Source organism: Marmota marmota, unplaced genomic scaffold, assembly GCF_001458135.2.
Source record: "Marmota marmota marmota unplaced genomic scaffold, marMar, whole genome shotgun sequence".
In the NCBI taxonomy this organism is placed as follows: domain Eukaryota; kingdom Metazoa; phylum Chordata; class Mammalia; order Rodentia; family Sciuridae; genus Marmota; species Marmota marmota.
The window spans coordinates 845377-917465 of record NW_026000224.1 but is presented as its reverse complement, the minus strand read 5'-3'; the positions used below and the strand labels follow the sequence as shown (position 1 = coordinate 917465).

Below are 72089 nucleotides of genomic sequence, written 5' to 3'. Positions count from 1 at the left end.
CTACAGGTGGTAGCTCACCTCGGGTGAGATTTCCCTCCTGTGCTGTGGCTAGCCATCCTATCTGTGTGAGTTTTTGTTAGAGAGCCTTAGGTCTCCTGCCAACAAGCCGTGGTAGAAGGGATGCTAGTCCAGAAGCTAGGCCATCACCGGGGTTCCGAGCCGCATCTCATGCCAGGCCCTTTGTAAACAGCACCCACTGCTGTCCTAATAAGCTTCTCGGGAAGCAGTTCATCATGTCCTGTTTACAGATGAACAGAGAAACCGAAGGCCCTCACACTTAAGCAGGTGAGCCAGCAACTGGCCAGGCATTTCCCAGAGCCTGCTCTCCTGCCTCGTACGGGACAAGTTCCTGTCCTTGTGCCGCTTTCCAATCTGCCTGCCACCACGGTATGGACACTGCCACCTGCCTGTCAATACACGCAGGTCATTCGTCATCAGGCGAAGGGAACCTTTCAGGAGAGCACGTCTTGGTTCAGAGAAGACAGTGAGGGGAACCCGGATCCTAATCCAGTGACAGGCACAGAGAGGGCAGCAGGGTCTACAGGCAAAGGGAAGTGGGTGGTGCAGGTCGGCTGAAGACAGGAAACCTCGCTTAGGTCCCCAGATGAACAGTGATAAAGACACGTAATTGGAATGCAGAGCACCTGCTCAGAGTGAATTGTCAGGGAAAAAAAAAAAAAAGCTTATACGCAGCTTGACAAAATTTATAATAGTGCGAATGCTCTTGTTGGTTGATAGAATCAGTCAAGACTTCCGGGACACGGTGTTCCTGGAAACCATTGTGTGAGGCACTCAGACAGAAGCTAGTCTTCCTGGAAAGCGGGGAGAGACAGTCCAGGGCTGCTAACATGAGGCTTGGTGAAAATCAGTCATACTGGGAGGAATGAAGAGCAAATACTGCTTCTTCCCCGTCCCCGGGGCTCCTACAGCCGCCCCTGCACACATGTGAGTCAGAAATGCGCCAAGTGTTGGGGAAGACTGAGCCAGACGTTGTGCACACTGGGCTTTGTGGTGAGATGGCCATAGCTATGCCCACACATCATTAGTCACCTAGCCCACCCGTGACCTTAAGTTAGACAATGTCCCTGAAGCCAGCACCCAGTGAGAACATCTTCAGGGAAGGTCTGACATTCTAGACCTCTTGATTCTGCTCATCCTGCTCCTATTCTTTGCTCCACATAGAACATCTGGGGGAGAGTGAGATCATGACCCAAGACAAGGATTTCCTCCTGTTCTGAAGCACAATACAGCTTCTACTCAGCAAAGTCCAGAGAGCCCAAAGCACCCTTTGAGCACCTATAAGTGTTCACCTACTTTAAGGCACTCTGGGTGGTTGCAATACAGGAACAGCCCTGTTCTCCTAGGAGAGCTGCAAACAGAAGCATTGGAAATTACATACCAGTGAGGAATTGTCCCACTGTGAACAACAGAAAGCCCTACTCCAGTGGCATGGACAATAGTACAATATCATTCACTCAAATGATTCAGAGTCCAAAGTGCAAAGCCTCAGGTGAGGATTGATCTAGCCGCTCAACAGTGAAGGCTAAGTCAGAGCCTCCTCTTCCTGCCTGTCTGCTCCTCCCTCCCACCATTCACAGAGCTGCCAGCTCCTGCGCAGTGCTGAAGGTGATGTTCTCCATCCAGGAAAGCCTCATTTCCAGCCTTCCTAGAAAATGCCCGGGGCTTCACTTGGATCATCCAGGTTGGAGTCACATCCCACCCCATCCCAGAGGGGCCAGGAATTAGCAAGGGCCAGTTGGTTTCCCTGCCGTCATGTGCTTCATCCCTTGGACTGGGTTAGAATCAGTTAGAAATCTTACAGTTAGAAAGAGGACACAAGGAAGGAATGCTGAGAACATCATCCACAAAGTCCACTGAAAACACTACTGCTGCCTGGCCTATCCAGAAACAAGCAAGAACATTTAGTTTATGAAACAGTCAGTTAAGGGTGGTTGTCTTAAATTCAGCATTTCTTAACCAGAAGTCTGAAAAAAAAAAAAAAACCTCATGAATTAAAGAACTGAGAAGCCCCTTGAACTGTATTAGTAGAGGCTCTAAGTACCTTCTCTTAAGCAGATAGTTCAACGCATTCATTATTCTCCTTAAAACTCTTTCACGTATGACCAAATTGTCATTGTTAATTAATATTTATCACACACACCTGGGCCTGGGCCACCGGAGTAAGGCTTTCTGGAAACCAAAGATGTTATCGGAACCACAAGCAACAAGATTGTCTGCGCCATCTTTGAGCATCGAAGGCCCTGGTGGGGCTCATTGGAATGAGTGTGTGACATTTTCTCATTTCTACAAAAGAAATTGCAATTACCTCATTTGCATATAGTTCATAAGGAGATCCCCTTTGGACCTGGGTGACTCAGACAGGCATATGTTTGAACTCAGGCACAGTCCTTTCATTTTGTGAGCCAAATTCTCCTGTGTCATCTTTCCGGGGCAGGACACTTTCTCAGGTGCTCCTATTTCCAAGAATTTTGGAGGTGTACATATTTCCCAGAAGCTGTAACTCCTGACAAGGCCAGATACACAGCCTGCCTTACTTCAGGAAGCCACTGAACCTTGCTTTTCACATTGGGACCTGGAGCCACCCATCCAAAAGCAAAAGAAGGGGGCTTCTTATTCAGACCAGAGGAAGTGTCAGAGGGTAAAGAAACTGCAAAGCAAGTGACAATCAGATAAGGGCATGACTAAGTTTGCACCCTGGGACGAGCGACCCAGGCTCAGCCTTTCTGGCCAGGTCCACACGGGGCCCATCAGAATGGAAGCCTCTGACCTCGACCTGCCCTCCTCCTTCATTCCCGCCCCTCCTTGTGGTCCAGGGTCAAGGTCTGTCACCAGATTTGAGGATACACCTCACACAAGGACACTTTCATTCCCCATGTGCACACGTGAGTCAGAAATGTGCTAAGCGTTGGGAAATACGGAGCTAGCACTGCACACACTTGGTTTTACGGTGAGCTGGCCACAGTGGGCCTAACATATCACCAAAAGGAGGGTCAGCACCCAGCCCGCTCTGTGCCCTGGGGTTGGACAATGATCCCTGAGGCCAGCACCTGAAGAGAGGAGCCCTTGGCCCTCTTGGCTAGTTTCCTGGGGGCACTAAGCCCTGCACCTCATCATGTGCCACGTTCTCAGACCTGTCTTCCCCTCCTCACCCTCATGACGCCCTCTCTACTGTGTTTCCACACGTGCTGGTGTTACTTCATTTATAATAACTCGGGAACCAACGCCCCATGGAACCCAGGTCAGACCCCAAGGGTCATAACCCCAGAAGCAACCCTAGATTCACCTTGATCCCAAATAAGATGCCAACATTCAGAGCCTCCATTCTTAGATTTTAAAAAAAATGTTTAATTTACACATATATGCTATACACATGCACACACACACACACACACACACACACATGAAGAAGAGCATTTATGTGAATGTTGTTTTTTCTTATTTCCATAATATTGTAAATAAAAGTTAATTATGCTTTCCTGGAATTCAAAGTCTATTAAAATTGTTGAACGGAGTAATTTGTCAGTGGATGGAGCTTTCATTCTGAGAATATTCTATTCCTGGAATCTATTTGATTAAAATACATAGTCAGCCGTGGCCGAGGTAGTTTAATGAGAAGGACAAACAGCCTTCTCTGACCTAAGTCCGTCACCTGTTTTGTATTTATGGTATGTAAAATCCTAATGGCATCTCATCTACAGATACTTAGTAAGAGACTTTGAAACAGTTGGAAATTCTTGCAGCCTGACAGCATGGAAGACCCCTTGACAGGCTCTGGCCACCCATGTGGGAAGACAGGGACAGCGCCTGAATGTCCTGAAGCCCACTAGCTGAAGAGGAGCCACCTCCCCTGCCCAGAGTCGAGCACTGGGCTGCCCCTCCCCTCCGTGCAGGGCTGGGCCTTAGGTTGCTCCTGGTCGGGGGCTGCAACTGGGGTGGAGGAGCAGCAGTGCACACTGGTAACTACTCAGGTCAGCGGCTAACTTGTCCTGTCCACCCACCCAGCTGCCCAGCTTCCAGCAGGTGGCTGAGTGACCAGGAAAGTGAGCTGGTGTTTGCTGCTTTGGGTGCACAGCCCCTTCCAGGTCTTCTCCAGAACTCCTGGGCAGCATCTACCCTGAGCACTCTGTCTTCAGCACCAACTAAGGACAACCCACACCCCTGGATTCCCAGAAAGAGAAGGACACCGCCACCCAGGGAAGGCTGCCCCCTCCTCCAGGACCTCAGAGCTGCCCCAGACCTGGGTGCGCTCCCTCTGCCCCTTGGTGGCTTCCCCTGCATCCTGCCCCTGGGCATTTGGTTGCCGGCCCTCCCCACCCATCCAGACCCATTCACTGCCGCCTTTTCCGACAGAAGTCTCTTTTATGCTACGTGTACTCAGTCCAACCCTTGCTGCCCACCGTAGGTCTCTGGTCTCACGCTAGCTCTGTTCAAGAGAGCACAGTCTAGGCACCCAGTCCTGGCTCCCAAGACAGTGAGCTAAGAGACCAACGAAGGGTCAGAAACCCAGGAAGGAGAGCAGAGACACTGTCCAGCTTTAGGATAAGGAGGGCCTGAGGTGGGCTCTTGATGAATGTGATGGAGAAGAGACAGCGGAGTCGTAAAGAGCCAAAGGGAGAGTAACATCCACAGCGTAGCGGCAGGAGTTGTTGGGGTGCCTGTGGGGAGGCCCTCTTCCGCCCCAGGTGGCCCTCCTGATGGACCCTCTCATGTTAGATGAACCACCCCATCCTAACCAGAGACCTTCTCCCCCTCCCTGACAGAGACTTCCCATCTAGCTCCACCAGTAGGCTCACTCCCTCTCCACTTGAACTGGGTTAGAATCAGTGCCTCTGAAATTGCTGTGTAAGAAGGTTCAGGATGAGTGATGGTTGTTACGGTTGATTGGCCATAATTTAGTGTATTTCTTCAGGGTCTTTTCTCAGCAAAAGAAAGAATGATCAGAGCATCTTCTTCCAAGTGACCAGTGGGTGCTGGTCACCAGCCGCCCACTGCAACCTTTAGTCTATGGGGCCACCCTCTCTCAAAAGAAAAACAACTTCAACGTGAAAACAAATGATTTTAGCTCCTCACAAAAGGACACTGCATATTAATGAGATAAAATCCAGCTTTCTTTAAAAATCAAATATTTATGCAGCTATTTCACTGTGACTCTAAGCATTTTGCAAATATTGCTTGTTAATTTAATAACCACCCCGTGAGCTAGGTGCTTTCATCACCCCCTTCACATACACCTCTGCACCTGCACGGAGAGCTAGGAAGCCATACCGGGTCACCCAGCAGTGCGTCCTGGCAGACAGTGACCCAGTCTGTGTCCCCATCTCCAGCGACGCTGCATGGGTGGGAAGTGCAGGTTAAAAAGGGGAAAAAAACAAAACTTGTTATATAAACTGCAGATTTATTGATATCAAATTGGTTCCTTGTAGCTAAATGGAAAATGTACCAAATATTAAGAATGCAATTTAGAGGTTATGTCTTTGAATTGGATGTTTGAAGTTATCCAGTTTCTTAGGCAACACATGAAAGCAACTTGCATAACGCAATGTCATGCCACCTCTCAGAATACGGTGCTCTATGATTTTCTCACGGTTGCTTTTTTCTCCCCATGAATATAGCAAGGCCTTCAAAACAAATTGCTCTCAAATAAGCTATGCACTATTTCGTGTTCTGGTCTTTTAAGAACTCTCTATCCTATTCTGTGATGTACCTAAAGATGTAGAATATTGTAAAATAAGAGGTGACTTGCGGTACACTTCAATAAAATGTAAAACTTGAGAATTGTTTGCATAAAAACATCAGAACAGGGTGGAAATGGAGCATAATGCTATCTTAAAGCAGCAGGCGTCATCAAAATAGTCACATTAGAATCAAACTAGGACTGGTGATTCTTTTTCAATATCACCCTGTGTACTCTGCTACTGCTGAACAGCGATAATCGGCAGTGTGTTGGGAAAGGGAGCGGTAAGCAGGACTTGGAGATTCCTTAGCTGAAAACCCTAAGAGTTACAGAGGATATTCTCAGTTTGAAGGTAATGCCGTGAAAACTTGAATTAACTCAACTATTTGTCTTAGACACCTATTCTTCATATTTTTAGAACTATGATTCTGGTGTAGCCTCCCGGAATTCCTGAATCTCATCTTCCTCATGTGTGAAGGGGCAAGAGCCCCCTGCAGCAGACTGCAAGAAGATGGAAAGAGCGAGGGAGGTGTGGTGTCCAGGGGAGGCAGCCAGGGGGTGGAGCCCTGCGGGGACCCTGTAGTCTGTCCTGCACCACCAGGACAGCTGCCTTGGGCTTCATCATCAGGGAACAGCAATCACCTCTGTGAGGTGGCTGTGAAGAATGTAGACCAGCACACGTGGCTTACATTAGCACAGAGCCTACAGCAGAGAAACCAGTCAGGTGTTAGCATCACTGCTATTACTACCACGATGGTTGATTTCATGTTCACTAATTAACAAGAATTTTTACTCTTTCACTTACTATGAGTTCTACATCTCACTTATTCCTTATTCTCACCTCATCCGTTTCTCCATTGTCTCAGTTTTGAAATCCTCTGAGGACTTAGACTTTAATATGGTTTGGTTTAAATTAATCATTTAGACCTTGCTATAATTCTGGATCTTAAATATTCCCCAAACGCCCCTGTGTTGAAGGCTTCAGAGGCAGAATTTACAGGGAGGCCTTAGGACCTCCCCTTAAATTGGGGACCTGCTCTTGAAGGGGGCTATGGGGCCCTGGCCTCTCGCTCCTCTCTTTCATGTCCCATCCAGGAGGTGAATGGTCTTGCCATGTACTACTGCCATGCCGTGCTGCCTCACCACAGCCCAACGGCAGCAGGACCAACCAGTCACCAACTGAAACCTCCCACCTGTGGGCCAAAGCTATTGCATGTATTTCTACAATAATGGAATTTTAACTAACAAAGGTGCTGACCTGGCCCCTGAGGAAGAATTTCCCAGCTTCCTCCAGAGTTCAAGGGGAGTCACAGGCCTGGGTTCATGCTCACAGACTGTAGCTGGAAGCAGTGGACAACACTTGCAGGACTGACCTGAAGCCCCCGGGACAGTGCTGCATGTGTCTGCTCATGTGTGGAGGAGGGGACATCATAAGATGGAGCCTGGATCCCTGTGTCACAGCCTGGAGCAAAGCCTCCCAGAGCTGCTACCCAGTCTGCGCTGTCTGCACAGGACTCCAACGTGAACCAGAAATAGACATTTACTGGGTTCAAGCACTTAAATTTCAGGGTTTATCTTTATTGACTCACATCCTAGCCTACTCTAACTAATAAAACTGGTGATCAAAAAGTGGATTATGTGTAAGCATCAAGATAAGATGAAAGACGGAGGCAGAGTTAATAGAAGAATCATGAGGAATCATGGAGTGAGGGCATAAAGAAGCACAAGACCCAGCAGAGGGCGAGTTGAAAGACAAGTCCCAATCCACACTGTTACCTGAGTGTAATTCAACTGTACAACAAAACAATTCTCCTTAAAGTTTCAGGGTAGGATCTCTTAACAGATTGTTCACAAGTGCAATATTTATGAAGACACTTTTTCTTAAATTACACGTGGTGAGATTGTTTTGACTTATAGATTCTCAAGAAATAAACTTTTTAATGCTCTTTCCCTAGAGACTCTATACAGAATAAAGTCCTTGACTTCAGTGGGCTCAAATCGATATCAATACCTTCAATCGTGGCGGTCAGTTGCGGTTACAGAGAATCGCAAAGGTTTGCTCTCCTCCTCGAGGTGGTGGTGGCATTAGGGGATACGGGGTCCACCTGTAGGAACAGGCACCTGGCCCTACGCCCAGCTCTTTCTTCCTCGTTGACCTTACCATTAATGAGCGTGCCGCCCTTGGATGCCGCCGTCCACTCGCCAGCCAGCCATTAGTTCCTCAGAAGTATTGATCTGTGTGCAGCATTTGAAGTTCCAGGCAAGACCTAAGTGCAGTTGCCGAGGGCATCTTAAGGGGCGCCTGGGCAAATGTAACTTTTGAAAGGTTTCCTGGAGCCCTAACAACAGGAGCAGCCCAGCAGGCAGCCCCCTCTTCAAAGGACATGTGCTTTATTATCTCAAGAACAATATCCCAAAGCACCTCACAAGTCCAGGAGAGGGATTTCCAAACAAGAAGCAATTTTCAGCCATAATCTGCACAATTTGACACATTCCTATCACAGTGCAGATATGTTAAGTGAACTGACGTTAGACGCAAAAAATAAATTAGATTTGATTCTGCCTTTTCCCTTCAGGGAGTACCCCATAAATAAAATACAATGAACCCAACTGTGTCCCTTCAGAAAATGTGAGAAAACATTGCCTCAAATGCCTGTCGAGCACAATGATAACATTTGTTCTCACCAAGTGGCGCATTTCATCCAAATCTTTGTGCCGGTCTGACGAAGTTAGTCATTGTATTATTCTACAGTGGCATTAAGCTCCTTGTGCCATGGTCCCCAAGGGGTAAGTGCAAAGCAAAGCCGATTGCTATTTTATAATTATTTCTTGTGTTCTTATCAATGCTGAGCAATTGTTATTGTCTTCTCCGCATAAATGTGAAAAGAGAAGGTAAGGGAAAGAGGCCCGCCCAAGCACTAATGGACCACAGATCTCAGATGTTAGGGACAGAGATAAGGACAGGACTCAGACAGCCTGATTCTGAGTCCATGAACTGTGAGCCTTCCACAAAGAGGATGGGGAAGATGGAGGGACAGCGGTCATCAGGTGCAGGGTGTCTGTTGGGCAGGAAGAATCACTTTGAGTGTTCCACAGCACAGAAGGGTTACAATGTGTTGTGGTCTGGACATGAGGTGTCCCTCAGAATCTCCTGTATGAATGCAGGAATTTTCAAAGGTGAAAAGATTATGAGGGCTGTAACCTCATCAGCCCATCCCAGTTTGAACGAACTAACTGGATGGTAACTGTAGGCAAGTAGGGTATGGCTGGAGGTCAACGTCCCTGCCACCCATCTCCTCTGCCATGATGCTCCACCCACCTCTTTGTCCCAGAGCAACGGAGTCAGCTGGCCATAGACTGGACCTCTGAAACTGTGAGCTCAAAATAAATTTCCCCTCCAAGTAGTCCTTGACAAGCATTCTGGTCACAGTGATTAAAACCTAACAATAGATGACAATAATTACTCAAATATTTCAAAACAGTTTATAGAGAGGATTTTGAATGTTCCCAACTCAGAGAGAAATAAATGTATGAGGTAATGAATATGCCAATTACCCTGATCTGATCACTGCACATTTACACATGTATTAAAATGTCACACTGAACTCCATAAGAATATACAATTATTATGTGTTAAATAAAAGTAAATTGCATATTTTTTTTTTATTTTAAGAAAAACATACATATAAAAATGGCCACCCAAGGGGATTGTCAAAATGTAGAATATACCTTTTCTTTAAATTAAATTAACCTGCAGCTTTCCCATCCCTACAACTACTGTTAATTAATTAATCAGGAGACACTGGCCTGAGGCCCTCTCTGTACTTTGAGTTTCTATGCAACCAATCACCACCTGACTAGAGGTTTAGCAAACAGCTGAGTTTCAGCCAATCACAAAGAGCCACATTTCAGCCAACCACCATGGTCAACTCATCACGCCATGCCCATATAGGGCAGATGCCCAGCTGCAGTCAATCAGGTGAGTTCTCCACCACCCTCCTTCTCTGCCTATAAAAGCCCTACCCATGCACAGGTGGCACACTCTGAAAGTCTTCTGGTTCCGAATTCTGCCCCATTCAGGTAGCTTTCTTTGCTCAAATAAACTCTGCTAAATTTTATGTGTATAAAGTTCTGCTCTTAACATGATCAATTCCAGAACTCCTAAAAGGTCCCAGGGCCCTAGGTGAGGCAAAGCTGCCTGCCCCTCCTGCCCACAGTGAGGTGCTCAGCTCCGGGACCATGCACCCAGGCCTTGTCTTGGCTGGACCAGCCCCTGCTCCCCAGTCCTGGACTCTGGTTCATCCAGAGTCCCCTTCCTGGAAGACGCCTTCCCGTATATCTCATGCTTCTGATCTCCCTATGTTTCACCCCTTCCTCACAATGCTGACCACATGTGCACATACGTGTCCGTGTGGCCCATGGTGTCACACAGTGCCTGGCCTGCTGAAGGCGCTCCACGAGCACGGCATGCTGCATGAAAAGGTACTCTGTCCCCACACAGATGACAGGAGGGAAGAGAGGAAGTCAAGATGTCTTCCTCTGGAAATGCTCCTTTTAATAACTTAAGTTTGCCCTTTTTTAATTTAGATTTTAATTCTTCATGAGTAGATTTCCCTCAATGATGTTTCTTTTGAAGCTGGGAAAGGAATTAAAAACAGAATCCTTCTGGTGATGTTTGTATTTTGTGAAATTTGAAATGGTACACTGTCCAAAACAACTTCTGATTTCATTTTGAGTTGAGTCACTTCAAAGAGAAATTCATTTATAAAACATCATATCTCTCTGGTCATTCACTGAATATTTACGAGTACCATCATTTTACTAGAAAGGAAGTTAATGCAAGAAAATAACTGTGACCAGAAAAAACACATTAAAATAAGTTTTCTCTGCTTCCTGCCTCTCGCCTCCTCCAGCTTCACCCCTTTGTCCTGCTCAGTTTCCACGAAGCCGCACATGTTCAGCAAAAGCCTTCTGACTCAGCCAGCACCATCCCAAGCCCTCTGGAGTCGGGCTTGCTTGGATTGGGTAAGAATAGCAAATACCTCTCCAGGAAGAAAAACGGAAATGCCGAGAACACAAGGCTGACTTTGGACAAGTCTGGGAAGGTTGAGGGCGTTTTGAACAGGAGAGCATCTGCCAGACTGTGCTGAGGGGCCTGGGAAGGAGGCCAAAGAGATTCAAAGTTTGCTTTTATTCACAAATTAAACACGTTGTTCCCTTTTCAAGAGACCACCTAAAGATTTAAGGTCATTTGCTGTTCCACTGGGGTTTGAACCTGTGTATCTAAGTAGCCTTCGGAGAGATGTGAGAAGCTCTGTGTGCAGGTGCACTGTTCCCCAGCTACATGGGGTCCTATGAGCCGAAGCAAGGGCGTTAATCCAGAAGGGTCATAAAGGAAAGTAGGTATTGATTATATGATCTGATTTCCAGAATTTTCCTCCCAATCTGAAACATTAATGATCATTGATTCTGGGGAGGGGAAGTGGGGAATGGAAGGACAGCAGAATAAAATAGACATTATCATTACTGTGTGCATATTTGTGACTGCATGACCAATGTGATTCTGCAACCTGTGCACTCAGAAAAATGAGAAATTGTACCCCATCTGATTCAAATGTATGACATGTCAAGGTCATTGTACTGTCATGTGTAACTAATTAAAACAAACAAACAAATAAATAAAAAGATCATTGATTCAAACCACACACCATGCGTACTGCCTCGGTTCTGAGAGCGGGATTAGGAGGCAGGAATGACATGACAAGACTCTGCCCTCGGGGGCCCCCAGACCATCAGCAGAATGGGGCACCGGGGAATTGTCAAAATGTAGAATAGACCTTTTCTTTAAATTAAATTATCAAAGTTCACAATCGGGGCTGATAAATATAACTAGCCTCATTGAGAGGAGTTTCCTCAAAGAAGAGATAACTTTAAAAATCAGTAGAATTTGAGAGGGTGACAAGGAGGAAGAGCAGGAGCAGGAGGGGACCATGTGGAGAGGGGCTGGAGGAAGCAGAGCTCATCTGGCTCCAGGGAGACTCTGCGGGAGAAGAGGAAGAAGTGTGGCCACCGACCTCAGGTAAAGGGACCGCTCCCTGTGGAGCCAGTGAGCCCCTCTGTGACTACAGGTCATCTCAGAGCAGGGAGCTTCAAACCAGGAGACGGGCTTGGGGAAGTGTGGAGACTGACCAGATGGCTCATCCCTGGGCCCGTCCAGTGGCTGAGCAGAGGGCTGTGAGGTCCTCCTGGGGGCCACCGAATGTCCACAGAATTAGGTGCCTTTTGCTTTTAGCGGAAGATGATTCGTCCCTCAAACATTTTGTTGTCCTTCGGAGCCCAGGGATGCTGCAATCTATGACAGTCCCAGTTTGCCCAGGACTACCCAGGCTGTGAGTGTCCTGGTGTCATTACTATCGGAGTCTCCTTCACTCTCAGAGATGTCCAGTTTGGGTGACACTCATATAGTCACCTTCTTGACAGGGGTTTCATAGTGATCGATGACATCATTTTTCAATATTCTTAAATGTTCCTACTTATAAGCTAAAAGTAGCACATGTGATTATATTTGATGACCTGAACCAGAGAGGTCTTGCTGTTCCCAAATCCTAGGCAACAAAGCGAAGTCTCTATTGCACGGGGACATGCAGGAAACACTCCGAAATATGACCAGTTCACCGTCATTGGCCTAGAGTTGGCTGTGGGTGTTGACTGCTGCCATCTCTCCACACTTCAGTTATAAGTCCTTGTTGGTACCTTCCTTCTGAGAATCTCTGCCTGTAGGACTGTTTGGCCCATCCATGTTTGAAGGCCACTGGGCCTGCACTTTAGGAACTGTGAGAACTGCAGTTGAAATGGGAACCAGTCGCCCTCCCACAGATGAAGGAAATCTGTGCCTGGCCCCTTCCCTGTACAAGACACTTGGGTATTGTCACCAAGTCCTCTTCTACTGGAAACTGTGGAGAATGTAACTGGGGTGTCATATCCTTCCTAGGTACACAGAAAACACATGCATAGTCCTTGGCCAGTCAGAGGTCACAGTGGGGAGACCATTTGGGGCTCTGCAAAAGTTAATCAGGACCCCAGTACAGGGCAGGGCAGTGGGGGGGTGGGCCATGAGACTGGGACCTGGAGAGATGCTCTGTGCACAGGACCACTCACGCTCAAGAACTTCTGCTGGAATCCAAACCTGAATCTACAATTCTTTTTAACAGATCTAACCTATAAAAAATGATTGCTTCTATGCTATTGATATTTGTTTCCAAAATGATTCTCTTTGATTCCCCAATTTTTTGATTCAGCTCTACAGAATGATGAGAGTGCTAATTTCTTTAATCCAGAAATTTCTTTGAGGATTTAAACACTTTTAAAGTCAAGGTAAGAGAAGCCGTGTTACAAGTCTCCATTTCACAGCCAAACATTAATCCATTGCTTAGATTGGTTTTCTGACAAAAGGTCGTTTTGAATATAAACATATATTTTAAAATCTGTATCCAACAATTTCCTCCAAAGAATATTCCTCACTTGCCCTAAGGAAAAAGAATGCCTGCTCTGTTCAGAAGAGGACATGAGGTACTCAGGAGCTCACGGAGCTGGCAGGTTGGAGGCCTCTTAACTTCCACTAAAGCTTGTGTCACAGAGGCCTGGGGCGTGGCTCGGGAGCACAGAGCTTGTCCGGCATGTGCAAGGCCTGAGTTCATCCCCAATACTGCAAGATAAATAAATAAAACACATTTTTGATCAGAGAAGTTTTGCAGATTGCAAACCAACACATAAAAATAACCTGACTACACTTTTTGCCACTGACCAAAATAAAACATTTCAGTTACAAGTCTTGAACTTCTCAGGTTCAAGGTGACATTGAGCTCTGAAAGTTGTTAGAAAACTGCACCCAGAACAATACAGCCAGTGATATGGTAAATCTTCCTTCCAGGCAAGGGAGTAAATCATTAAAAGCATTTCAATCCTTCTAATACTTAACACCATGGAAAAAACATTTTTATCCATCCTTTTTCTGAGGATTAAAGTGTGTGTGTGTGTGTGTGTATGCGCGCGTGCATATGCTCACACACAATCTTTTCTCTTCCTCCCTCTAGCTTTCTCCAAATGATTAAAAACAGGATCCAGCCAGAAACATCAACTACAAGAGCTATGTGAATCTTTATTTAACTCATGCATTTACTAAAACTCGCAGTGTTTGGTCATTTAAGTAAAAATTGGCATTCTAGTCGCAGCCCTGAAAACACTCAGCTTGGAGACAACGTGCCTGTGAGTCATGAAGGAGCAGGAATACGCTCTGTGTGACACCACCACTTCATCTGCCTCTCACCGTCCCCTGCACGTGGCATTCCAATTTGAGCAACTCGCCCTGGTCCTCCACCAGAGTCCAGATGAGATGCAGGCTGCGAATGCTGCCCGGAGGAGCTGCAGATGCCAAGCTGAGCACCGTCAGAGCAGGCCGGCCCAGCAACGGGACATGATGCCGCGATGGTGACAAATTGACAAAGAGGCCAAGGAGGATGAAAGCTCCCGGCACTGCCCCAGGGGGCCCATCCACGTCCTCCTGGGCCTGCAGGGACGCACATCCAAAGAGGCAATCTCGCTGGAGTGTGACAGAAAACCCCGGAGCCTGATTGAAATTAGAGTGTGGCTCCCCAGCAAGGCCCTCCTGATCCATACCCCCAGGACCACTGGAATATTCAGGAAGGTTAACAGCCAGATGCCCCGAGGAGTTAATAACAGGGCTGGCAAGCCTGTCTCCAGCTAGGCCTCCAACTTCAGGCAGGTCACATTGTCGGTAATTAAAAGTCGAACATGGCGAACCCTTTATAAAATGAATTGCTCATCTGTACCAGCGTCAAAGAGAAGACATGCAATTTCCAGGCCACCAAAGAAATCAAAAGAGCCAGATTTAAACAAACCTGAAAAGTTGTGCTTTTTCACTCATGCATCCATGCACACACACCTATTCGACACTTATTGTATACTTATCCCTCGTGCACAGAAGACTTAACAGACCAAGTTACAGCAGTGAACCCTCAATTGCTCACTGTAATCCACCCGTAAATTCTCATTCTGAAGAGAATCCCCAAGCCGTGCTCTACTGAGCTTAGCAGTCTTCCCCAACAGGATCCTCTGGGCATGTTTGCTTCCTAGAATGCTTTCCTCACTTCCCACCCCGTCTGTTTGACCAGCTCCCAGTTGTATTTCAGGTCCCCATTCAGGAGCAAGGTCGAGAGCTTCTGGCTCCACCCCAGGGGGAAGTGGCCACTCCCCCTTCTGCCTGGGTGACAGGAGCGGATGTCACACACACTGCCACACTGCTGTCCATCCGAGCCCCACTTCTGGCCTGCAGACTTCTCCCTGGCGATTCAGCCAGCGTTGCCCGGCAGGTCCAGCACAGGCCCATAGACGTTCAGTGAATAATTGAGTCAGGTAACGAAAGCCATGGCACCAAAGGCTGGGGTCCGAGTGTCCTCTCAGACTTCGTTGCAGTTGATGAAACCAAATGTACGTGATAAAATCCCAGCTGGGCCTGAAGATGCCCTGGTCTCCAAGTGGCCACCCAAAGGTGGAAGGTCAAGGGTCTCCCATGCACCTGGGCTGCTGAGGGCATGACAAGCCTGTGGCTGCTGGAGAAGGGACGGAAAGGTGGAGAGCAGGCAGCGGGGGCCAGAGCAGGGCAGGGCAGGGGCTCAGTGCACAGGCTTGTGGGGAGCGCACCTCCTGGGGGTCTCCTCCACCCCAAGGCCTGCAGGAGCCGTGTCCAACTTGTCTACACAGAAAACTGAAGTCTACGAAAGGAGAATCAGCTCAAGTGCTTACCTCAAAAAGCAGAAGCAGACCTGAGTGGGTCTTTGAACACACACACATTCCCTCTGTGTCCCTCTGTCTCTCTGTGAGTTCCTCCGGGTCTCTGCCTGTCTCACCCCATCTCTTCCCCTCGTGTGTCTCCCCATCACGGTCTGTCTCTGACCTAGGTCTCACTCTGTTTCTCTCCCCCACCTCTGACTCTGCCTCTCCTCCCATGTCTTTCTCGATGTCTGTCTCTGACTCTCTGTCCCTCTCTTACACACACACACACACACACACAAACACACACTGGCCCTGCCTGCAGCCCCCACTGGAAGCACACGGGCCAGAAAGGATGCACAAACAAGCCCTCCTTTGAGTGGTGGTCCCAACTGACCACTGGACCTCAGGGCACTTGCTGTGTTCACCCAAAACTGCTGGTGACCAAGACTGGGCAGGATGCTGGTGAGCCTCTCTGCCAGCCATGGGGAGGAGGTGCTGCTCTCACACCAGTGCCCTGGTAGAAGAGCAGGGCATCGTCCTGGGGCAGCTCTCATCCATCTGCTGTCATGGACACACGAACCCAGAACTTCCACAGATCACTTGAGTGTACCAGACATTAGATCCCCAGGAACTCTGAGGACACAGCATGGGTCTCCACCTCTGCCCCCAGCGTGCTGAGGAGACCCTTTGTGGGTGTGGATAAAGTGGTTTTCATCTGGAAACATGCAGTCCAACTACCAGCAAAGATCGCAGCTTCCTGAAGGGGCAAGCAGGAGACGGGGCCCAGTTGCAGTGTGTCCTGTTCCTTCTGAACAGTGAGCCGAAGCACAGAGAGTGGGATTCTTCTTTCCCTTTTGAGTCCTTAAATCCTTATCAGGACTGAAGTGTCAGCGCATCAAAAGGGAGGAAACCAAGGGCAATCAGCACAGTCGTGCAAAATGCATGAGCTAATCACACTCTCACCCTCTAAAACAGGAGGAATATCTTGTTGCAACCTGTAGCATGGCTGATTTAGAGGTCACGAGATCAGCTGGCGAAGATGCGTTTATTCTCATCCACCTGAAGTCTAGTCCATCCCCTGGCTCTCAGTCCAGGCGACAGCAACACCTCGGATGAGCAGATCTTGCTGCATTGCCTTTCAGATGGTGCCCCGGCAGAGCTGCCCTCCTGTGCTCCCAGGACTTGGAGGAGCTCTGACACCAGGGCAGAGGCAGAGGCCAAACAGAGCAGGAAGGGAAACTTCCATCCTGCAGAGACCACTGCTTTCATTTCAGCATGGGCCAGGGGAGGGGAGAAATATCGCCAAGTGGACTCTCCTTGTGGAATGGCTGGGCATCCCATTTGGAGACAGCTTTGCTAAACCACCATTGGTCCCAAAGATACCTCATCTCTTCTTAAAGGCAGCAAGGCAGGCGAGGTCACAAACAGGAGAGCTCTGCGGCAACAGGAAGGGCTATTTGGCCCCAGCCCAGCCGTGTTTACTGCACGCTATCCTGGGCCAGCAGGTCCACAGCAGCCTGCCGCAGGAGCTGCGCCTTCCAGGGGTCGGAGCAGAAGATAAACCAAAACCTTAGCCCACGCATGTGTGTGGAACTATAGAGGAGGAGGACAGAGGAGGAGCAGCCAAGTGAGGCCCCAGACCAGGTTGTCATCCAAGGAGCTGGCACCACGCAGGGGTGTGGAAGTGTCAAAGCACAGGACAACCAGGAGTGCATCTGTCTCCCCAGAGCCCCTGACGGAGCCACTCAAGTGGCACCCCACCTGCCCGGCACAGCCCTGCTCCGTGGGAACTGCTGGCGGCAGGTCTGTGTGCTGAATGCGAGGAAGCAGGCGTCCCGGGGGCTGTTCGCAACCAGCTCACTTTCCAGTCGATTTCTTTTCCAATTAAATGGTGGTGGCTGTAATCTACAGCATCTTCTAACGAGCATCTGTCTGTCTCTCACTTTCACAAGATGCTGAATGCCTCTTGAGGGCAGAAGGACGTGAGCACGTGTGGGTCCCCAGAAGTGGGACCAGAGCCTTGGCGCATGAGGTCTGGAGCACCTACTGTGCAGACGTGAGAGGAGCCAAGAGCGCAAGCTTCATCCAGCGCGGCTTTAATTACTTCAAGCCGCGTTGACCGAACAAAAGCTAAAATAATATACATGTGTATATTAGCATCATATGGACTGCCATGCGTACAGTGGCACTGTACACAGTGTCATTATACGTCAAATATATAATGCAATTTAAGTGAGCACAGATTGTGATATAATTTTAATGTATTATATAGAGTGACCCTTGGCTCCCCTACAGAAGGAAACTTCCATATTGAAATGGAGGGACACGTTGCTTGACCTGTAAAGATGCAGGGGACCTGGCGGGCAGCAGAGAAAGTGTCTCTGGAGACCCCTAAGCCAGCACATGTAGGGAGCAGAGAGCCTCCTGCTCTGCTGTTGCTCTCCGCGTGGGACATGGGTGGAGCTGCCTCTGACCTTGAGGCAGTGAGAGCGCAGGGCGACCTGCACCCACACCTGCGGTGCCCTGGCCAGCGTGCTGTGGAAAGGAGCAAGGGGACCTGGAACAGGAGGACCACGCTTGCCTTTGAGACTTACTCCAAGGTGAGGTGAGGGTGAAGGTGATTCTTCCCCTTCCTGCAGCAGATGCAAGCAGACGATGTCTCCACAGTGTCAGGGTCCTCTCCCAAGCTGTGGGGGTGCCCGCCTGACCAGGAGCCGCCTCTAAAGAAGCAAGAACGTTTCCCCAGCAGGGGGGTCAGGCACACCATGTGTAAAATGAATCGAAGTCTTTGGAGAAAGGTGCTGTGTAAATAACTGGTATTATCATGTTCCTATCTTGATACAGAGCTCATTTCAATCACGGAGTTGGGAACCAGAGTAATGTGCTCAGTTATTGTCAGTTTCAATTTACTTCTTCTGGAGCTTCAAATTCAATTACATTCTGAGATGAACATGAAATCAATTGAACAGCTGGATGTATGGTGATCCTATTTACCCAATTCTCTTTAAATTCCATACTCTCATAAGATAAATCCCTCTTGTGTGCTTTAACATTCTAGTGAACTTTGGGAAGAGAAAAGAGAATTATATTAAGTGTGCTCCCTAGAAAGGTTTTAAGAACGTGGAATCTGTGTAAACACAGGTGTGCACACACATGTGTGTATATATGTCAAACAAATGAACCTGGAATATCCATTCCTTCAGCAAGGTGACATTAACTGACTCACAATGAGTGCATATTAGGGGTACAATAACATCTTAGATAGTGTAGGTGTTACCCACCCAAGATAGGTTGGCTTTAAATTGACTAGCACTTTCTTTTCGATTTATTTAACTTTTAAATAAAATGCTTGTTAAAAACAAGTTGTTAAAAACAAACCGTGAAGCCTATGCAAAACAAGTATTTTCCCATGAACACAAAACTGTTCTTGATGGTTTACTTCCCTAATATTCTATCTGCTCCTTAATTTGTAGTCAAATGTTCTTTCTCACATGCCCAGAAAACTAGGATTATGCCAGGCTCAGTCATGCCAGGGGGCTTTAGCCTGGTGGGACTCAAGTGGGAGCTTCATGGTGATATGAAGAATGTGGAGGGCGTTAGGCAGAGAACTGGTGGCTTCCGGGGAAGTCCCATAGCTGGTGGGACACACAGGGGCAAGAGCCCACAGCGGAGGAAACCCTCAGAACTGGACCAGAGACACAGAGACACAGAGCAGGAGTAAAGCAGGAACAAGTGCCCAAGGAAACACAGTCCTAAGCAGGATCATTGTGAAACCTATCCTTCCACCCATTAAGAGTGCTTCCTCACCGCACAGCTTGAGTGATTCCTGAAGATCATAAAGAGTCTAAAAACATAGGGGTTGGTTTGAGATTTTTTTCCTCAAAAAAATCAAATCTTTCAGTTGGGTTCAGTTTTTTTTTAATCAAATGAAAGAAAAACATTCAATAAGACTGAAAATTAGCACTATCTGAACTGCTTAAAATGGAAAAAGATGACTCTGGCAATTAGACCAACGGGAGAGAGAGAGAGAGAGAGAGAGAGAGAGAGAGAGAGAGAGAGACAATCCTGGCAAAATTTCATTACAGACCATCAAATGGACGATTACTAAATAAATGATCATCTAACAAAAGGTTGGCTATAACCCCCCACTCAGCCTCTGATCACTAGGAGCCCAGGGAGCTCACACAACACGGCTATAAAGAGAGTCTCGCTCTCCCTTGGGATAGAAGTGATCTTCAGGGTCTCCCAGCAGGGAGGAGTTTCTGCAAGGTGTTGAACCAAGTCTCCCCAACATAACTTTGTATAAGACAAAGCACTGAGCCAAGTCGGGTAGGGACCCAAAATGGCTGGGGGTGGTCCTAACTCCCTGAAAACATACACAGCCCGAGTGACCTGAGTGCAGGAGGGGCAGTCTCCAGGGCATGCGGCCCACACCGGCCTTCCCAGGCCCACTCCCAGACTGGACCATCCACTCTCAGGAAACAGGGAAGACGGGCAGCTCAACTGCAGCGGACGAAGCCCGAGGGGCAGCCCACCCCTCTTTGGCTTAATCGGTCCCCTCAAGGCCCCGGCAAGTAGGAAGATAAGGCAAAAATAAATAAATAAGTGTCAATGGAGGCCAATGAAAATCTAACCACCCAGAAATTGCCATGTCTCTTCTGATTTAGAGGCGGAGGATCCTGGGAGAAGCAATTCACGGGGTATCTTATTATTTATTATAACAGCTAATGCACCACGCAGCTTGAGTGAAAACGACATGAAGATGTATAATGGCAATAAGCATCTCCAAAAAAATTTAAATAAAACAAAAGGAAACGCGCACGTGATCCCATGAATGGAATCCCAGAGCCAGAATGAGGATGGTTCTCGCAGCCACAGTCTTCTACCAGCCAAGTTCATGGCTGCATTATTCCCGGCCATGAAGCCAACTTCTTGCACCTGAGAAAGAGAAGTGATTCCCCTGTTTATCTGACTACGGCCTTCCTCCTGTCTCCAGCATCTTCCCGTTGAGGAGCTGCTGCCCTGCTCTCCCCACGGAAGGGCAGATTTCTCTCCTCCCCTGTGTTCTGCTGATGCACCCTCTGTATTCTTATTAGATCATCTTCATACAACAGGTGTGCTTGGCTGCCTCCCCACACTGCCTCAAACAGGAACGAAGTTGTGTGCGTCCTCCTGGTCAGAGCACCCGGTGCACTTTCTGCACATTTGCAAATGAAACTCGGCAAAAGCTGGTGAAGAACAGCAACAGAACCAAGTTGCAGCACAGTGGGAGGACCAGCCAGCGCAACTGGTGTCCGACTGAGGGTGAGGAGGAGAGGCAAGAGAAGTTAAAAATCAATGTGAAGCGGAACAATGGAAATGGTGGAGCGGAAGCCCTGGGGACCAGGGAGGTGCTGCTGTGAGCACACCTGACGCTAAGACCTGGGATGAGTGATGGCACTTGCTGCATGCGTGCCACCTCAACATGGAGCAGCTATCACTGCCTCCAACAGGACGCAGCCTCAGGTCAAAGCCCTTGCTGCCGTCCCAGCATTGGACTCCACTGTCTCATTCCAAAGAGCTGAAAACAACCTCCAGACATAGACATATCATGAAAATAAAGTGGAAAAGTCACAGCAAGAAAAAAGTGGAATTATGAAAAACAAAGCCAAGAGCGGATTCTTGGCCAGTACATTTTACCTGGAACACACCCCTACTGACCTGTCCTTCAGTCCATTCCCTAGCTCCTGACTTCATTTTTTTTTCTTCTTGGATTGAACCCAGGGGTGCTTAACCACATCCCCAACCTGTTTGTTTTATATTTTGAAACAGGGTCTCTCTGAGTTGCCTAGGGCCTCGCTAAGTTGCTGAGACTGGCTTTGAATTTTCGATCCTCTTGCCTCAGACTCCCAAGCTGCTGGGAATACAGGTGTGCATCACCATGTCCAGCTCTGACTTTCCAGTTTTTTACTCAGCAACTACAGTGAGAAATATATTTAACATTGCAACAAGCAAACTTGTAGTTAATCATTTTTTAATACTTTGGCTGTGACTTGCTAGTTTAAAATACATTATGACTTATTAATCATATAATCACTGATATATTTCAACTATTCATAAATTATACAATCTATCCAACAGAGATAACTATGGCTTCAAAGAAAAACTTAGCACTTTATTTGTGTAGCAATCTATAGATTATAAGATACAATCAGTTCTGCAGTGACATGATGTATGGATTCCCAAACATCAATATGTTACGCAAAATTGCAGAATAACACCAGGAGGCTGATGCAGAAAATTGGGTTAGAGGAGAATGCTCAAAAGCTCTACCTGTGACTCCTAAATTTTTAAAAGATAGGAACTTCATAATAATAGTTGCACAAGTTTTTACATCTTAAATGTTTGAAAATACTGTAATAATGTAACACTTTATTTGAAAATGTTTGAGGTATGCTTGTGGAAGTAAGTTCCAAAAGGATCATAGTGTGTAAATTTTGTGAAGGGGCAGAAGGGTCATCAGTAAATTGTAATCACAGTCACAACTTATCGCTGTACAGTTGTAACCGCAGGCCGAGCTGAGGTCCATGGCGCCTGTGTGAGGTGGGGGGCATGGTGCCTGTGTGAGGTGGGGGGTTTGTGTAGACTATACAGTGTGATTCTGATGGGTGCAGGTTTCTACAGTCACAAGGTATTTCTCACAAGTGGAATCATTCGTAAGCAAACTTGAAATTCACAATATGCACAAATTGCTTCCTAATTGGTCAATTGCATTAGAATAGATTAACATTTTCTAAATAAGGATTATAGCAGGATTGGCGACCTTCATAAAATTATTATTTTTTCTTAAAAATATTGCATATATGTCATCTCATATTTGTGCACATACAACCTATAAAGCAGATTATCATTCTTGTAGCCCCGCCTATCTCCTGTTGAAGACCTGAGGCGAGGATGTCCTGGGGACCTGGTGCTGTCCGTCAGCTGACAGCTTGGTAGGCCAGGCCTCAAACTCAAGTCTCTTCTCTCTCTCGGATTCCTCTGTGCTTTTCCATAAATTATTTCCCACAAACACCACTCAAACTTATTTTGTACTTTAAAATTCACTGCTTTAATCCTACATGTATACATACAGAGATTTAAGTAAAAAACAATCAAACCCACAACATCCACCATAACTTTATAAGTGTAAATTCCCGATCCTCATAAAAGACACTTTTACACACTTGTCAATGAGAATCTATGTCCTCATCTTACAATTGTCCTGTGTTTCTGGCTGTCACAGAACACCTACCTATTAATGACTGTAATTGTATACTTGATGTTGTTTTTCTATATTTAATCTGATATGTATCTGACTATACTTAAATTTGGTCCCTTTGTCATTGTTTCTTGTACTATTGAATATTATTTTTTTAAATTACAACATAAAGTGAATTCATAAAGAAGATAAGTGAGATCCTCAGAAAAGTTGATGCTGAGCTGAGAGGGTGGGGGGGGGCATGAACGTGAAAAAGGGGGTGTGCAGCTAGGGGGGCAGAAGGGAGGACTGGAGGGGGTGGACCACTTAGTCTGCCACCAAGGAGAGAAGACAAGACGACAAGAAGCCACCTCTGTAGGTCAGAGAAGTCAGCGCAGTCTGAATCCCTTGGTCGTCCCCTGGGAAGAGGAGGACGTCCAGACAAAACACTCTTAAGTAGAATGCACCAAACGCTCATGTTTTGCTTGGAAAATTCAAGAGAAAAATTTGAGAGAGGAAGTGTCTCTGCCCAAGACCAGAAACAATTCCTCAAGGCAGATCAAGAGCCCCATGCACTGTGGAGAAGTGGGTGTGACCCTTCACGGGGCACAGCGGCCAGAGTTCAATGGAAGCTGACAGTCACGAGTGTGACTAGAGCCGCCCACTGGCCTATGAGCCTCCCAGCAAGCTCCAAGTGAAGGTGGATTCGGAGCCCCACTCAGATGGAGTCCCTCTCTAATGCTGAAGCCAGCACAGAGCCACTCCCCATGCCCCAAGTCCTGCTCTTCCTTCACTTGTCATAGAGGCCAGAGAGCGGGGAGCAAGGCACTACAGCATGCCACCCCACGGCCATCTACTACCCAGGGCAGAGAGACGGGCTTCTTACTGCCCGGTCCAAAAGTTGCTGCACCGCTGGCACTACCTGCTGTGCATGTGGTGCTATGTGGGCTCAGTGCATCGCTCCAATGACCTGGGGCTCCCTGCTGACACCTCTGCTGTCCCTCTGGCCCTCTGAGTCCCATTCTCCACTTTGGGTACTGAAGGAGCTTTGGCCGATGGCCCACTTGCTGTCCGAGTCATTGCATTTACAGTTTTGGTACTCTGGCCCTCCTCAGTGGTAGGAGTCAGCGAACTCGTTCTGCAAGAGCAAACATTGTAGTCAATACTGTGTGGGCCTCGGAGACTCCGTCCCAACTCTGTCCCAGGTCTGCCATTTAACACTGAAGCCTCCACAGACAGCATGAATGAACAAATGAGACTGAATTCCAACACAACTGTTCTTACGGACACTGGAATCTGGATTTCATATTATTTTCATATGTCAGAAAGAATTGTTCTTCTTATTTTTCTCAATGATCTAAAAATGTAAAAACTATTCTTAGTTCATAGGCCATAAAAAAAAAAAGATGGTGGGCAAGATTTTGCCAGTGGGCTGTTTGCAATACTTGCTCTGTGAGCCTGAAGCTCTTCCCTGGAAAACTGTGATAAAAGACCAGGACTTCTCAGAAGAGAGAAGGCAAGAGGCCCACACACCAAGTTCACAGTGCTGAGGAAGCTCCCTGAGAGTTTTTAGCAAACGTTCTTCTCCAAGTTATGGGCATGGGGGACATCCCAGGCCATCTGCCCTGCTTGTCAGTGCCTGTGAGTTGAGCCAGAGGGTGGAGGTTGAAGAGCGAGAGGGACTGAGCAGGTACCCAAGTGGTTCCTGATTACTGCCTGCTCTGCAGAGGGCACCCCTCCCTACCAGGGAAGAGGGCACCACTGCACTGAGTGAAAAGCCTCAGGGAGGGCCCACCCTGGGGTCAGTGCACCCTCGTGGGGTGGGGGGAGACGCAGAGCTGCAGTGAGAGCAGGCAGAGGGAGACCCAGGGCGTCTTGATGGACAGGCTGGAGAGCCCGGGAGACTCAGCTGGTGCAACTGTGCTCCCGGGAGGTCCAGAAAGGTTATATTCCTAGGAGACAATGGGCAGCCCCTGGGCTGTCTCATGCTCAACCCCCTGCTCCATTCAGCAGGAACAGAACAATTCTGCCATCTTGGATTTCGATTTCAATGACTTCACTAGGGCCATCCAGAAAGGCTTCTCTGAGGCCAATAAAATCTCATGGAATACCTCCGAGACTGAATAACAGCAGGATGAAAGACCCTAACACAGAAGATTGGCCAGTTTTCAAGACATGGCTTTCATATCTCACTACGACGGCAAATAAGGCCAACTCCGCTAATTTTGTTTTTATACCCGTGGCCCTGAGTAGCAAGCTGTGATAATTTAGGGCCAAAAGATTCCAGCATAAAGAAAGAGTCTCATATACTAGGCAAAGTCTCTAATCCAAGAAAAAAAAAATGTCAGAATACAAACCGACCTCTTCAAAAGGAATCCATCCCCAGGCCTTGTGGATGGGACGACTAACACATGAGGTCCTCAGGAAGAGACCGATGAGTCAAGAAACCCAGCCCACATATGAAGCAAGGGGGGACCCCAGACCCCAGTTGTCCTCCAGGAAGAGCAGTCCCCTGCCACGGGAACCCAGAAGCTGCCATGTTGTCTTAGGACAAATTACTCCTTCACCACCTTGGCTTCCCGAGGCCAGGCCTCTGTGTCCTGATGTGACAGCATTTAAGAGAGGGGGAAACACAGCCCGGCTTAGGTCACTCTGTCCCCAGGGAGAACTGAAGCCTTCTGTACAGGGAGGGTAAGATGGGGCAGGGATAGGGTTTCGCTGGATACCAGGGTCTCAATGACATCTGTCCAGGTTCCCTCGGTGGGCCAGGTCCATGCATTCAATTGACCAGATGTGGAAACGATATAAAACAGGACAGGAAGAAAAGGCGACCATCTGCCCAGGCTGTTCCAACCCCTACAGGGCCCCCCTGTTCTCACACCCCCCGATTTAGAGTCAGTGTTGATGTTCTATGTGTTTGAACCCTGATGCAGTCTGAGAGTGAGATTTCTGGGCAACAGATGCCACTTGCAGAGAAATCATGGAAGGTCAAAAGCATACCAGACCACTAGCTAGGTTTCCATGTCCCTCCCATTGGCCTTCAGAAGAGGAGCCGAAGATTGCAACCTGATTAGCACCTTAAAGAAAGCAGGGACATGGAGCAGTGCAGAATCCCACTCCAGTGGCCCCGGTGGCCAGAGAAAAGGCTCACACAGCCGAGGACCCTGGTGGATTATTACCAATGGAACCAAGCTATTGCTCCTGTACCCCAGCTCCTCTAGACACTGTGACTGTACTCCATATGAAACCTTGAATATTACTGGTGATTTCTTCTTGGACAACTGAAATCAAGACCTTTACTCAATTCGACTCCAATACATTTTTACAGTGCTGCTGTGATGCAGCTGAATTCTATTATTTCCCACCAATGAATGACAGACATGGGGCAGTTTCCTGTCCCTTTGGGACATCCAGTCCTGCCATGGTGAAGATATCGTGTTGATAGGTCCAAATAAGGAAAAACAGCACCAGCTTTGGAGCAGATAAAGATTCACGTGAACGTCTACAGGTGGCTCGTGATTCCTGACACACTACTCACCCCTGTGTCAAATTCTCAGAAGGAATGGGATCTAAGTTCAAAGACTGATCCCTGAGGCAATGGAGGAAAATTCATTCCTGTCTTGGTTTAGATCAACAACTAAGTTGAAAAGCCAAGTAGTCTTTGTTTATTAAGTGAAATTATATATTCAAGCAAAAGGGGCACCTGGTCCCTTGGATAAGTCCTTAGATAAAAGTTTTCTGCCCCCCTGAGCTCTCCCTTGGGAGCCAAAGCCACCTGAGGTCCTCATAGTAAGATGTGCCTGAGAATGCTTGGGTTTGGCCTAATGGTGATTTGTCCAGTGGGCAGTGACCCCCAATGGCCCACTGGACAAGTCACCATTCTGGATAGTAAGAGCCAATACCTGCAACGGGCCAAATTAAAAGCCATTACCTTTGCCCTGGACAGTACTCTTAAGGATTTTATATTCTCACAGATCCATGGGCTGTGGCTAATGGCCTGGCTGTCTATTTGGGTACCCGGGGGGATGGCAGACTAGAATGTTAAGACATCTTTCTGCACGACATTGGAGCCATACAATGAGACACTCATGTAACCCATGGGAACATCCCTTACCATCATGGGAAGGACCAATACCAAATGATACTGAATGGGACCACGAGGCTGTCAGAACTGCAGAGCCCAGGCACCCGGCTTCATCCCCTGGATTCAACCTCGGAATGGCCTCTCTCAATCCTGCCATGATAACCTACTGGGCTTTAAAGATGAACCTCCATCTCTAGCCCAAGGACGCTGAAATGGTCTACCTGGCCTGGCAGCCACTGAAACAGGGACATGTAGCTCAAAAAGGTGCCTGATCATACGTGCCAAATAGACTACGTGGTCATCTGCCACCACCTGGTGGCCACAAGTGTCAGGCCATAACAGACACTTATTTCTTGTGTGAATGGCAGGTTCTGGCTACACAATTATAGCACATAAGACTGAAGTGGCCCACGTTTGTCATTGTCCAGACCAGCTGTAATCAAGTGATGAACACCATCATGGCAGGAAGGACTCCACCGTGAACCCTGGCCGTGACATTTGATGAAAATCCTCCTGTCACCATCAACATGCTGAATGGACTTTTCAAAGACTCAGCTGATGAAGATTTCTGGACAGATTTCATTATCAGCACATAAAGGACACATCTCCATCAGGGAAGGCGGGCATTAAGTGCAGCTGTTCCCTGCAAGAGAACGGCCCTTTGGAAAGACAGAAAGAGAGAGGGACAGGCTCTCCATATCTGTGATTCACCATGTCAACCTCACCTGCTCCTCTGTTTGTCATGACAGTAACATGGGCACCGGGAAACCCTGACACGTGTTACCTTGGCATCACACCAATGGGTCGCTTCTCCCACCACCTGGTTTCAGGCAGAAGAGACAATAGAACACAAAGACCCATGCGTCATGGACTCTAGAACGACCCCAGAGTGGCTCACTCAGGCAACCACGGGCCCTTGCAAGTTCTGTCATCATGCCTCAATCTCCATGGCCTCTTTTCCATGAGGACACCTGCTGTGAGGTCTCAGCAAAGAGAAATCGTGGCTCTGATTAGACAAGAGATCATCTGGCTGTGGAGGGAGAGCAGCCCCAGCAGTGAAAGAGGCTCACCTGGGATGCTGGGAAGTCAGAGAGGAGGTTCTTCCCATCCTGCATCCAGCAGCGCACACTGCACACAATCAGGAGCCCCTCTGGGCAAAGCAAGGTGTCTACAAACCTGACCCTCTGGGGGGCCCACGATTCTTGTCCACTAGTGATGAATCAGAAAAGCTCGTGTGAACATGGTCAGGGCCGAGTTATTCTGACCTCCCCTCCTGTGTGAACACCAGAGCAGCACACCCTCGAACTCTCCTGATACAAGCCAAGCTCATGTGCATCTCCGGATGCCCAGCTGGTCAGGAGTTTCACCATACGTGGCTAGTGAGGCCGCAATCTCCTTCTGTCCATGTCCCTGTGGCATAACAAAGTAATATTAAAGTAATCCAAATAAATACATCAGCAAATGCCAACTGGGGGTACTTTGGCCCTGTGGGTATGATTGGTTATAGGGGAGAATGAACCATCCCCAGTGGAGAGTACCCTGGGCCCATCTATCACTCCCCGTAATTACTTGCAATGACATCATGTCCCCCTTGTTGGGTCCCCATGCAAAGAGGTCCGCACCATCTGGGAAATGCAGAACTCCCAGGCCCACACGGCACTGTGCGTACTGTTCCCTGTCCTCAGAGTGCAATCCTGGAGACAATGGTCAGCTTCTCGTCCTTAAATTTATCCACCCCAACCAATGAGACGGCACAGCCCTGAAGATCATTCTCCACTCACCGTGGGTAGTTGGCCATATAGATGATAAACCAGCCTTAGGCCAAGTGTGCCTGCTCAAGGAGGCATGTACACTGTCACCAACTCTTCCACAGGTGTAACAGGTCATACACACTGGAACAGATGCTGCCCAGTTATCTAAATTAGACCTAATAGTCATTCCCTCAGAGACTTGTTCAGATGGTTATCTCCAGGGTCTAGGAATACCTGGAATTCATATTTCTAATTGACCTCACCCCAGTGACCAGATTCTGACGATATTATCTCAATCAAGTGTTGTATGAGGCAAAGTTAATAAATCTCGTTCCAGCCCATCACTGTGACAAGGTGGCATACTTGTGTAAAACTTGAGTTCGGGCAAGAACTTGAGGGACCAAGAAGCAAGTTACTGAGACATCCCTGCACATCCCTGCAGACTGAGCCAATCCCCATGGCTAACCATCCTCAGATCTGAGGCATCTCTTGTCAAGCAAGCATAAAGTAGACCAAGGCACGAGAGCCTGGGGTGAAGGACGGGGACTGGCTTGCTGAGTGCTTCATTGGCACAACCCTCCGTGCGCATAGCACAATCAGCTCCATCACGTCCTCCCATGGAACCAAGAGACAGGAGGATCCGGGGCCCTGTCTTGCTGGGCTGTGAGTATAAGCTGTCTTGCAAGGGTCACCTGAGTCTCGCTGCCCACTTTTTGCAGCAAAGGAACTGTCTCAAGCTGACCTGATTGCTGGAAGCGTCATCTCATTTGCCGTCTGGTCACCTCTGCAGGCTTCCTCCCTGATATTGAACAGAGGATGAGAACAAGGATTTCCCATGGAGCCCAAACCTGGGTGACATTTGACTCCAGAGCCAGCATGTCTCAAAGAGAATTTGTGATGAGATTTCGAGAGAGAGGGTGGTGTTGGGGCCCAAAGGCCTTCATCCCTGCAGCAGTGAAGCCTTCATCGGAGGGGAAGAGACATGGGGGGAGGCATCTGGACGAGGATGGGGTAGAAGAATGGACCAGGCTAAAGGAGTATTTTGTATTCCTCTGATCCTCGGCTGTTTTGCACAAGATGAGCTCTCCAGCGAGATGAGCACTCTCGATGTGGCTGTGGGTCAGACGCGCCCTACCCCTGGGAGCAGAGGCAGGAGGAACACTGAGGCTGAGCTGCTGCCTGGTGACACTTCACTTCAGAAAGCACGCATTGTCTCATTTGCATAGCTCCACACTTGAGATTTGAGCATAAGTTTGTGGAGATGGAAAAGAACAGGCTTTCCCTATACTAACAGCTAAAACAGATGGCCAAGGATCCAATTTGTTTAGAATAAATTACTGCTACCATAAGTGGAATAATTTACATATATGATTTTTGTAAATCCTTCAACTAAATTGGCTAGTCTTCAATAACATTACTTGGATAATGACTCTCCTTAGAGAATATAATTTATTGGGAACCAGGTAAACTTAAGTTTACAAACACAACTGAGTAAAAATTTTAAGTTTGTAGGTGATGATGTAAGAAACACATAAACTATATATAATATGTAGCACTTCACAAACAAAAATCTTGTTTCATTTATCATATTTTCTAATGTTCCAAATATTGTAAGGCACATTATTATTTTATGATCACTTGAAAAGGAAACAATTACTACTAATTAGATTTACCTAATTACAATTCAGAACCCTTCCATACAAAAGCAGTATGGAGATTCCTCAGAAAACTGGGAATGGAACCACCATTTGACCCAGTTATCCCACTCCTCAGTATATGCCTAAAGGAATTAAAAGAAGCATACCATAGTGAAAATATTTGTAGCAGCTCAATTCACAATAGCTAAGCTATAAAATTCACCTAGATCCCCTTGAGCAGATGAATGGATAAAGAAAATGTGGTACATATACACAGTGGAATATTACTCAGCCATAAAGAAGAATGAAATTATGGCATTTGCCAGTAAATTAATGGAATTGGAGACTACCATGCAAAGTGAAATAAGCCAATCAAAAAAAAAAAAAAAACAAAGGCCAATGTCCTCTCTGATATGTGGATGCTAACTCATATTAAGGGGGGCTGGGCAGGGGGAGAATAGAAGTTCATTGGATTTGACAAAGTGAAATGAAGGGAGGGAAAGGAATGGGAATAAGAAAGCAGAATGAATTGGACATAACTTCCCCATGTTCATATATGAACACACCACCAATATAATTCCACATCATACACAACACAGAGTGGGAAGTTATACTCCATATATGTGTGATATGTCAAAATATATTCTACTGTCACGTAAAACTAAAAAGAACAAATAAAAAATTAAAAAAGAACCCTTCCATACAATAAACAGAGTTCCATCAAAAACCTTCTTTTTGTAAGAGAAGTGCAATTTCTGTCTCCTAATCTACTGACAACTTCTTCAGATTCCGAGGTTCACACTTTTTACACATTCCTAGAATATGCCTTTCTCTCTACAGTCCCCCTCTCCCAGGAAGATCATGCACTCTCTTGCCTTTAAGGACCGCTGATCCCCACTTCTAACGTGCACATCTCTCCTGCACTCCAGAATCACACATTGCCTGCTTCCCGGAGATCTGTGGTTGTCTGATAGTATCTCACTCAAAACTGAACTCCCAGCTCCTCTCAAAATCCATTCCATTACCTTCACCACCTGAGCGGAGAAAACTGCATTTCTGCTTGCCCTGGGAATCCCCCAGACACACCTAATGCCCTACACTCTACATCCAGCCCATCAGGGAACCTGGTTACTCCCCTCTTCTAGACAATATCGCGAATCTTACCACTTCTCCCATCCCCATTGCCCACCTGGGCCTCAGCCACCACCGTCTCTCACCTGGTTACTGTCCTCACCTCCCAGCCTCCTCACGGGTCTCCTTGCTCCGAACCTTGCACACCTGCAGGCCATTCTCAACACTGTCGCCAGGTAGACTCAATCCTATCACAGTCCTGCTCACAGGCTGTCACCAGACCCAGAGTGCCCTCTCGAGGTGTCTGAGGAGACTCCTTATCTGCTTCAGACTTCTAACTGGAGTCAGGTTCTCCGAGAGATGTGCTGGGCCACCCCACTGACACCACCACACCGTCCCCCACCCCAGCCACTCCCCTTCCCTGCTCTCCCTCACCCCTTGGCACCCATCCCCGGCTGCCCACTGTGTGATCCACGTTTTATCAGGCTTGCTGTTTCTTATCTGTAGAGTGTGAACTCCAGCATCTTGTGCACTTTTTCACTGATGTGGAGAGTGTTTGGGAGAGAGTAGGGATGCACATTGTCGAGGGAAGGAAGGAAGGAAGGGGGGAGCACACACAGGGATGGATTCTACGCAACGCCAAGCTGCAAGGTATTAGAAGGCAGGAGATGGAGCCGCAGGTTGCAGAAGCAGAGAGGTTATGGTGACAGATCCACAGGGACACTAGGAACAATGAGAAGGAAGGCCTGGGACAGACGGAGACACTTGGTGTGGAGTTAGCGTGGCGCACTCTAGGAACCCCTTGGAGACTCGCCAGCGGCCCGTCCCTACACGTGGCCCGAGCTGGTTCCGTGTAGAGCAGGAAGCCCAGAACGGGGCTTTACCTTCATAGGCCAAAAGCTAAGGAACAGCACATGGCTCCAAGTTTGTCATGTCAAGTCCACAGAGCCACCATTTGAGGTGGTATAAAGCCATCCCAGCCATTTGTTTTTGAAGTTATTCAGAATCATTGCGTGTGGAATGACGGCACTTACCTTTACTTGGGAAATTCTCATGAAATACCTGTATTCGTGTAAGTGTTCTTCATAAAAGGAAAGGAATGGGACCATATGCTCCATGTTCAGGTGAATAGTTTTGGAAGAAGAATATCTCAGATGAGCATATTAGGGGATTTCCCTCATACCAAAGGTAACATTGTGAATTGCAAACGTGATCACTGTACGTGACTCAGTATCACAGCAAAGCAAATTGCCTGTGAAAGGTGATTTCATCACCAGCAGAACCATTCCAAAGAAAATAACTCGAACATCTCAGATCCTAATGTAGCTGAAGGTGCTTACATAACTGCATTTGGGTGTGTGTATATGTGTGCGTGTGTGTTGGTGCTGGGTTTTGCAAACAGAAAAATCCAAGAATCCCATGGAAGGTCTCCGTAATGCTTCACCAAAGGCATCAACCAAACAGGTCCTTGAGCTTTCATGTACTGTGAGGGGGCAGAAGCAGGTGCCAAACCCAGGTCTGGCTTCCTTGCCCTTCCTCCTCGGAGACGTAGCCACTTCCTTTAAGAGGACCTGACTTGGCGACTGTGTTACAGTGTATGTGCATTGAGATTTGTGATATGATTTAAAAGATTTGGGGGAGCACATAAAACGTAATCTATATTGATCAAAACTATTATATTCCGCTAAAATTTATCTTGGGTAAAATGGAAGAAGAGGGCAATAGTACTTTTGTGGAATGTCTTTATTTTCAATTTTATGGTCTTTGTTGAATGGATTCTGCATTTGATCATACCGTAATGGCCTCCCTGGAGAACCAACTATCTTGCAAGTGAAATTTAAGGACCTTTCCAAACATAACTCATTCTTGTCCCGTGCTCCAAGCATGTGTTTTTGAAAATGTGTTCTAAGAACTCTATGACTCTCCCCTCCAAACCAAGATTTTGTGGTAAAATAAATTGAGAAACGCTGCATGCGATAATCCCTCCTTTGAAAATGTCTAATTATCTTAGCATATGAAGAGCTCTGTTTATTGAACTAATAAGTATGGAAAATATGGAAATACATGGAACAAATTTTGAAAATTTTCCAAATCTATTAGCTATTAATAATTCTATTGGACCTTTCCTAAAATGAAAATATGGTAAGTAGGAGGATTAATAGAATTATAGAACTGTTAAAGTTGATGACAACGCCAGAGAAGTTTCAGCAAAGGGATGAAACCACAGTGAACTTGAAGCCCCATCAGGAGTACTCAGTGGGGCACATGGCATGCAGCTAACACCTGGGCATGAGGAGCACCTGGGAGCAGTTAAAGCAGACTCTACTGTATGCGTGTCAAGTCTGCAGCATGGTACTTGGAACCTGTCTGCCTACTGGTGGTGAGCTAACACTTAGTATAGGAGTCAAAAAGTTGAAGAGCTCAGTAGCTACAGTGACAGTTACATATTGTGATTCACCTACATTTACTTTGCATTTCAGAAGAATTCAATAGTGTTGTCCTGGGTCTCTAAGGAAGAGCAGCTGGCATCCTGACAGTGCACTTTAATGGGGAAGAAGAAAATGAATGCTTCCGCTTGAGAGAACAGGTGTGGGATAATCATGGCCACCGGAAATCACCAGTCATGGTGAAAGTCTATCAATGTGTGGCTCATCCAGATAATTTCCTCAAACCACATAAGCACAGAGATTCTTGATTCTGCTGTTTCTGGGAAAGCACATTTCCATGATGTGTGTCACATACTGAGGATCACCTGCCTCGGCTGACCTTGGACACAAAGCTACTTAACTACACAGATGTGCAGCGAAGTATCACTTAGTAAGAACGCAGAGAGGGTGCTCATGCTGAATCGCAGTCTGATGAATGTTCAGACCAAGGTGGCACAAGTTATTAGTGATAATAATATAACAACATGATATCAGCCACTTCTAGCCCATGCCAGAGGTTTGCAGGGATGCACCCCTCCTGCACAAAGCTCCAGTTGTGCCAGCTGGGGAATGTTAGCCCAGCGCTGGGAAGAGCCCTGAGGAGCTCAGACGAAAGGCCACCGTCCCATCCCCACCATTGAGCACTGCTGGAATCCTGCGACTTTGTGTCCAGTAAGGTGCTTCTTGCTTTTTGCAGCTCTTTGGGGCGTTCTGTAGACTCTGCGATAGAGGGTCAGCTTTTCTATGGGGCTGAACTGTGGGGCTGCCTGAAGCTGATGGCATGGGGAGAAAGGCGAAGCAGACACTGGGACATCTGTGAGAGAGGTGGAGTCCTGAGGGCGAGCACCAACACTGGGACCTAATTCCACCCGTGAGAGACAGAGTAGAGACCAGGCATGTCTCCCCTGCGGCACCCAGAACTCCTGGGCTCCCCCAGTCACTGGGCCAGAGGCTCCCCATCCCGATTGGTCCTGCAGCTCCCCATCTTGATTGGTCCTGAAGCTCCCCATCCTGATTGGTCCTGCAGCTCCCCATCCTGATTGGTCCTGCAGCTCCCCATCCTGATTGGTCCAGGGAGCTCTTGTTCCTCCTTCCACCACTGCCCATTATGTCTCTTCTGGGAGGGAAGCTGCTGTTCACCTTGCTCCCAACAATCCACAGCCCCAGTCTAGACCACTGTAGTGTTCCTGTCTCTGCCTCCTACTTTGTTCAGACTCTTTTACAAGCTTTCCATCCCCCTAGAATAAAATCCAGAGTCAGCCCCCCTCAAGGACCCTCATCATCTGGCCCTCCCCACCTTGGTCCCGCCAGCCTCCTGGCTCTTCCTGCAGCCAGGTAACCTCTGGGTACTTGTCCCTGGTCCTCTGGTTGTTCTGATACTGGCTCCAGACGTCCACCGGCTCTTCTGCCCCCGTTCAGGTCTCTGCTTCATGGCACTTTGTGGAGAAGCCGTCACTGACCACTCCACCCCTCCCCACCACCTCCCTGGCGTGCTGGCACTGAGCTTCTTTTCCCTCTTGAAAGCACTTAGCACCACTGACACATTGCATATTTTATGTGTTCCTCTCTGGGTGTCTGCATGAATTTCACTCCATAGAACAGGGTTTCACTTTGTTTTGTCCACCACTGAATCCACACTTCCTGGCACATAGTAGGCACTAAATGCATATCTGCTAATCCTGAACATGGTCACTCCCTGCATCCTGTAGTGTGGGTCACTTTATGGAGCCCTGGATCTATAATTTGCAGCTTCATGTGACTGTAGTCTGTGGGTCTTACTTCACTAATTAATTACAGATCCTTTTATGGATATGTGGTAATAATGGTGGTTTTTTTATCATCTAAGATAAGAACTAGTTATGTTGTGATTGAATTGTAACTTTGCATTAGTGATTTATTCCACAGAGATAAATGGATGGTTGTAATTAGGAGTGACTAAGATAAGATTTAATAAGCATCTTGATCTTTCGCAAGAATCTAATTGCTCAGATTAGTCTGTCATCTCTGAAAGCCATAAGTAGTACAAACAATTTATGTATCACTCTCAGCAACTTACAACACAGGGATGCACTGGGACTGCTGAAGAGCCTGACACCTCTCATTATCATATTTGCCTGTTATAGATTTATGGGCATGGTGGGTTTTTAAATAAAAGGTCATTGTAATTTTTCCAGTTATCTTTATAAAATTATACCAATTAACTTGTAAAGTTTATTTTTATTATTCCAAAAAAGAAGTTTTAGCAACATCAGTGTGCTCTATAGGAAGAAAAAAAAAAGAAAGCTTTCAGATTGTCTACTCATTCTGTCCTGGCTGAGGAACAAGCATAGAGTCCTCTCCTATTTCCTTATTCTGCTCCGCTGGAGAAGTCTATGTGATGCTTGCCAAATTGCCTGAAAGCAGTGTCTCTCACTACTGGGCATGGGTTTCAAGTGACACACATGATGGTAGAGAGGGCCAGATGATTGAAGAGAATACCCCCATGAGCTGTGTGCAGTGCAGAGGAGGCATACAGAACATGCAAAAACTTTGACCACTCAATTAACTCTTCACTCATCTATGAACGCTAACTATTCATGAGCCAGACATTTGAAGTAAAAGAACATCTAAAAGCTATCTTGTTAGACCTGGGTATGAGATGTCCCCCAAAAGTTCCTGTTAATGCAGGAATAGTCAGAGATGAAATAATTAGATTATGAGAGCTATGACCTAATCAGTCCATCCTAGCTTGAATGGCTGGGTGGTAACTGCAGGCTGGTGGGGCCTGGTTGGAAGAGGTGGATTGTTCTTCCTAAGGTCACTTTATGTGTGCATTTTCTCCCCCCCCCCACCGCTCTCCCACCTACCCTCCCTCCCTCTCTGAATTTCCCACCACGTCCTTACTGCCCTGAAGGGAGCAGAGTTTCTGTACTGGGCCCTTCCTCCATGATGTTCTTCCTCATCAGGCCCAGAGCAATGGAGCCAGCCATCTATGGACTGAGACCTCTGAAACCGTGAGCCCCCAAAAAACTTTTCCTGCTCTAAGTTTTCTTACCAGGTTTGTTGGTCAAGCAACACAAAAGACACAGACTATTAGTTCAACAGATTGGCCTGTGCTGAAAGAAAATTCTCATTTGGAGTGAGCAAACACTTGTAGAAACACTTCTTCTAATGTCCATACAGTCACATGTTTTTGTAAACTGCAAAATTAAGATTAAAAGAGAGTCATTTCTCTCCATCTTCTTCTCTTCCATCTCACTCTCAACCAATTCTTGAAGTGCTGGATTCCCTGTGAGCATTGCTGGCACCAAAACAACTGGAAGTTGACTTGGGTATATGTTACTTTGGATGCAGTGGAATATATTTAAGTAGTTGTTAGTTATTTAAAGTAATTAGATCATGGCCAGTTGTTATGGTAATAGTTGGATGGCTTCTAGGAATACATCTATTTCTCACTGTGCCAAGTCTCCCAACACTGAGATACACCAGCCAGGGCCAGAGAGCACATGGATTATATTTATGTGAAACATATGTTATGGATTTCCAATGTGCCTGTCACAGGAGCATGTGAATGATGGAGACTCAGCTAAGTTCAAAATGTACAGAGCCAAATCTCATCTGTGAGAAATGCTTTTCATCACAAATATGTGAAATGATACATAGAAAATATATGTCCAGTCATAATGGAAGCTGTCTTGTTTCAGAGGTAGCACATGCAGTTATAAATGCTCTATATAGTTCTGCTTCTTTTGGATGAGATTTACAAAAAATAAAATTATGCAAACTCTGTGTTGACACAGCACAAGCTCTGTTAGTGACGCTCTATACAAACACATCTGCATGTTAAGTTTCACATCTGAGACTGCAATGCCTCGAGTGTCATCCAAGGCACCCTGCATGGGGGACATCTGCATGTTCCAGGTAGGGAGGCAACTGACATTTGCCACCAGCAGCAATGAGACAGCCTGTTTGGGCAAGTGTTTCAGTGACAACTCTTGGACATATTTGAAATGATCTTGAGTATACTGTGGTCAATTTGTATAACTTTTATATTTCAGATAATTAATTTTATGTAATGTTTCATAAATGATTATCTTCAACCTGAAAAAGAATTTAAGATTTCTCAAATTTGAAATGCTTAGGCATGTTAAAAACTCAAGCAGAAGAGAAAATTGGTAAAGATCTCCCTGAATTTGACAAATTCCCTAAACTTTCATAACTACAAACTATGAAGCTGGAAGAAACTTGCCCTAAACAATCAAAAATAATCTTAATTTTTTATTAAGCATGATAGACCCCAAAAAAATCTCTATTCCCCCTATAAAAACACTTATAAAATCATTATTATATAAAGGGCCAATCAAAATATGAGCCGTAAATTATAGGGAAAAAATACAATAGAAATGTAGGTGGTTAATAAAAACACCGTGTTAATGTTCTGTTGGGCAATGGCCGTGTATTTGTCAGCCTCTAGTCATTTGAAGCTTGTTTTTACTCCTTTTTGCATTGTGAATAATCCTTCAGTGTCGCCTTGGTTTGGGTTGAATTCCTGTGTTCTCCTCCTGAGCCTTCTCTCGGTGATGAAGAGCTCAGGCCCACCAAGCGTGCTCAGCCTGGAAGCCCAGCGACAGCGCACAGCAGGCGAGAGGTCGCTGCAGCGATTCCTTCTGAACACTCCTCTGCGCCTCCTCTGGCAAACCCCGAGAATTCCGTGGCCATCAGGAATGCCCGTCCACACGGAGCCCCCGTTTTAGTTGGAGAGAGACAAACAATACAGTAAAGGAGAAGCCGTTCAGAAGGTGAGCTGTTGGTCAGCGCTCGGAGGGAGCTCAGCGGGCGCAGGAGGGGCGCTCCAGGGGGACCTGGGGGTGGGCGCGGGACAGCACCCCGCCAGAGCCCAGCGCTGGGCCGGCCGCTCGGAGCCACAGAGGCGCCCAGGGAGGAGCCGCAGAGGGCCCGGAGGCGGGCCTGCACCTGCTGTAACATTACATCGTAATACAATAGGGCGAAGCTACCAGGGGGCAGTGCTAATGGGCATCAGTCCGAATGCCCAAGATGTGCAGGCCCTTTACGTGTTTCCAGTTTTCTGTATGTTTGAAATATTTCATAAGTAAAGAGATGTTTGGGTCTCCCCATGAATTTATTAGAAAATGAGAAAGGTTGAAAACATCGCATCAGCCTCGGATGGAGATAAATGACGTCACATGCTCCGAGTCACCAGCCAGCGCAGGCCAGTGGCAGAGCTGGCCTTCAGAACCTGGAAACGATCATTTCTTAGTTTTCTTAGAAATACGTTTTCTTTCTATCCATTTTTATGATTTCCACATAAACATTCTGAAAATCATCTATTTTCCTATTTCAACTGTAGGATGTAGAATCACCTGCAATACATATGATTACACTATCAGATTTTAATAATCCTATTTTTAAAATTTAAAAAATCACTAAGATTTACAGTTTATAAGCCGTTTATTTCTGTGTAGGATCAATTACATCATATGGTTCTCACACTGTAGGAGTATGAATTTTTGTTGTTAATTACATTGGAGAATGTTGGAAATGAGTTTTCTGTACATACTTAATGTGTTACCCCACTTCTTTTTGCAGCACTAAGTGAACCCTGTAAATTCAATCTAATTATTCATATCCCAGAGCTATAAGTAAATACACATTTAAAATTAAATACAAGCATGCTCATGCTGAGAGGGAAAAAACTCTAATAAAATAGCACAGATGTACTTAAAACAAATTTCTGAGTTAACTCAAAAGTAATTAAAAACATTGCCAAAAAGGTTCATTGTCATTTAACAAAATTCAGCTTCATCTCTAGAAAATGTAATCAAATTTTACTTTTTCATGAAGGCATGACAAAGTTGAGGATTGATGAAAGCTAATTTTGAGTATGATATAATATTACAGCAAAAAATGTAAAAGCATAAAATGTCCATCTCAATAAAATGCTATCATAAGAGCTTAAGCTTTTTAATGAATAGCATTGCAATATTAATTAATTTTAATGACTTTCAAGTGCATAACAGAAGGTAATGCATTATCAGAAAAATACTTAATTCTACCCTGATATTTGTTCCAGGAACAGCTTCATGACCCAGCACAAAGTAAATTTCCTTAGGAATTTGTGAACAAGAAGCCCCTGAGCCTCCTTGACAAACCAACTCTCTCCATGTTCTCTCCAAATAGGAGGTCAAATATGAGTTACTACATTTTCCCAGCCACTGTTCGATGCCTGTATTAAAAAATTCATCATCAACTTATGTATTCTAAGATATTGTACATACTAAATAAAAAAAAAACTTAATTGACTCATTCTGCAGCAAAATTCTAAAGTCAAAACTACCTTTATCCCATTAAGGTGAAAATGTACTTATATAAGAGATTAACGAAGCACATTTAAGTTTAAAATACTAACATTTGATTGATACCCTTATCCCAATAATTAAGCTAATTCTCAAGACGTAGGAGTGAGATCCTATAAAATCCTTAAGCTAACTTTATCAATGGAAATTGAAATAACATTTACAATGACTCCAAAAGAAAAGATGAAATGTCTCAATCAAGTTATTTTTCCCATTTTCAACAATACATACAATGTATCATTCTAATAGCCAACTTGGCCTAAGTGTTTATAATTCATAAGCACCCTCACATCTCAATGTAGTACTTTTTAGAATTTTATTGTATGAGAGTATTTAACCTGAGCTCTCCCATGCCAGTGAATCCTCAGTGTCTGAGGCTGTGTTAACAGCAGGCACAATGCTGCTCTACAGATTTCTAAGACTCAGGCACCTTGCATAACCGCCACTGTACACCCACAGAATATCAACTCCTCCTCTCCCTGCTCCTCTTCAAAACCAGTACCAAAATCCACACACAACAAATGAGAAAAGTGTGCCCAGGGGCTTGTATGAGTTTTTAAGTTCTCATAAAAAGTGCCCAGCGGTGCCAGGTCACATGTTCAGTTCTTCTGCTCCAATCATGTGCAGTCTACCACTCCTCACCAACAAATAACACAGGCTCGGTGAGGGCCGTCATCCTGGGAGCAGCTTTGGAATCAGTACCTTTACCTCCATTGATAAAAATTGTTTGGAAACACATCACAAATTATCCCAAAACACCAGATTACGTAAGTAACCAGGCTGCAGGTGGCATCTGTAAGACTTCGTTACATCTAAAAGGCCCAGAGGTTCCGCGATTGTCTGCAGACACGTGATCCAGGCTCATGGTGGAGGTGGTATTAACATCTGGGGATCCAAATTCTGTTCTTTCAAGCATTCTGTTGTCACTTTAGCTGCTCTGGAAGTGGCACATGTGAAACGCCAGATTTGGGCTCAGGAACATAAGAAATTAGAGGAGAGCATATTTTAGTATCTGTCTTCTCTTGTTTCATACACTACTGAACAATGACATTTTAAAGTAGTTCCTGTTAGAGAGTAATGGTTAACTATGGATCTGAGGATGGAGGGCAATCAGAAGAAAGAATAGCACAAAAAGCTCCTGGGAGAAGTGATTGAAGAAGAAAGTTAACCAGATGGGACCCATGAAATGCAGGACTCAGCCTCTAGCTGATTCTCCCCCACCCTCAATAAAACAGTGAATTACTGACTCAGACATCTATGGACTGTCTAGTACGAATCATGCTCTATACTTGCTACTAGAGGAAACACACTCATTTATTCTTCTTTTAGAGCACTTTAGTCACTTAAAAAACTAGAGTCCTATATATAAAGGAATTCATGAATAACCCTAGAAATTAAGAATTAGTGACAAATGTCAGCACTCAATACATATCTGTTGTTGTGTCTATATAGGTACTACTGGGTTTTGGTTTCGGTCTTTTTTGTTTGTTTTGTTTTGTTTTGTTTTGTTTTTTGGTACCAGGGATTGAACCCAGGGGCACTTAACCACTGAGCCACATCCAGCCCATTTTATTTTTTTATTTTAAGACAGGGTCTCACCAAGTTGCTTAGTGCCTCACTAAGTTGCTAAGGCTGGCTTTGAACTTGTGGTCCTCCTGCCTAAGCCTCCCAAGCTGCTCAGATTACATGTGTACACCACCACACCCAGCTCCACCGCTGTTTAAAATCAGATGTATTGAAATTTTGTTTTATATCTACTTAAAAATAAATGTTGGCTTTTACAAGAAAAAGCAATATCTCTATCGCAACACATATAAAACACACATACAAAAATTTCTTTTGAACTAAAAATTATTATTGGGGGCTCAAATTACTTAATACAATCACCATAATGATTAAGATAAGAGAAGAATTACCAACATGGGGGACAACTGCTTCCAGCCATAGAAGAGTCAGGCCTTGAATTTTACAGAATGAAGGTCTTAGAGAAGGTTTTACAGTTATCTTCTGTGGTAATATGGAAAAGAAGCTATGCATACCTAATTGATTCAAAAACTTAATAAACTACAGATTTTGGTAAATACTGAACAAGAGCATTCTTTGTAATTTTAATAATTTATCAAAAGAATTAATGATAAAAGTAAAGAATAATAAAAGAATGATAAAAGTAAATGTGTAGTCTTGAACCTAAAGTGAGAGACTTTAAACACCATGATAGAGGTTTGATTTTCACTTCTGTAAACAGATAATGGATTTTGACAATACAATGCCACTTTCCTTGAACTTTCTGAAACACATGTAAATATTTTCTTTGGGTGATAGAATATGACAGTACAATACTATCCAAAGGTGAATGGGAAATTTACAATGTTGCAGCCCTGAAATTTCAGTAACTGATGGGTCGTGGGTTTTATGAGCAGTGTTGATTTGTTTTCAGTGCTTTACAGAATACGGTAGGCCGTCCAAGAACAGAACAGAACTTGTTACTCAGAGTGCCCTCTCCCACCTGACCTTCAAACATCTGCACATATGAACGATTATCTTCATTTATATGTGGGAACACAGGACTAGCTAGAGAGCCCATAGTTACCAATTCTGAATGTCCCTAACAGGCAGAATATGATGGAAATGTCTAGATGTCCCCACAGAAAAAAATGATAGAACCTATTACCTTGAAAATGAGACTTCTATTATTCTAAGTTTTCTAGATTTCTGTTTACAAAAGAGATACATACTTGTTTCCTTCTGCAGATATATCACAGGGCTTCTTAATTCAGTAAAATAAACACTTACATGATAGGGTGCCTTCTTCCAATTTTCTTTTCTCCACAAAGTCTGATTTATTGGGAAGAGCTGTGGCTAGGGCTCTGAAGAACAGGGTGGTAGATATACTTTTCATCTAAAAAACAGAAAGGAGCCTTATTATAGATAGGGCCTATGGTGGACCTTTTCCACACGAGAATCTCCTGTCTGTAACTGAGCACATAACATTTCCACCCTCCCCAGGGGCTCGGTGTGCCGTGGAGCTGGCCAGTGTGATATAAATGAAAGGTGTTCCATGGACTTCCCAAAACTCTTCTTCAAATGCACGTAAGGAAGGCGATTTCTACCTCTGATACCCGTGAATGAGCTAAGCCAGTATTGCCAATGAGAAAACCTAAGCAAATGCAAAATTCTGCCTGAAGAACGGGTGAAGCTAAGGAGTCAGTATTTACAAATTGAGAGGGAAGAGAGAGTGTGCCCCCAGCAAGGAAGGAGCAGCCCCTCCAGCTGCCTTCCTCCAGGGCACAGGTTCCCCAAAAATCAGCAGAGAGGCTGAAAACACTGAGCACAGCTCTGCACAGCCTCATGCAGACAGCAGCACAAATACGAGATTCCGGGACCCACGTAGAGAAGGGACTTGGAAAAGAAGCACTTTGAGTAGGAATCCCAAAACTGCATCTTTTAATTAAAGATGCAAATGAAACACCCGACCCCAACAGGAGAGGAGTCCAATTCTGTCCACCCTCAATCACTGAAATGAGTTTGTGATGATCAGATTGGCTAGTGTCCCTGAAGATCAACGAGCAAATACAAAATCTTTGAAAAAAGAGGTAGTATCTCACACACAATTTTAAAACCTATGAGGCACATATAAGACAGGCCTATATGATCAAAAATTAAGAGAAATGAGGCAATACAAGACAGACGGCGAGAGATTTAGAAAATAAAGTTACAAGGTAAAATATTTTCAATAACTCAGTTGAGTATTTTCAGGAAGATAATTTTTTTTAAAACATCAGGTAAATAAAACTGAAAACGTGTAGAAATGAAAGAGCAAGTAGTTGAAATTAAGAATCTAAAGGATGTGCCTAAAAGCAAATTGGACACAAAGAAAAAAAAATAGTGAATTTGAAGATTGGTCAGAAAGAAACATCCAGAGTGAAGCATGAATAAATAATAGGATAAAAAAGGAGCATAAAATTAGAAGCTACAGAGAGAAAGAACGTTGTATATGCCATTGAAAACCCAGGGGGTTAAGAGGGAAAGAACGGAGCCAAAACTATTTAAAGAGATGAGATAATTCCTAAAATATTCCCCAAACTGGGAAAAGGCATTAAAGATTGAGATTTCAGAATTCCAAAATATACTAAGCAATAGATAAATAAAAAGCAAAGCACTCACTAATAGACTCAATAGTGTCCTCAAAAAAAAAGAAAAATCCATGTCCACCCAAAACCTCAGATTGTGATTTTGTTTGTAAGTAGGGTCTCTGTAGATGTAATTAACCAAGGACTTCCGAATGAAATCACCCTGGATTTAGGGTCCACCATAGGCCAACATCCAGGATCCCTATAAAGGAGGAGAGGACAGAGACACAGGGAAGAGGGCAATGTGAATGCTGCTGTCACCAACCAAGGCACACCTGGGGTCACAAGAGCTGGCAGATGCTGGGAGGATCCCTCCTTCCCTGGAGCTCCAGGGGGAGACTGGCTCTTCTGATCCCTGGGTTTTGGTTCAATAACCCTAATTTCAGACTTCTGGCCTCCAGAACTGTAAAGGAATATGTTGTCTTTAAGCCATCTGTATTCGTCCTTTTTTATGACAGCCCTAGGAAACTGATACACAGACCAAGAACCTTATACTAAAGTTATAAAAACAGAATCAAAGGGGAAAATTACCTTCAAAGAGCCCATTGTAAAATGCACAGGAAACTTCCCAACAGAAACAAAAAGAATCGAGAGGACAGGGAGCCTCCGTCAGTGGCGGTGCCCCTGGAGCCCTGAACTGAACATGTTGGTACATCCCCCACTGCATGGGCGGTTCCTCCAGAATGTGGTGGCCAGAAACAACACATGGTTATTGTCTTTCAGTTTTGTGAGTAAGGAGCCCCTATATAGCTCAAAGGGCACCTTTGGCTCAAAGTCACTTTGCACTGAGCTACTAGCCAGGGTTAAGGTCTGGTCTGGTCTGAAGGCTCATCCTTGATGAGTGAAGGAAAGCCGTTTCCACATTCTCCCACAAGGTGGTTGGCAGGACTCCATCCCTGACAGCAGGTCCCTGGACGGGATGCCTCACAACACAGCAGCTAGCTTCAGCGGCACAGGTCATTCACTGTCAGGTGTGGACGAGCCTTCAGGTGTAGGCTCTTACTTCCAGCAACACCAGCATTCTTCATCATGGCACCGTGGTCTGTAGACCTGGGAGACCAAAGACTAGGTCATCTTCTCCAATACACCACACCTCATCGGTGGGACAGGACTAAGACAACCGCTGTGGACAGTCCTGCTCAAAATGAGGAAACAAAAGCCACAAAGGAGCCACGGATCCACACAATTCTGAAATCCCGATGTTAAATGCTGGAGGTTCCTGAGGAGTTCTCTAGGTCTGAGAGTAATTCCCATGGTTCTAGTTCTGCCCTCCAGACCTAGGGTTCCAACCTCTGAATTATCTTCTCTTTCCAACAACAGGTTGCATAAGTACAGCTGAAAAGTTCTCCGTAAACTTTGTGCAAGCCACTGCTGTTTCTACTTATGTAACTCTTAAAAATATTGTGCTCTCCTGTCAATTTCCTGATACTCACTCCATTAGAAAAAGCTACACCCCCAAATTTATTTGAGATAAATCCCTCTTTATCTTGGCTTTCTACATAGGAAAAATGCTCTTCAGCTTTTAGAAGCATATTATTTGATTAAGAGGATCTATGTGCTGCATCAACAAAATATCTAAGGGACTTTCACCTCACCTCCAGCTTTGTCTCTAAAGCATGCTTTCCTGAGAACACCTTGATGAGATCTTTGTTCTGAAGTCTTGTTATAAACTATAGCCTTGTTTGCTATCTGGATAGGCTGGGAATTTGGGGAGCCATTAAGTCTGACTTCCTGTAGCTTGACAGCTCATCCCTCAATGTATCTGGCTTCTCACATTGTACTCTAAGATCCTTCAAAACTTTGGAACTCTTAGATGTATCATTTATTTCAAGAGGGAAATTTTCTACCTTTCACAAACATTCTGCCTCAACATAACAAGGATCCCCTTTCTCCAGTTGCAATAAGTTATTCCTCATGCACAGTCAATACTCACTGGCAGCATTATGGAAGATCACAGGACTCCTAGTTACACTGTGTTCAGTGCCTTCGACTTTAGCTAATGCTTCTCAAAGTCCAGTAAACTATCCCAAAGCTACTTCCATATTTTTTAAGTAAAGCACCCATTTATACTGTGTGAAAAATGAAAACCTTGAAGAACTGATATGATTTCAATTATGTAGCATTCTTCAAACAATTAGATTACAGAGATGGAAAACAGATTAGTGGTTGCCAGAAACTAGGGATGTAGGGGGAGATGGCTCTAGAGAGGTGACATAAAGGAGCTGGTAGTGAGAGACAGTTGTGTGCTGACTGTCATGATGACTACACATATCTACACATGTGTAAAATCATATCAACCTTCACACACACACACACACACACACACACACACAAGTCCACGTAGAACTGCTGCACCATGGAATGTGCTTTGTGGGTCCTACCATTGCTGACTTCCTGGATTTTATATTGTACTACAGGAATGTCAAATGCTGCCATTGAGGGGAACTGGATCTCCACGTGCATGTTTAGAACTTTTGGCAAACCTATTATTATCCTAAAATAAATCTTTAAAATATTTACCAAAATTGACATAAGAAAACTGGGAAATCTGACCATTTCATTTCTCTTTAACAGATTTCATCAATAACTGAATAAATAAATTGAATCAACATTTGGGAAAATCAATCATTTAAATCATTAGCAGAATAAAAGAAAAAAATAATATAGATCTCAATATATGCAAAAATATATGATACATATATGTCAATATATGATAAAATCAAATGCCATTTCAGAATTTTTAAATGCAGAAAATTAGATGGGAGACTTGAATGCACAATATGATTTTATAAGAAATTAGTCTCAATAAATCTACATGTAAACTATTAAAAATGAGTGAGCTTAACAAGGTTGCTGGAAATAAGGTCAATATGCAAAAATAAATTCTATTTTCATGCTTTTGCAACAAATATTTTAAAAACGCGATTTTTAAGTGATACTGTTCACGTAACTCAAAGGACACCACCCACACAGAGAAAAATTCACATGATGCTCTACAAAACCAGGACAAAGGAGACTTTAAAACATTATCAGAGAAATTTTTAAAATTAAAGTAGAAATACTTGAAAAATATAACAATATGGTTGAGGTGACTACTGATTACTTTAGAGTCAATGTAATGTCAACGAAAATACAAGTCACTTTTTCTGTGGAAATTAACAAACTGTGAATTTTATATGGAAAAGCACAAGACCCAAATTAATCAAGACCCTTTTGAAAAAGACATCAAGAAGGATCCACCATACACAAAGACTTTCTCTGAAGTCATAATAATTTAGATCATGTGGTATGGCCACGAGTTTAGGCAAAGGAACAAACAGATCAGAACAGATTTCAAAAACAGACCTCCTATGTGGAGACAAAGCTGGCATTGCAAAGCAGATGTACATCCTCAAAGAGAAACGAAGCAAATCTTCCTCTCTACGTCACACCACACACAAAAGTCACTCCAAGTAGGTTTTAAATTTCAACGTTAAATGCAAAGCAATGAGGCTTCTTGAACATACTACAGTATCCCCTGACCTTGTGGCAAGGAAAGATTGAACAAAATGCAAAAAATTTTAAAAAGCAAAACCTCAAAATAAATAGATCTTAAATTAGATAAGTCAAGCTATACAGTGGGGCAGAATATTTGCAACACATTCAAATGACAATAGAATCATATCTACAATGTATTAAGAGCTCAAAAAAAAAAAAAAAAAAAGAATTGGAAAAAGAGCCCTACAGAAAAATGGGCAAGAGAATTCATAAACAGGAACTGCAGTACCCAGAAGGCTATAAATATATAAAAAGTGTTCAACCTCATTAGTACTCAGTGAAATGAAAGCAAAACTATAAAAAGAGACCCCTGCACATCCAGGAGAAGGAGTAAAATGAAGACGAGAATACCAAGCACAGACAAGCACGGGCGCACCCAGACTCCGCTCTACGGAGGTGACCCTGTATGGGCTCTGCGCTTGCACAGCAGCACCCACAGGTGCCTGGAGGTGAGTGCAGCCACGCTCAGGTACCACCACTCCTAGTAGCCCTGGATCAGAAACACCCAAAGTCCGCGGTGGAATAGCTCACTCCAGAGGAATCCAACTCCAGCTTCCTATAGCCCCAGGATGAAATCACACATGGATTTTTAAGAGAAGGTGGGTTCATAACACCAGAGGGCTCCTTTTGTCTAAAATTCAAAAATAGGCACAGAAAGCAGAGCTACCTAGGGAAAAGAAGAGGGGCGACAGGGACCAAGGGGTTAGCCACGCCTACTTCTTGGAAGCTGGGCTGATTCTGGACACAAGCTCTTCTCCAAATAATTCATGGAGCCTGACATTTGGCATGTGCACTTTCCCCGCGGGTACAGTGTGAGAACCCAAGCGGCCTCATCCTGGGTCCTCCGCCCTCCTTCCCTTCTGTCCACCAGCTGCCTCGGCTGCTTGCGGGACCTCAGGCACCTGGGTCCCTTCCCGGCGCTGGAGCACCCACTAAGGCGAGTTCTGGACAGAGACAGCCAGGAGCACGAGGCCAGCTGTGCGGAGGCTCTGTGCAACCTCACCCTGAGTCCTGGTCTGATGAATGAACCATTCCAGAAACGTCATATCCAAAAAATGAACCAAAAAAATCCATTTATGCAAAAGTAAATATTGGAGGCAGTGCCAAAAAGCTTTAATTGGAAACTTTCTGCTTTGTTACACCTAACAAATCAGTGTTTCATGGTATTGATTTTTTTTTTTCTTGTTCAGCCTCAGCGACTGTTACTTTCTTAAGTCGGAAAGTGACCTTTTCTTTCTTCCCACGTGATTTCCTTCCTCCTGTGTGTTATTACTTGGCAAATGATTTTTCCTGAATAAGCAGATATTTCTTAGCACTTTGCTGGGGCTTTCTCATGACAATGTCAGGGAAACTTAATGTCATGGGGAATATTTTACATGGAAATGGAGAGACGGGGCAGAGGGAAATGTCATGTAAATACGGGATTCACTAGTTTAAAACGCCCTTTTCTTGCAAGGGCTCGCTTGAAATGTTTCACAGAAGATATTTATGGCCACATTATCAAACTGAACAAAGCAGAAGTTGGGAGCCCGGGCTGTGAGTGGGAGGAGCAGTCCAGGGAGCAGACAGCCTCACTAGGAATCCACAGGGCCTTCTCCAGGCTCCTCCCCTCATTCTCACTAACTTGACTTTCCAACTTGAAAACCTTGATAGGCAGACTCCAACCCAGATATTTGAATTTTTTTCACGTCTTCGATTACTGTTTGAGCTGCTCAGCGCAGGGTTCTCCATCTCTCTCACTCCTCAGCCCTGCCGGCCTTCACCCCTGGTGGGAAGTAGGCCTATTGGTATAAAACTGTGCCCCAGAGGGGTGAGAGAGGATGCTGTAAACGGAAGGTTATGTCCTCCCAATTCCCCTGTTGCCCCGAACTCCCCACATGATGGTATTTGAAGGTGGGGTCCTGAAGGAAGGATGATGGGGTTTCGTGGGGTCTGAGTTAGAGCCCCAGGAGGGTTCAGTGTCCTCATAAGAAGAGAAAAGGAACCAGAGCTCACTCTCTGCCATATGAGGACACTCGAGAAGGCCAGGAAGCAGCCCTCACCAGGAACCGGCGGTGTCCCTGCAGTCACCTGTGGGATGCTGGGCTCCATCTTGAGACTGGCCACCCTTCATGTAGCAGGCCACCTGCCCATTGCTTCTGCTCCTTATGAACTGCGTGTGTGTAGGGACAGACTGGTCACGGAGTCAGCAGTGTCCTCGGACAGGGGTCCAAGTGGGGTAAGTCAGAAGAGGATGGGCACATTTTTCAGTTCTCCAGAAAATTACTTCTAATACGTCTGAAAGTGGGTGCTTCATCCTGCTGGGAGCTGAGGATGCAGAGGAGATGTAACACAAGGAGAAAAGCCAACAGGAGCTCCCTGCAACCCCACAGGACTATCACCCACCTACCTGCTCTACTACCAGTGACTGCGTCCTCCTCCCTTCTTCCACCCACCTGCCCCTCTCCCCGCTTGGCTGAACTCCTGGCATCCCGTCTCACCAGCTCTTTCATATTAGACAAATCACTACGCTCTTCTGAGCCTCAGTTGCCCCTTCTGCAAAGCAGGCATGTTGACGCTATCCTCAGAAATGGTTGTGCAAGTCCAGTATGGGATATGGAGAGTGACCTTCACGGTGCCTGGGGTGTAGAGGGCTCTCGTGAATGTTCCCTTCCCCTTGAAAATTACACAGTGATGACACGTAACAAGGACAATGCACACTGAGCATTTGCTACAAGTCCTGATCTCCCTCTTGTTGAGTGGACCTAAAACAGGAACCTCCCATTCAGGAATTTACTGAACTTCTCATGCCTCTGTGAAGCTGGACGGAGCTCTCGACTCACAGCGGATTTGTGAAAACAAAACACAGGATAATGCCTCCAAAATGCTAATCTAGTGTCTGAAACAAGGCACATTTCAATACTCTGGAGCCCCTGACAGTCCTTCATTGATCTGAGCTGGTATACCTCAGCCCTGCTTAAGCTAATGCCATCATACGCCACCTCCCAGCTGCTCCAGGACAGCCTGCCTGAGAGCAATCGATGCTTCGACACAGCAAGAGTCTCCACCCTCAATCAAGGAGCCTCTTGCCTTGCCCCAACCTGTGAAAATGGATCTTTGTCATTGACTAAAAAAGAAAAAAAAAATAGTCTCATCCCCACAGTCAAAAGGCCAATGTACCATCATACTTTGCTCCGGCTAGAAGCAGAGTTGTAACAATACACAGCCATGCAGATTTCCAAAGAAGTTAATTCACAATGAGTCATGAGTATTTCTTTCATTTATGAAGTGGGAATAATATCAACATCCACTCGACAGGGTAGATGTGAGGTTTAAATGACAGGATGCACATGAAGCATAGTAGACACTCAACAAAGAAGAGGAACTGTGGTTGTCATTATTATATGAGAAGACAGTATTTAGTTACCAAGGCAGTAGAGGAAGGAAGAGCCCCAAACACAGGGCACCACAAGGCTGCAGAGAGGATGTGCCCTGGGGGCCATCGGCTGAGCACCTGGTAGATCCACACGAGAGGGAATAGCTGTTCACTTAGTAAGTGTGACAATAGTTCCGTGGTTACTAATGCCCTTATCTTTTGGAAATTATGCTGAAAGCATCAAGAAATGAAGTATCATGATCTAAAATTCACAATTCAGAATCATAGAGATGAAGTAAATATGGCAGCCTGGAGCAATGGGGCCTCGGGTGGTGGGTGGATGGGTACTCATTGTACTGTTCTTTGTGCTTTCCTGCAGTTTTGAAGATGCTCATCACTAGAGAGTGGCAGGCATACATTCTGAGCCCTCTATGTGCTCTGTAGAACCAGGTGTGGGAAACCGTAGACGATGTGCATGACGGAGTACAGACACGTCCACTTCAGGGACCAGGACCCTCCACATGGGCGCCCCAGGAGCTCTTCAGTGTGCCTGGACTGGAGGGACAGGATCTCATGGGAGACTTAGAATGCAGGACCAAGCTTGCTTCTACTCCAGCTTCACCACATTCTAGGTCAATCTGGACTTAGGTTTGGAGGTGGCTGATGGATTTGGGTGAAGACTTTCGCAAGAGGCTCGATTCTAACTTTGGTCTCTGCCTATGCACAAGGAACTCTTCCTTCTAAGTATTTTCCTCTGAGTCATCATGTATAGCCCGGTGCCCACAGGACACTTGGATGTTAATTTGACAATGGAAAGAATGGATTTAAATCCTTCAAAGAAAGCCATCTTTCTAATTTCAACTTAGTCAATGTGGCCATGAACTTAGTTGAACTTGACCACCCTTTCCAAACTCCCCAAATGTAAACTTGGGGTTCTGATCCACTCCTTCGTCTATTTGGACTCTTCTGCAGAGGCACCTGTGAATTCCCAACTCAGGGCCCTGGCTCACCTTGTTTCGCCCCTCAAATGTGTGCATCTCTCCTTCCTTCCAATGCCCAGTGACCTACAGCACTGAACAGGGCAGCACCGCAGGTGGCTCAAGGGTGCAGATCAGAGGTGGAGACAAGACGACCTGGGGTTGAAATACCGACTCTTCTGATCAGTTAGGCAACCCTCCTGAGACTCGGTTATATTACCTGTTAACTGGGCAGAAGCACATCTGAGGGTCTGCAGGAATTAAGGAACCTAATGTTGGTCTCCAAGTTCCTGGTGCAGCATCGACTCTACATAAATTAGGAACAGGAGAAAAGGTAACATAGCCACCACACATCTCCCAGAGAGGCTGGGAGCACTGAAAGTTACCTGGCCTGCTCTCCTACGGCACTTGCAAGCCCGTACTTGTTAGAGGCCGCTGCCTGCACACCTCACCTCTGGTTACAGACATCAGAGTAGCTCGCAGACTTGAACTGCACTCTGGCCAAAAACACTATATAAAGATTAAGTATGTGACAAAAATTTGTAGCAACATCAGCTAATTGCAAAGTTGAGGAGGAGAAAGTAATTAAAGTTAGAGATGAGCCAGCAAGTAATTCCCTTAATTGTAAGCACAGAATGTTCCCCAATCTGTAATCCTCACTTCCCCTGGAAAAAGGGGGGGGGGCAGCAGAATGCCCGAGCCCACGGTTTTTAAGCCAGGTTCCTGCTGGGCTTCTCGGGGTTGATACAGGCTGCCCATGGCGCTGGCCACCACAAAGTAGATCAAAGCAATGCTGCCTTGTGTATTTTCTCCTTGACTTTTTTTAAAAAATGTGTTTTCTCCTAAAGAGAGTATTTTCTCCAGTAAGCTTGTTTTAAAAGAAAACAGGTCACTGTATACTCCATGGTCAGGTGGTGAGACATGGCCTCTGACCCAAGGCTGCAGGTACATTGCAGAGACACCAGGGGGCAAAACCCGTGATCCTTGCAGACACCCGTGGGTGCCTATATTTGGGAGTCTGTTTGAAAAGGAGATGCAGCTTTAAAAGTCCAGAGAGTAAGTAAGGGAATAAAACTCCTATGATGGAGAGTCTCTGGATGGTCTCTGCGTGTCTGTGGGCCTATTTTTTTGTGGCATTTTATTTGGTTTTCAACCTGAATGTTTCTGGAGGCATCAAATCAAAAAATCAATGTCATTTCAGCAAAGCAGCATGAAGCCCCACACCTTGCCCTGTCTTCCCAGCTGGGCTGCAGGTCTTGCTGGCTGACCTGCATGCTTCTTGTTTCTCATTTAAGAAGTCTCAGGAAGCTCAGTCGAAGCAGCAGCAGCGCCTGGGCCGACTTCCTGAGGGCGGGCGGGCTAGTGTGGGCTGCCTGTCTGCACCCTGGCGCTCGCCGTCCACCCACCTCCGAATCCAGCCAGACTCACACTAAGGGTCTTTTTACTCTAAGTCCCAAACCCCAGCACCTCAGGATGTGACCTTATCAAGAAGTAGAACCATTGCAGAGTGAAGACGAGGTCCCTCTGGAGGAGGATGGACATCTCATCCAACGAGTGGCTTCTCTACCAAAAGGTGACATGTGGACACAGAGACACGCAGGGTGAGCCATGGGACAATGAAGGCAGAGATCTGGGTGATGCATCTACAATCCAAACACACCAAAGATAGACAAGAAGCCACCAAATGTAGTGGCAAGACCTAGAACAGATTCCCCCTGGAAAGGAACCTGCCCTGCCAAGGCCTTGATGGTGAACTCCCAGCCTCGGAGGCGTGAGGTAATAGAGTCTGCTATTCTGTGTCCTTCATTCTTGGTGCTTTGTAATGGTGGCCCTAGAAAACTACACACAGCACTCTGTCTTCCTTGTCCTATGACACGGTGGGCTTCCCATTTGGAGCACATGAGGAGCACACAGAGTTGTGACCCAAGGCCACCCTGGAGGACCAGAGTGGACATTGGTCCACAGGTCATAAGACCCAAATTTCAGTCTCAATGTCACATGACCTTGAGCTCCATATTCTCCTCAGTAAAACAGAATTGGTGACATTGATGCATCAACCTCGCTGGGTCATGAGGAGAATAGAAAGGGACAAGAGAGAACGTGCTTTATGATCCAGTCAGTTCAGCAGGGAACGTGGGGCGTGGTTCTGATCACGTTCTGAGTCTAACTAGGCGAACTGGCCCTGCCCTGACCCAGGGAAAACTGCTCATTTCAACTTATATATTGATTGATTGATTGAACAACTATCCACTTAGGTCTCACAGTGAGCTATTTATGTTTGGATCATACGGAAGAGGCAAATGTCCCCCACTTTGTAGACCTCACATTTGAAGTGGACACACAGCTTCGACCATGTCTCAGAAGATGCGTCCTGGCCAGTAAGGCAATAAATGAAGCCCCTGGGCCAGGCCGAAAGCAAGAGGAACACCGGTGAACCTCAGAAACCCAGCCGAGGAGGGGCCTGGGTACAGGTGAAAAGCTCACAGCTGTGGCTGATGTTCCCCTGTGACAAACGAGAACACAGGGGACAGGGGCACTCTTCAGCGTGAGGTCTTAGTTCAGTCTCTCTGTTACCTCAGACTCCGAGGGACGGGAAATGCAGCAGCGACAATTCCAGGTCATTATCTAAGTCTGAAGAGACAGGAGAAGGTTGTTTGCACACTGGAAGCAAAACCTCCCTAGCAACCTTGTGCAGACCCCCCTCTGCCCTCCACCCAAAGTCGGAGGAACGAAGATCAGACCTGAATGCAGCCGATGGCAAGTCAGCTAGTGTAAAACAAAATCTAGGCAGGAGCGTCCAGGCTAGTTGCCGGGCGTGAGAAGATGTGATTGGGCCTCTGGCTGAGGAAAGGCTGGAGCTGAGCTGTGAAGGAGGGAAGGGGGTAGAGATCCCAAGGAGGGGAGGGTGTTGGGAAGGGCCATGGAGAGAGAAGGGACCGGAGGCCAGCGTGGCCACAGAAATGGGGAGCAAGGAAGGCTGTCAGGAGGGATGGAGAGGAAGCCGGATCCTCCGCCAAACTCCTGGGATGCTTCCCTGCTAGGATGGCGACCTCGCCCTGAGCCCTGAGGCCATGTCTTCCTTTTGGAGTGACGTCCACCTAATCATTGAAATTGCAAGACTCTTCCTAAGAAATGCACTGTCTTAGGTGGCACTTGTTTCAAACTAAAATTTACAAAATGCAGGGTAAAGTCTAATGAACACACTGGTTTCCTACAGTGCAAACATCTCTACCTCCACCTCAAAAAATACACCAGGAGGTGAATATCAGATTTCACCAAACTGCTGAAGGGACACACAGACGTGGAGCTGTACAGGTGCACGCGTGCACACGCAGACCAAACTGGCAACCACATTTGAAGATAAACTTGGCAATATTAAATCTCCAAGAAAAGCAAGTCATTATTTTATGAAGTACCTTCAGACGAATGTGCTTTCAGTTTTTAATACCTTACAAAATAATAATTCAACTTCACACATATTCTAGATATTTCTGTTTCCTTCTAAGAGTAGCAGTGGAGGGAAATTTCAATGGGTGGAAGAAGGAGGATTTCACCTCCTTTTTCATAACAGATGTTTGCTTTCGAGATGGCCGTCATGTCTTGACGTTTGTAACGCTCCCGTCTCCTGACCCTACTCCAGTGTTCTTAGCATTCTGCTGTGGCTGCCTTTCATTCCAGGTCCTTCTCAATATCTTGAAAGCTAAAGACCAAAATCTGTCAACTCAGCCCAATCAGAGCTGACCTGTCTCCTCACTTCTCCTAAAGATGACAAAACAAAGAGGAGGCTAGAGAACCCCAGTCCCTCTGGAGATGGGAGGAGGAAGACCAGGCAGCTCGACAGAAAAGATCAATTCTCAGCAAGCAAGGTCTTCACTGGAAACTTGCTGAGTCTCCACCTCCGAGCAACCGTTGTGACAGACCCACAGCCAGCCAGTCTGGGGACTGTAGAAAGTAGGCATCTGTTACCAGAATCATCTTCTGACTACGCTCTGCAAAACACAGCAAATGAAATTCTCATGCTGTGCCTATGCAGGAGGCTCCAGCTTGCTCGAAGCATCTATATATTACTGATGAAAGAATCATAATGACTTGATAATGACAGACATTAAACACCTGTTGACCAGAAGACCACAGGCATACTGGGAAAAACAAGTGCAATGTGGCTACTTTCCCCTCTTTCCATCACCTTTAACCTGAACACTACCACTTCACTTGGCAGCTTGGGTGCCCCAATTTTTTTTCCACAGTGCAAACTAAAAATAAGATTCGGCAGGCTGGCATTGTGGCTCAGTGGTATCGCACTCGCCTAGAAAGTGCGAGGCCCTGGGTTTGATCCTCAGCACCACATAAAAACAAATAAAGGTATTGTGTCCAATTACAACTAAAAAAAAAAAAAAAAAAGATTCTGCTGCATAAAGTAAGAATGACCTTGACAGCGAGCTTGACCACAATTAAGGCTCATGGATTTAGAGGGAATATACAGAAGATCCATACTCACAAATGTGAATCAACACAAGATGGTTTAATTGTAGGTGGAAAATGTCAGCAGCAGTTAAAGAATATTGATTTCCAGGGGTAATGACCATGTGGACTCCGGGAAGAGTCAGGAGGAGAAGGGTGCAAAGCTGGAGCTGTCCGCCCTCTGCATGTTGCCATGAAGGAGAGCAATGCTCTCGCACCACTTAGTGCTTCCTGTCAGTTAGGAATGAGAACATCCTGTATTCTTGGCTGTGACATGGTCTGTTAAACAATGACAAATAGGTCTCAGCCATGAACGCACTCCAGTTGTTTTTATTTCATTTACCCTCGACTTGTGGGTAAAGAATTTTTTATAGCAACCTGATTTTAAAAAATACACATGTAAATTAGAATCAGAGAATATTTAAGTTTGCATGAACATTTAAGCCTGTAAAATCCACCCTCTGAGTTTCCAAGAGCAACTGGAAAAGGAGGGAAATGCACTTCCCACAAGGTCAGCACCAGGAACAGAGGAGTCCACTGGATTCCCAGTGCTCACGGGTCAGCTTCACTCCTGCAGCTCTGGAGAGAGCAGAAGAAAAGGCAAAGCTGGACAAGCAAGTTCTGAATGTCAGCAGAAGCCACCAAGGTCCTCTTCACCCCCTGGAGCTCCCGTGGTCCTTCTGCCCAGAGCACCTATGCATACAAGTCAGTCCCCCAGAGCCCTGCCTAGAATTCCTGGTTGGCTTCAACTGTGATCTCAGCACTGACCTCAGCTTGGGCCAGGGGCCGCTTGTCTGTGCGGGACCCAGGACGGACAGGTATTTAGATACCAGGTCATAGCCTGCTAGCTGGAAACCCTGTTCACCCTCAGCTCTACTTGAAAAGCATGGCAGTTTTGAGACGGACTTCCCAGTGTGGTTATTTACCGTGTTAACACAGAAGCACACAGAACACTACAGTGCAATTTTGTTTTTATAGAATTTTGATAACTGCTTTTATTGTAATGACATTGCATGAACTGTAATTACATCTGTGAGATGTATTTACATTCATACTGTATAAATATGTATATTTATATAATTACAAGTTTCATTTTTATTGCACTTACAAATGTAAATAAGATGCGATGTCATTCCATTACAAAGGCACTTCATTGTCATCAGGTTCCCTGGGAACCCGATGTCTTTTGCTATATGTGCTCAAAAACATTCTTCTGGGAAGACATCCTTAGCTCCACCAGCCTGGCAGGCGGGTCCCTTGAGCGGCAACCTTTGGGAACCCCACCAGGGAGCCTGGCACCTCAGGCTGGGACCTCGCTTCGCTTCCTGCTGCCTTCACCCCACCCAAGCCCCGAGCCACAGCTTCACCCCGCTGGTGCTGTGTGAGCGGCTAGTTCTTCCACACCTGCAGTTTCCGCCCAGTGTCCGACCCACCGATAACCTTCCCTGCCAGCCGGCCTCCCTCTGTCATCCCCTTGACCAGGAGTGGCTGCATTTTTCTGTAAAGTGCAGATATTTAGGTAAGAAATACTTCAGGCTTCACGGTCGGTTCGTGTTGCCAGTAGCAACCACTCACGAGGTGCAGGCGCGAGCAGACTGCGGCCCCACACTCTGTGTTCAGCCCAGCAAGCTCAGGTGGACTGTCCCCCAGCCCTGGGAGAGGGCCCTGCTCTGCACGTGGCCGGTGTCCCTCAGAGCAGTCTCTCTGTCTGAGCCTGTCTCCTCCGTGTCTTCATGTACCCGATGCCCCCCAGCTGCATGGCCCCTTCATGCATCCCAGAACTTGGACTCACATCCTGCCCACCCATGACTCGGCACCCACAACGCTGCCATCTGGGTGTTGAGTGAATGATAAAAATAAGTTGAAGATACTCTGGTTCCAAAAGAGCAGGGTATGATACATTTTTAAAAACACTTTTTTTTTTTTTTTTTTTTTTTGATAATGGATAAAGTACAAGCTTTTCCAGCTGCTAGGGCGGACCATACACCACAAGATCAGGTGGTGTGGCCAACGATTCTCCAGAGAGACTTCCCCCAAAATATCATTGATCAGAATTCAAAATATTCCTTTTGAAGGACACCTGGCCCCTAACGTAAGCCACTGAACTGAGCCGAGGAAGGCACAGGACAGGGGCCCCCACTGCTTTTCCTTTTGTGAGTCTCTCTGATCAGACTCACTTGGGGCTCACAACCCACCTCCGCGGCCGCTGGTTCCCGGGGGTGTTCTGAGTGTTCCTGAAGGCCTGGGGCATCACACTCGCATCCCCGTGCAAGCACAGCTGCTCCGTGTGGCCCCATCTCTCCTAGTCACGACTCTGGTTAGAGGGGGTGACAGGCGCACTCTCCCAGCTCATCTTGTAACACTGAGGGCCCCAGCGAAGCGGCAGGATGGTTCCGTACGTCAGGGGGCCCAGAAGGCCACCAAGAAGAACGACGTGTGCCTTTTCCATGCCTGTTGTCTTGTTGAGCACTTCATTACCTCATTTGAACCTTTCCAAACCTCTGACCTAGTCAAGCAGGAGTCATGAAGCCCTCTTGCTAGATAAGAAAACTGAGATTCCATCCGTAATAAATCCCAAATCCGAAGCTAGCCAGGTTCCTTCTCAAGCGGGTCAACAAACTGCCAAGGGCCTGTGGCAACTCACACACTGTCTACCCACACCGGGTCTTTGGGCGGAGCGGGCCTCTCTCCTCTGCTCTTGAAGCAGGAATGATACTTGTGTCTATCTCACAGGGTTGTTGTGAGGATAAAACTAGATGAACTATTTTATGAAGTTTGAATCACATTGCACGTCTTTATTTTCACATGTAAGTTTTTATAGCATTAAAGAGAGCCAGAAAGTTTAAAATCTATGTACTAAATTAAAATGAAGTTTCCCACAACAGGTTTCTTCTTCATTCATCATTCAAGATTCTACCAAATATCATCGTGGCTCTTCATTAAGAGGACACTGTTTCCAAGTTGTGTTTCGTTCATTCAATGCACGGAAACTTGTGTTCTTTAGAAATAAAACGTGGATTGGAATATAAATGAGGAAAGAAAGGAAGGAAACTGAAGCCCTGGATAGGTGGTTGGATGAGATCACGTTCTTCAAGGCAAGAGATGACAGGTCTGCCATCCTCACCAGGCCAGGCTGCTGTCCCCGAGTACAGGGCAGGAGGACCCGGGACAGGTGGGGCCCATGGAGAGCATGCTGCTGGTGAGGGCCAGGCACCCTGGGCCCTTTTCTTTAATTATTTCCTATAAGGATCATGGAACATTTGCAAATGGATGGGACAGGGGAACCCTAAAATACCTAGGTAACCAACAGAAATGTATCTGGCATGTTCCCACACCATCTACATATTTAAAAATTAAACAATGCTCTCCTAATGACCCATAAATCAAGGAGGACAGCACGGGGAAATCAGGAGGTATTTCCAATTACTTGAAAATAAAACACAACATATCCAAATTTGGGCAGCATGACCACAGCACAGCTCAGAGGAGAACATTCAGGATTAAATGCTGAGATAACCAAAGAAGAGACGTCTCGAATCAGTGATCTGAGCTCCAGCCTGAAGAAGCTACAAAGAGCAAACTGAACCCACAGAAGGCAGAAGGGGGGATACAATTAGGACAGGAGTAGAATCCATGAGATCGAAAAGCAGAGAAAAAGTCAATGAGATCAAGAGCCAGGTGCTTGGAAAACCCAATAAGATTAATAAACCTGCAGCCAGACTGATAGGCATGGGGACACAAACGAGTGATACCAGGGACTGAAAGGGGGGTGTTGCTGCAGACCCCATAAGCACTCAAGGGACAGTGAGCCAACAACCATGAGGAATGCTGTAGCCATAAATGTGAGCACACCCATAAAACGGAGCGTTCCTTGACAGACATGATCCATCAAAACTCTCTCTCTCTCTCTCACACACACACACACACACACACAAATAACCTGAAACACTCTACATCTTCTTTTAAAAATTGAATTCATAGTTTAGAATCTTGTATCAAAGAGAACTCCAGGCCCCCAGGGGGCTTCATAGATTAATTCTTGCAAACCTTTAATAAAGATACAGTAACCTATCTATGTATGTGTTCAGAAAATAGAAAAGGACAAAGTGTTTCCTACCTCATTACCTGAGACCAGAATACCCTGACACGAAAATGAAACAAAGACATTACGAGAAGAACAGGAAACTGCAGACTATGACCTACCATAAAAACCCTTAACCAAATATTAGCAAATTGATTCCAGCAGCAGGCAAAAGAAGAAAAATATACCCTGACCAAGTGATCTGTATTTCAAGAATAAAAAATTGGCTCAATGCTAGAAAAGCACCAGAATTTACCCTGTTCATAGAAGAAACCAGAACAAAACCACATGATTATCTTAACAAATGTGGGAGAGCACTGACAAATTTCAGCAGCCACTGATAATTCAAAACTCTCAGAAAACTAAGCAGATGGAGGACTTCCTTCCTGAATTACTTCAGTTATGCTTTGTCTCCCTGTTACTTTCTTTTTGAAGCAGTCACAAGTCCACTCAGACTCAAGAGGAAAGAGCACAATGCTATACCCCTTAGGTTAGCCAGGGTGTCAAATTTTAAGCAACTTAAAAAAATCACTACAGACCATCTTCTGGCATCGAATTACTGAAATTCTTCCACACACAAAACCACTCGCCTCCCTTCCAAGACCCCATTTCCAGGAACCAGAACTGACATGAGTGACAGCTGAGGTTGCACCACAGGCTCTTGTCTTGGTCACTGTGACTCATGTCCAGAGAGCTCCCAGAAGAGTCCAGCTACCCCAAGGTTGGCATGCCTCAAGGAAGCCCAAGCCACACAGAGAAGTCACATCAAGTCACCTGATGTCCCCAACCCTCAGCACTGTCCTACCTTACAAGATCCATGAGCATAAGGCTGTCCGACGTCACAGCATGCCCAGATGCTTCATGAAGCATCACGACAACTGGAAGAACTGGCAACTGGACACTGCTCCTGCTCTGTCCAGGCTTCCCCCTCCCCAGCCTAAGGAAATCAGCAATCCTCCCTCTGATACAATGTTTGCCTGTCCATATTCAAGATTCTCAAAATTAAAAACCCATATACTCCTTCCATACACACAAAAATCTCAGTCTTCTCTTGTGTTGCCTAAAATTTCTACATAAATATTTACAACTTCCATTTTCAAGATCCACAGAAGGATGCAAAGAGCTAACTCATTTTGAACCTCTCACCTCCCAGATCGTGATTTGTTCCCTTAACACCAAATACCATGTCACTCACAGATCTGTCCCTTCGTGTCGAGCACAATCCTTGGTCCAACAAAAGCATGGATTTCCTGTCCGACTGTGACACATGCATCTCCAGAAACTCCAAGCAATCACTAGAGACCACCATCTGATATTCAATATTATATGCAATGTTTTAATTTGCTGGTTTTCCCCAAAAGTATAATCCAGAATTTTAATTGACTGCTTACAGTAATCACCTATGCTCCAATATATCAAAAATTAAAGAAATAAGGTAGCATAAGTAAACTACAAGTGTAATTATAAGACTTCATTATAAGAAAAGAATCTCTCATTGACCATCTGGCAAATAGAGTTTTCTTCCTGTAAATTGTCTTTCAGTTCCTCCCAAATCTCTTCTTTATCACGTGAGAGTCCTCAAAGACAGTAGGGACGACCCTGCGTCCATGGACTCGGCTATAGTGTGGTCATTTCTCCTTTCCTCCCACCATCTTCACCTCCTCTTTCTGTGACAATGTGCTTTCCTTGTTTTCATTCGTGTGAGGCTGAAGACACTATGGGGCTTGGTTGGGTTTTTGTTTTTTGTTTTTGAAGCATAAAAGACACTTCCAGGACAGGACTGTGAGTATTGATGGGAAGCTTGCTCTCAAATTCTGCACCAGCCCAGAGCAGGCATTAGTCCTCGACGACCCCAGGACTGTGGTCAAAATGGGCGGACACTGCATACATCACAAGCACATGTCGCATTTCTTTCACAAACAAATAATGATAGGAGAAAAAATTATTACTTAAATCATCTCAAAACTGCCACTTGAAAATCAGATTATCTCGATCCCCTGAGACTGGAGAGCAACTTGAGTCTAGATCAGTGAGTGTGCCCCGAACTCGGGTTAGCATGCTCAGGGTCAGAGGCAGCTAGGCGTAGTCTTGAAACATTAACAGGAAGGTTGTTCCTCTTCCACCATTTTTGCATCCTGTCACAGTGTTCTTGGAGGCATTTAGGGGACAGCGAGCTAAAACTCATTGTCAATAAGACCAAGGACCAAAAGGCATGAGTCCTGCTGCATTTGCCTGTCCCTCCTCCTCCACCTCCAACTGCAGCTTCTCTTCCAGGACCCCCCAGAAATCTTCTCCCTCTGGGGCTGCACCAAGACTGCTCCAAATTGTAACCACTTTATTAGGTCCTCATGCAGCACACACACCATCAAGTGCCTGTTGTGCACCAGGCACTATCTAGGCATCGGGCTGCAGCAGTGGACAAAACAGACGAAATCAACAGTTTGCAGCAGGTTGGGCACCGGGCCCAGAACGGCCGGAGGTGGCAGCAGGAGAGGTAATCAGATTGCAAGCGAAATTCAAGGTAGTGCTGACAGCATTGACTGACATTTCAGAAATGGAGTATGGAAGAAAAAAGAAGCAAACAACTTGGAGGTCTACATACCTAGAAAGATGGGGATTCCATTTCTGAGATGAGGAAGAAGGTCAGATAGAGGCATTGGGGGCAGATCAGGGACTTAGGAAAGCAACTCTTTCTGTCAACCATCACTTCCCTGAAGGAAAAAGAGTCAGTGCACCTACGAGTTCACTAGGCATTTTGTTAAATGAAGGACCGTCTCCCTCATCTCTCCAAATACAGTACTCACACACACAGAGAGAGAGAGAAAGAGAGAGAGAGAGAGAGAGAGAGAGAGAGAATAGCAAAAATTCTTCACATTAACTTTTTAGAGAAGGAATTAATTTTTAAAAGAAAAACAGTTCTATCCAGAGCAAGTGCTTGCATAGGGAAATATTTTTTTTTTCATCATCTTAAAGTTCTATTCCAGAAATCACTTTAATGGGTACGATTCTGCTTTCCCCCAATCTGTGTGTCACAGGTTCTCTTCATGCTGTGTGTGATTGGTGAAGGTGTGGGCCTGGGTCACACGTGCACAGGAAGGAACAGCTGTTACTCTAAGGCCGCGTAATTCCACCTGAGAATGACTGTGTTCTTTTTTTTTTTTTTAATAATTAATCAGAATGTATTTATCATACTATTACAAATATACTACATTTAATATTAGTATTGCTCTAACCTTTATTTTTTTTTTATTAATCCTGCAATTGTTTTTTTTTTTTTATTGGTTGTTCAAAACATTACAAAGCTCTTGACATATCATATTTCATACATTTGATTCAGGTGGGTTTTGAACTCCCAATTTTACCCCAAATACAGATTGCAGAATCATGTCGGTTACACATCTATATTTTTACATAATGCCCTATTAGTAACTGTTGTATTCTGCTACCTTTCCTATCCTCTACTATCTCCCCTCCCCTCCCCTCGCATCTTCTCTCTCTACCCCATCTACTGTAATTCATTTCTCTCCTTGTTTATTTTCCCATTCCCCTCACAACCTCTTATATGTAATTTTGTATAACAATGAGGATCTCCCTCCATTACCATGCAATTTCCCTTTTCTCTCCCTTTCCCTCAACAAAATCATGGAATTTGCAGGGAAATGGATGGCACTAGAGCAGATTATGCTAAGTGAAGCTAGCCAATCCCTAAAAAACAAATACCAAATGTCTTCTTTGATATAATGAGAGCAACTAAGAACAAAGCAGGGAGGAAGAGCAGGAAGAAAAGATTAACATGACCGTGTTCTTAACGAGAGGCGGGAGCCTGGGCCTGATCTCCACTTTGCATATCACGGCACAGCTAGAGGCAAGAGTACGTGATAGGGACGTGAGAAGTTTTCTTTGTGAAATAGTAGATCAACTCTATTTCCTCTTATCAACTAGTAAAGGCAGACGGCAATCTGGAAGACGAGACCCCCCTCCACTGACATCACACATTCTCCATCAGTCACCTGAAGCTTACGGGGTAATGGCCTGTGAAACAGGGTCTGAGTGTGGGAGCGTATGGGGCACAATCAGTACTGCTTTCCCTATTTCCCTGTCCCCTTCAAGGTAACTTATAAATTCCTCTCCATATGCCAAATTCTCTTCTTCCTCTGAGGGCTCAAATGACAGAAGGAGAAAATGCAGACCACTGCCAGGTTTTATGGGGCCATAACTAACTGTCCAATCAATAGGCGGCTTCACAAGTGACCTGCTTACAGAAACTGCTCCTAGCAGTCCGCTGCTCCTATTATGCAGAACTTCAGCCTCGGCCAGCCCGGAATTCCATGAATTGGATATGAGGCCACGGCCTGCTTTATTTCTAAATTGAGAGTGTGCGGCAGCCAGCACCACCAGAGGCCATCTATAAAGCCTTAGTCCTATCCAGGGTGTACTTTCAAAATGACCTGTTCCGAAAGCTAATGTTCCCTGTAGTACAGAGAACAGAAAATAATGAACCAAAGCCCCCATAAAACATTTTGATAAATACCTGGTCTAATAGGCCACTTCACCAGGATTAGTCTTTTCTGGATCCAGTGTTCCTCCAAAGTTCCTCCCGTGGATGGCAACACACCCCTGAGAACCTCCTCAACCCCGGAGCGTGAAAGGTGGTCCACCAGCAGATGGACCTGCGGCTGACCGTTCTCCCATCTCCAAAGCAGAACGGGTTCGGCCTTCTTTCCACTAGGAGAATTCTAAAAGCATCTACACCCAGTAAGGTCCTTGCCACACCCATCTCTGGTCAAAGCTGCCCTGTTCACCTCAGATTGAAGTCACTTCATAGAGGCTGGGAAAACTTTCTCACACACCGTTATATATTGAGTACAGATTTGCTGACTTGACTGGAATCACCTATTTAAATTCATCAATGAAAGTCCAAAGCCGAATGTTCTCTCTGCTATGTGGATGCTAACACACAATATGCAGGGGAATAGAAGTTCACTGGATCAGACACAAAGGAATGAAGGGAAGGGGGAGGGTGGGAATGGGAAAGACAGGGGAATGACTTGGACTTCACTTTCCTGTGTTCATATATGTATGAACACACCACCAGAGAAACTCCAACCGTGTACGACCACAAGAATGGGAACTTTACCCCATGTATGTGTGATATGTTATAATTCATTCTACCGTCATGCATAACTAAAAGGCAATGTTAAAATACTGAAAGAGGGCTGGGGATGTGGCTCAAGTGGTAGTGCACTTGCCTGGCATGTGCGGGGCACTGGGTTTGATCCTCAACACCACATAAAAATAAAAAAATAAAGATGTTGTGTCCACCTAAAAACTAAAAATTAAATATTAAACTGTTTTAAAAAATACTGAAAGAAATCTGTTTTCTGCATTATTAACCTATGTATACCTAATTGTCTCCTCTCACTAAGAGCAACGATTCCAGAGAGACATTTCCATCCCAGGAGCTGCAGGGTTAGCACTTCACTGCACTTGGATTATGTCAGTGAGTCATATTCTTGTCCCCTAACACCTTAGCAATACCCACATCCAGCCATTTACCAAGGAGGAAGGGACCACAAGTTGCTCACTCTGGACGTGAAGCTCCTAGTGCTTTTAAAGCCATCATTTAAAAATAGGCGTTTATTTAGTAAGCCGTGGGCCCACAGTGTCACAGCCACGGGCTGGTCTCCCAGAAGCCTCCAAGGTGCTTGGTGGGGATTCTGTGGTATGATGTGATTCTGAGCAAAGCTGGCCCTAAAGCACTTGCCTCCTCCTCATTACCAAAGGAGCTTCAATATTAACTTCTTTACAAGACACTCGGGTGTGCTCTCATGTGCAAAGATATTAATTCTTGTGCATTCAAGTGAATAAAACATTCTGACCAGCAGGTACCCCAAAGACGAGGCTCCTCTAAACTCCATACAAGGAGGCTGCTTGATTTTGTGACCCCCAAAAAACAAGATGGTAAAGGAGTTGCTCCCTTCCAAGACGGTGGCTAAAGAATGAGCACACGATATTGCTTCAGTCGCACCTCACGAGAGCCCAGTACTTTTAAAAAGAAAGAGAAGAAAACTCTAATTCCCTCCTACACAAGCCTTAATCTTCCTGGTGCATGCTGTGACTTCTTCAATTACCGGGGAAAGAAGTAGGTCTCCTAGTAAGGTGATCCCCTGGAGGCGTCTCTTTCTCTTCAGAAACTAATAAGGGCACTTTACCCCTCGAGAAACAGCGAGGCCAGCAGAGCCCGCGTTGCAAGGAGATTTTAAAGCCGTTTAAGTTCTATTCTGAGCATAGACCATTCCTAAGGATGCTGAATTCACCGGGAGCTCATGAAGACACCTTTCAGCATCCTTTATTTCCTGTCGTGCCACCAGAAAAATGTCCTCTGCCCTGAATGTGCCACAGCTCAAAGGCCCCAGGCTCCATGGACCACCTTGTCCCGTGCAGCGAATGGGCTGAGCTTCTACAAGCAAGAGGCCCCAGAAGATCATGGGCCACTTCTCTCCTGATCATCACTAAGAGGTCACTGAAGGGCCAGGGCCGCCACTTACAGGTTGAGCTCAACCATCCTGCACATGAGCTTGCTCTGGTGGGAAACCAGGTGAGAGGAATGCTCGCCAGGACCCCGAGTCCAGGCCTCTCCTAGGCTGGTGGCCAGGGGTGGCCAGGGATGGCCAGGGGTGGCCAGGATGTTAGGACTGATTAAATTCTCACATAAGGAAAAGGCTTCCTCCTTCTGAAATAAGGGCTTACGAATGCCAGGCGCAAGGAGAGCGGACTTGGCATTGTTCTCCCCTCCGAGAATGAGAGTGGCCGTGTCACCTGCCCACGGTGGCTGCTTAGGTGGCTCTGCTGGGCCACGTGAACACGGCCACAAGCACACTGGCTGGACGGGCATGGCTGTCTTCTCTCCTTCCAGCGTCCCTGTGTGCAGAGCTGCCTTAGACTTGCGTCCCCCTCATCCTGCCAAACCTCTCTCTGCTCCCAATGAAACCCTGCACTGGTCACGAGCTCCACCACCACTTCCAAGACCTGGAAGCTAAACAAGTGGAGGGCGGACATCTTCCCTCGTAAAGGACGCAACCAGGAATCCGCACACACCCCTTCGGCTCCTGTCCCACTGCCAGAACTCCAGCTGGGTGGCCTTCTTCTCGCTGCATCTTAATACTGGTGCCTTCCCAGCATCACATGGGAAGTCCCATGTCCCAAGACGCCCACAGCCCAGCACCAACACTAAAGTGCAGCTCTGCTGAAGAAAAGAAGCTCTCCTTCTATCTGGATTATCCACAGCCTCTCAGTCCTGGGTCTTATCCCTCTCCCCTTCTCCCTGGTGCCTATTTTTATTCATTTAATTGTTTGCTTATTTATTTTTACTGGAGATTGAACCCAGGACCTTGGTGCATGCTAGGCAAGCACTCTGCCACTGAGCCTCACCCCCAGCTCCCGGTGCCTCTATTTAGCCTGAGCCTGTCTGATGGGAGGACACCTTTCCCTGTTATTTAACAAGGGTGCTGCAGCACTGTCTCTTCCTGGAGCAATCTGGAGCTCTGGGGAGAGGGCATCCTCCCGTTTCCTTCCTGTACACCCAGAGCTTCACTCCTCACTAGACATGGATAGACAGAGGTGGACAACAGGCACACAAACGTTCTTGTACACACAACACAGGTGACGTACTGTAGCATTGAGCCCCACTTTTCAGGTGACATTAATAAATGACCTTACCTTTTAATGTGCTTTCCTATGTTTTCCAACTTCTCTAAAATAGCTGTTCATTGCTTTGATAATTAGATATTTCGTAAAACACTTGCTAAATTAAACAGTCATCTGCAGGAGGGAAAAGTGGTCTTCACTTCAACATCTTGGACCATGGTGGTAATTCTCATCCCAGCCAGACAAGCCCTTCTGCTCAGCCCGGATCTCCTGTAAACACCTGTGTTCTCCCGTAGCCCTGCAGGCTCATGAGCACCCTTGCCTGTTCACATGGCTGAAACCTGGGGTGCAACATCTAAGGTTCCGTCAGTCACACACCAACCAATGAGAGTCTGGAACAAACACTTATAACAGTAGTGCTGACTCCATGCCTAGCACTATCCTAAAAATTCAACATACTTTAATTCATTTAACTCTCCAGGGGAGCCTTGAGCCCTGAGGCTGGAGCCGCAGGGGGGCCACCTGCCTGAGGGCTCATGGCTGGTAAGTGACTCCCCACCCTCCCCTCCCAGTGTTGACTTGAATGGCCTTAGGGCTTTCTCTGTTTGGACCCAAGAAAAGACAGGGTTGTTTACTTAAATACAAGAATCCTGGGAGCCCTTCTTTTCTTCCTGCTGCAGGAGAGCTGAGAACTTTAATAGGGTGACAGCACAGAGCGTCACTAGAAGAACTCCTCCATCAGTGTCATCCAAGAGGCTGGATTCTGCCTGGTGCTTTCATTCCTGCCTGTTATGACCACCACCACCTGCAAGGGCAGGTGGCCGACCCTTCCTGCCATTGCCTAGCTTTCACGGTGACTGTTTTGAATTCCACTCTCTTTACCCATGCACACGGATTTACACACCCCATTGTCCAGACGGTCTCAATTTTTTTAAAAAAAATATCCAACCTATTCCAAAGTCGAGTCTAGAAATCTCTTCTCTACCAAGATAGCCAGGAGATAGAACGCCAGGACCAACTTCTATGGCATCTCACATGATTAATGCTTTCAAATGTGAATTCACCCAGTTGACCATGATCAAAGTTCTCATTTTTAAATTGGAATCCACTGCTCATTAATGGAAAGATCATTATCAAAGGTCTGCCTTTCAGAAGCTCAAGGGTTAAGAAGAACCTTGGAGGCCCATCATAATGGGGTGGCTCCCGCCATACACAGGTCCCTCCAAACTGACCAAAGGGTGAAAGGATTTTTTCCCTACAGTTGAGAACAAATAATGGGCTGACAATGTTTCCCCAAACCAAAGTAAGGAAGAGCAGTTTCCATGACTTGGTTCAGAGTAGGGAGCCCCCCGGCTGTGTCGAGCAAGAGCACAGCACAACCTCAGCCTGGGGACAGTGGAGGATCGGGGACAAAGATCTCATGCACTCCCAGGGATGTAAAATGCCTCCATCCAGACAGCTACCAGCAACTCGCAGGCACCGGGGAGTGTGCAGTTGCTCAAGGTTCTAAGACTTGCTTTTAGTTTTAGACTTGTATTTACCTTTAAGTGGCTTCAAACATTTTGCAACTATCTTAATATTTGAAAGTGTGAAAAGAATCAGGCAGCTGGGGCTCTGACAGATCGGATGTCTTGCTAACATCACCTGTCTCTCGGGGGCTCTGACAGACACTTCATCCAGAGCTTTTTCTTCCTCGCTTTAGAGCCTGTAAGAACCCAGAGCCGTGCAGAAGAGAACCAGTCCCCCACCACTCAGCAGGCAAGGAGCAGAACTAGGTCTCATTCAGGTGGGGCTGTAGACCAAAGTGCCAGGGACTAGATGGGTGACCAGGGACTCACATTGTCCTGGGGAAGACCCTCTTCCAGGGCCTCCTGCAGCAGCTGCAGATGGCCAGCTCCTCACCCTACACTCACACGTGTGGTTCAAGAGGCTGGGAGGCCTGTTCATAAGGACACTGGTCCCGTTCACAAGGCCCCCCTGGGACTGATTGCCTCCCAGAACCAGTCCCATCCCATAGAGCTAGGATTTCAACATAGGGATTTGGGTAGGGTGAATCATTCAGTTCATAACGAATACCCCCAAATCAGACTGTGCTTTCAGAATCGCACCCAAAACTGCTTTTCTCTTGGACACTCCTAGGTGAGGCCTCCCACCCACCACTGCTGTCCTTCTGAAGGACTCTCTGTGACATGTGACAGGCATGCTCCCTTGGCTCCTGACCTGTCTGTCATACACCTTCCATGTGGTACTCAAAACTGAACCCTGGAGCTTAGTGGCCGGCTTCCTCCCAGAACAGCTGCTTCTAGCAAAGGCAGTAATTCCAAAACCCAGCTCTGTATTAGTTCCCACCCCACCTCAAGCACGAGGTGCATGCCCCGGGTTGGAACTGGGCACAGTTACCACCTGGGACCTACTGCAGGCTCTCAAGTGCAGTACAAATCCCATGATTTGACTTGAGGCACTTGTGTACTTATCAGGTCATTGACTCAACAGACGTGCATTCTCTGGAAGGTGCCAGGCATGGTGCCAGATATTGGGGGTGAGGACCAAACAAAACAGGCAATAAACAAAAACAGCCCTGTCTTCAGAGATCCTGCAAACTAAGGAGAGAGAGAGGAGAAGAGAGCCAACACCCAGTTGAAGCGATACTGCAGAAGCCGGGGGGAAGCAGTGAGGACAGAGGCAGGGCCTCCAGGAGAATGGTGCGGAGGCCAGCAGGAAGACGCAGATAAGGAGAGGGAGGGTTCAGGAGATGGTGGCAATCAACAGCAGGCAGTCGACCTGCGGTCCTTGCTTCTACCCTGACCTGCCCACCTTCTCCCAGACTCCTCCCACTTCATGTCTTACCTCATGATTGTCAGAGGCATGCCCTGGGTGATGAAGACTAGGAAAGAAAGAGCAGTAACACAGCCACATCAGTGTTATAGCAGAACAATTCACAATAGCCAAGCTATGGAACCAACCTAGGTGCCCTTCCACAGATGAATGGGTAAAGAGAATGTGGTACGTATACACAGTGGAATATTACTCAACCATTAAGAAGACGACTTTATGACATTGCCAGTAAATGGATGGATCTGGACACTATCAAGCTAAGTGAAATAAGCCAGACCCAAAGAACGAAAGCCCAAATGTTTTCGCTGATATGTGGAAGCTAACTCAAAATAAGGTGGGAGAGGGGAAGAACAGATATTCAGTAGATTAGACAAAGGGGAATGAAGGGAAGGGAGGAAAAATAGGAAAAGTAAAGACAGTGGAATTAATCCAAAATAATATTCCTAAATACATATATGAGTACACCATAGTAAATCCCACCATCATGAACATCCATAAGAATGGGGTCCTAATTAAAATAAGATATATCCCATGCTTGTACAATTATATCAAAATGAATTCTACTGTTACGTATAACTAAAGAAGCAATTAAAAAAGAGAAGAGAAAAAGACTTCTTTTCTAAAAAAAGAAGAGTAAAGACTCTCTCTGAACCTACAAATCCTATTGGCATGAGAAGGTGGGAGGACAAGTGTGGGGAAGTAAATGACACCATCCACCCACCCACTCTTCCACTCATCTGCCCACACGTTCAGCTTCCCATGCACCCACCCACCCATCCACTCACCCACCCACCCATCCATCTGCCCATGCATCCATCCACTTGTCCCTCAGCTCCCCTGCTTACACCATGTTGGTTTCTCCCCAGCAATAGCACCCACTGCTATGGTTTGGATCTTGAGGGTCCCATGAAGACCCATGTATCTTGGTCCCGGTTGCCATTATTGGGAGGTGGTAGAAACTTTAACAAGTGGGGCCTTTGGGGAGCTCTTTGGTCCCTGGGAGCATGCTCCTAAAGGGGAGTGTGGAACCTGGTCTCT

At 46.0% G+C, this 72089-nt stretch overlaps 1 long non-coding RNA gene across 1 annotated transcript; it reads right to left on the bottom strand.

Annotated features, from left to right (window-relative positions):
• Nucleotides 1-39127: 39127 nt before the first annotated feature.
• On the bottom strand, nt 39128-68501 carry LOC125613243. The gene is made up of 3 exons (XR_007343756.1): nt 68289-68501; nt 42822-42927; nt 39128-40999 (listed from the first exon to the last, which is right to left on the bottom strand). It is a non-coding gene; the product is annotated as an uncharacterized LOC125613243 (long non-coding RNA).
• Nucleotides 68502-72089: the final 3588 nt, after the last annotated feature.